The sequence below is a fragment of the Amborella trichopoda genome, chromosome 12, assembly GCF_054954075.1.
Source record: "Amborella trichopoda isolate Santa Cruz 75 chromosome 12, AtrichopodaSantaCruz75HAP2 v2.0, whole genome shotgun sequence".
Classification (NCBI taxonomy): domain Eukaryota; kingdom Viridiplantae; phylum Streptophyta; class Magnoliopsida; order Amborellales; family Amborellaceae; genus Amborella; species Amborella trichopoda.
Window position 1 is genome coordinate 32,279,093 of NC_142347.1, and position 72,089 is coordinate 32,351,181.

The 72,089-nt window shown below is 36.4% G+C and overlaps 2 protein-coding genes across 7 annotated transcripts; both read right to left on the minus strand.

The window, feature by feature from the left end:
* Positions 1-4,799: 4,799 nt before the first annotated feature.
* Positions 4,800-23,940, minus strand: NKS1 (ubiquitin-associated protein (DUF1068)). Of its 6 annotated transcripts, none has more exons than XM_011623846.3 (5): positions 23,552-23,940; positions 20,891-20,914; positions 12,677-12,970; positions 11,692-11,827; positions 4,800-5,141 (listed from the first exon to the last, which is right to left on the minus strand). In XM_011623846.3, the coding sequence occupies exons 1-5, from the start codon at positions 23,748-23,750 to the stop codon at positions 5,066-5,068; spliced, it is 729 nt and encodes a 242-aa protein (XP_011622148.1). In that variant the 5' UTR covers positions 23,751-23,940; the 3' UTR covers positions 4,800-5,065. The 6 variants fall into 6 exon arrangements, with proteins under 6 accessions (XP_011622148.1, XP_020520899.1, XP_020520900.1 ...); XM_020665240.2 differs by lacking the exon at positions 4,800-5,141 and adding an exon at positions 11,129-11,297; XM_020665241.2 differs by lacking the exon at positions 4,800-5,141 and adding an exon at positions 11,129-11,308.
* Positions 23,941-31,195: 7,255 nt separating this feature from the next.
* LOC148779529 (uncharacterized) lies at positions 31,196-32,263 on the minus strand. The gene has a single exon (XM_088852684.1). The coding sequence runs from the start codon at positions 32,038-32,040 to the stop codon at positions 31,258-31,260; it is 783 nt and encodes a 260-aa protein (XP_088708810.1). The 5' UTR covers positions 32,041-32,263; the 3' UTR covers positions 31,196-31,257.
* Between the last annotated feature and the right edge of the window lie 39,826 nt (positions 32,264-72,089).

The window sequence follows — 72,089 nt, forward strand, 5'->3', positions numbered from 1 at the left end:
TGCAATCCAGAGAGCAGGGCCCGGGGTAAAACCCTCGACGGCATATGAGCTCAGTGAGCCAATATTAGATGAAGAGGTGTAGGAAGTTATTAAGTGGATTGAAGAATATAAATAGAGTTGGCCAAAGACAGGCATTACTCTCATGAGTGATGGTTGGTTGAATAAAGTTAGCAAAAAGGAGTTTTTAAATTTCTTGGCCTATTCCCCAAAAAGTACAGCTTTTTTGTCTAGCAAAGACGTATCTAGAACGAAGAAGGATGCAAACTTCTACGTACGACTATATGATCAGATAGTGGAGGAGGTAGGACAGAAGCATGTAGTCCAGTTTATTACGGACAATGCGCGTGCAAGTGTTTCTGCGGGCAGCAAGTTGATGGATAAGAGGAAGCATTTAGTATGGACGACGTGTGCTGCACATAACATCGATCTTATGTTAGAGGAGATCGGTGAAATCAAAATTGTGAAGGAGACTCTAGATGAAGCAAGGTTCGTGTCGAGATTTATATATAACCACTCTAAAATATTATTTCTGGTTAGAGAACACTCTAAGAAAAAAGAGATAATCAGCCCTGCCATAACCCGCTTTACGACCGATTACTTAGCTGTGGACTCCATTCGGGAATCTGAAAGTGCATTAAAGAGATTGTTTACCTGTAAAGAGTGGTTAAATGACCGCTTCTCGAAGACCGGTATAAAAGTGGACGACATAATCTCAAATAAGAAGTTCTGGTCTCGATGTTCCAGTGTCGTATAAGCCACTGCCCCTTTGGTCATGTTGTTAAGAATGGTGGATGCTGACAAGAAAGCTACCATGGGCATCCTTTGTGAAGGTATCGAAAGAGCGAAATCAGCTATTGAGGAGAAGTGTAGTTTTGCTAGCAAAGTGATCGAGATTATAGAACAGAGGTGGAACACCAAATTTGGACGTCCAATTCATTATGCAGGTAAATATATATTTATATCATTAGAATGTTTCATTGTAAATTATTTTTTTATGAAATTTTAAATGAAATTTCTCTATCGATATATTTTTCAGGTTACTTCTTCAACCCAAAATTAGACTCCTGAAAATCCCCACAAGGTTATGGAAGGGGTCAGATACATTATTGCCAGGTTGGAGAGAAGCCATCGAAACCAGGTAACAGCAGTACAAGAGCTATTATTTAATGTTTGGGTAAGAACTTTATTGAGTTGTTATATTTGTGAGGAATAACGCACTAAAACAAAATATATTTGTTTTAGCTTGCTATGTATAGGGATGCTATAGAATCCTTCGAAACTAGACTTGTCAGGAATTCTCGAGCTAAGATGGATCCAGGTTATGCCCTAGCTAATATTTTGTTCATTCATATATTTAATCTTTTGAATTGTTTTTGCCCTTACAATGCTTTTTGCATTTTAATACAGCTGAATGGTGGGAGATATATGGTACTGATGCACCTCACCTAAAGAGGATAGCAATCAAGGTGCTCTCCCAGACATGTTCTGCTACTGGCTGTGAGCGCAACTAGAGTACATTCCAATGGTTGCACACTACTAGGAGAAATTGAATCGCTTCAGAGAAGCTTCATAAATTAGTCTACGTTCATTACAACTTAAACCCCCTAGAACGACAAATAAGAAGGAAGCTTGAAGACTATGGGCCGATAGACTTAGACACAATATTTGTCACATACATAGCAGACCAATGGGTAGTAGAAGAGGAGGAGCCAATGTTGCACAAGAGAGCATTCCTTGAGGCTATCGGTGAGGAAGATCTTGAAGAAGGTGATGAGCAGCATGAAAGAGGAAGCAGTCAGCCAACGTATTCACAATTCGTCGGAGATGTCGGTGATATTGCACCTAATGAGGGAGAGTGGGAAGGGGGTCTAAGGGAAAATGAGAGAGATGATGATTCCGAGGCCACCCTATCCCAGCTATATTATTCACATATCGAGTCCCAACAGCAACAGGATAGGAATGAGCACGACAGTGTAGGTGAGCATGGAAGATGAACAAGCTTCAGAGATTTTGGATTGGGAACACAACAGAACACTCAGGGATTTGGATATAGTCAGACGCCTGCTAATATCGATGATTCGTTTTTAGATCAAATGAATGAATTGTCAAACGAATTCAATCAATGGCACCAGTGTGACCAAGAAGAAGAACGACGTCGTCTGGCATTTTATTTTTAGATCGTATGTTACTAATTATATGTTTTATTGTAGTCCATGTATGTTGATATACTTATTCCATGATAATTCTATGTTTATCCTTTTGTGTGACGTAAATTAAATGGTGAATAGTAGTTCATACAGGGAAAGAACATATCAATATTCGCATATTCATGCAAAGAAATGAAAATTCTTAATGGAGTACCCTCATTTTTTATTGAATTCCTAAAAAACAATATTTGTAATGAATTTTAAGAATTTTTCGGATTTTTTTGAAGCTTTAATCTGACAGATTCACCCGATTCCCAATCCGAATCGCCGATTCGTCGATCCAGATCGGTTTTTTAGGTGCCCGATCGGGGTCACAGATCCGCTTTTTAAACCATTGGGGTACATCAAATGTGGACCTGGCGTTTGAGAGAAGCAACAAGTTTGGTGACAAGTTTAGTAAGTATGTTGATTCTGACTTTGCATTTGGATTGTAGAATATATACTAGAGGTTATATGTTTACACTTGCAGAAACTCCAATCAGTTAGAGGTCAATGCTACAAATTGTAGTTGCATTGCCTATGACTAAAGCAGCATACATGCTTATTCGCGAGGCCGTGAAAGAAGCTATATGGCTTAAAGGGCTTGTGAGTGGTTTGGACTTACAACAAGATAAGACTATTGGTTATTGTTATAGTTAGAGCACGATACATCTGGCGACGAATTAGGTATATCTTGTAAGGATAAAACATCTTGATGTTACGTACCATTTTATCCGTGAGATAATAGTTGAAGGTGATATCTTGTTACAGAAAATTAACACAAATTTTGTTGTCAATATATTGACAAAGCTGGTTCCATTATAGAAGTTCAAGTTACTTGGACTGGACTAGTGTATTACCAAGGTGAGCACTGGTGGGGTGCATGTGGAGAGCACAATCGAAATGAATCTCTTTTGAAATTCAAGCCAAGGTGGAGATTTGTAATTTGTTTTAATCCATATTATTAAGGGATTGTTTTCCTTTTATTATTGGGTCTCTTATTTTTTTGGGTGCTTCTTATTACTTAAGGATTACCATTAACTAACTTCTTATTATGTAGGAGTTAATGGGAGGATAGGATCCTAGTGGATTAGAATAGTGGGGCAAGTCCATATTTGATGAGATAATGTTAAGTATTCAAAAACAAAAGTGAGGAGGCCATAATGTGGGTGTCTTATGGGTTACTTTTCTCCATATTATATTATAGAGAAAATATCTTCATACCCCCTATTTTTAGGTTTTATTTCACAATAGAACCAATATTTTAAAAGATATCTTGGGGCATAAAAATTGTAGATTTTATTTTTTCTAACCCCTTGAGCTAATTTAAATTTGTTTTTTTAGGCCAAACAAATCTAAAAAGACATGAGCCATCCTCCCTTTCTAAACCTCTCGCCCTTCATGTTTTCTCTCTCCCCATCTGTCAAACCCATGTTTTCTCTCCCTATCAGCCAAATCCCTCTCCATATTTCCCCCATTTCTCTCCCCGTGTCTCTCACTCTCCCTCTTCTCGTGCTCCCCCAACACTTTCTCTCTCCCCGTGAGAGACAAATTGTAGAACCCAACAAATGATCAATTTGATAGAAAAATTGCATAACCCAATTTGATTGGGAACCCATCTGAAAGCTCCAATTTGACTGTGAACCCATCTTCCCCCAACTATTCCTCTCTCCCCATGATAGACAAATTGCAGAACCCAACCAATGATCAATTTGATAGACAAATTGCACAACACAATTTCACTGTTAACCCATCGAAAAGCTCTGATTTGACTGCCAACCTATCAGAAAACACTGAGGATGTATTTTGGGAACCTTTGAAAGCTTAAAGAATGGTTTTTGATAACCATATCTATAGTGGTTTCCGAAAATATTCACTGACGTCCATTGAAGCTTTGTGCTCCATCTTTGTTCTCCAAATAATTTTAAATGTTTATGTTGTAGAGAAAGAGTTGGGTGTGAAGAGAGAGTAGGAGATAGGGGGAGAGAAAAAGAATAGAAAATACGGAAAGAGAGAGGACAGTAAGAGAAAAAATAAGGGAAAATATAAGAGGAGAGAAAGAGAGAGTGGGGGGTTTGGGAGATTAGGAGAGAGATCGAGAAGATGGCACAGGAAGAGAGAGAGAGACATGGGGAGAGAAAAAGAATGGGGAATAGGGAGAGAGAGAGGACTAGGAGAGAAAAATACTTAAATATGGAAAGAGGGGGGTTTGAGAGATGGGGAGAGAGAACAGGAAGAGAGAAGGGTTTAGAAAAAAAAAGGCTTTTTTTAAGTTTGACGGGAGGAGAGAGAGTGAGAGACGTAGGAAGAGAGAGAAAGAGAGAAGCTTGAGGTATATAAGTGATGAGACAGAAAGGATTGGGTTTGGAAAGAGTATATCTTTCTCACATTTGTTTAAGTTAAAAAATAGGTTTAAAATGGCCTGAGGATTAGAATATATCTTTTCAAACTTTGGATTTATCAAGAAATGAAACCTAAAAATAAGGGATATGAAGATATTTTCTCTATATTAGAAAAAAGGATGGAAAATAGGAAGGGAACTTGGTTGTCAAGAGAGCGTTGTTAAGACGGAATGGCTTTGTGAGAGATGTTGCAGTACTAGAGATTCCACACTTGTACAAAATAAAAAATTTCAATTTACTTCCCAAATACTTACAAAAACCTTGGGGAAATCCCACAACTACAAAATAAAAAGATTACAAAGTACACTTATCTTCCAATAAACAACTTCCAATAATAACTTTACAATGAAGAGCTTTGCTCTATTATAACACTTCCAGTTCACAATATATTGAGAAGAACAAAAGGGAAAGGAAAATCAAATAGAACCAAATGTGCATGAGTTTGACACAGCCTTGGGAAGCCGATTTATTTCTTAATTACCGCATAATTAGCACAACGGTTTTGGTAATTATTATCACTCCCAAATGATAGCGCAAGGGTGATGACGCAGATCTAATCACAAGAATCAGAAATAAGATGCCACACTAACAAACATGGGCCAAATGAACCTCACGTGGGATATATGACAATGAGAGGAACAAGTGAGAGAAAACTGGTTAAAACCAGACACAAAAGGTATTAGTCTTAATACATGGGTCATCTATTATGGCCTTCTACTAACGATGGGGCATAGGAAAGTCCAACATAAGGCCCTAAATAATATTTATAACTTATAATTATGGCTTACGGAAATCAGATTTACAACAAAGGATAGGCTCTTAATAAATCTAAAAAACATGTTCCTAAACTATGCCAAAATACATACCATTGCATTGAACAACCAACACAATTGCATTGGACATCACAACACAAGATGGGATCAAGATGCCCCCATTTAAACTTCAAAAACACACCTAGAGCTCATTGTTATAGATGAAGAGGCTCAGAATTTCAGCAACATAAGTCCATAACAGTTTTAGAAAATATGCCTGAAACTACACCTCAAGATATATATCATAAAAACCTTTTAAACGAAACAAGTAATGAGCTTGAAAGGAAATCAAATGAGGCAAGTGAGCTTACTATTATGACTAAATTACAGCAGCAAAACTTTCTTAAAAACAGTAGGTAGGATGCTTGGAGAAGTTCGTGATGGGGCTCAACGGCCATGCTTTCAAGATGGGATCAATAGTATACCTTATCTCACATTAAGGGGAGGCTCAAGATACAACTTCAAGAGGAAATGAGAAAGATAGATGAGACTGCGGTGTGGCCCTCTTGAAGAAAATTGCAATTGATCAACATGAGAGAAAATAATAAAGAAGCAAGTGTGAAATGCGTTGGGATAGGTCCTATTTATAGAGGTTTCATGTGTGGAGTTTAACCTAGATTAAAAATTGGCCATCCAATGAGTGATCAAAGGGATAAGAGAGGCTAATGACCTAGCCTTATCGATCATCATTAGTAGCTATCATATGACTGATGATAATCATACACTCCCTTTTCACCATGCCCATAAGACACCTCCATATTTCCCACAATTATAAAAGTTTCATCAAATCCCTAATTTTGTTTTAAGTAATTCATAACCATCCATTTTGAAAAAATTTAATCACCACCATCAAAATCAAAGTTCAAAAAGCATATTCCTATAAGGGGGCATGCCACCCTCTCACTCCATCCTTTTTGCGAGATCTTGTACTCCACATCATCTTTTATGAAGTGTCACTTTCATGGGGAACATTACATCATCGTCATGATGTGTCCCCTTATCTTCTCACAACCAATCAAATGCTCTCATTTATAAACATCAATTCACCACCAATCACATAATTTCAAATAAATAAGTTTTGGAAATTTAAAATCCTATACTCATGCACGAATATGAATACATGCCACCACACATGTGCCCTAGACATTTGACACAAAATGGCATATATCAACTATATGCTCACTATCCAAACAAAGGCATCACATTAAAGACCTAGGGCCATCCACGTCATGCCCATAGGGAAATGACATGGCAGTCCAATAGTTGCACGTGTGGTACAAATTGGTCATTTGTGTGATACACATCGCAAATGCGAACAATCCTTATTTTGGTATTACCATATAACAAATTTAATAAATCACTTTTCCTTGAAATAAAATTTTCATAAATGCTCTAAAAATATGAACACAATTTTAATAATTTTCCATCAAAATGACACATTTTGACACATCAGATAAATCCAATTAGAAATATAAGATCTTACAAGAGGTGAGACTACATGGTACTCCATTGGGCCATACCTGGAAACCTGGACTACTTTCTCATATCATCTCAACAAGGCTCCATGAGTTATAAACTTAAGTCAGGACATGAGTGGACTTATCAATGTTAATCGATAGGTGGTCAGACTCTTGAGTGTACAGTGGATTACAGGTGCTCCCCCGAGGACATGCACTCTTACAGATGTGGAGGTCCACTCTCAGCACGTGTGTACAATTCTAATAGGTGGATCTTACCTTATCACAATGGCTTTTTAAATTATGACTATCCCATACACACATGCAAGGGATTTGGGCTTACATCCTCTCAAAGCCCATCTTTGCTCACACAAGGCTTCATATACATAGAAAACATCTCAAACATACCGGGATCCACTAATCCCCAAGCCCTAGCTCAACTCATATAAGGCACTCATATACCGACCTTGATTAACAAGAACCCTCAAACCTCTCGGTTCAAAACACGGCCCAAGAACCTCGCCTCATGTAATCAAGGTTATTCAGACCTATTCGGTTCCCAGTTTGCAAAAAGTTTGGAAGCCTCAGTGTTCCTGGTCGCTCCCACTGTATCCCAGAACCATGCTGGCAAAAACATAAGGCCTTAAAAGGCCATAATTCCAACATTCTCCTACTTGCCCTTTTGAGGCCTTGGAATAAGTAAATACAAGCAACACTTTGCTCTTCATATACATACACTAGAAACACTAAGATCCAAAAGCCAGCAATATTATGCTCTCACTATTCACATATAAGCAACACCATGCTCTCGAGCAATACTATGCTCCCGGGCAACACTATGCCCTTTATACTCATGGATGTCCACATAAATAAAGCAGATGTTAATACCACATTAACTCTCCCAATTATCATATACTCTCAATGTCATGTCAAGTACATGCCCATTAAAAAACATCAGGTCCCAATCCTTTCTCATGGGGTCTGTATGCATAGCCTCCGTGGGTATATAAGCCAAATCAACCTCACTATCTTCTATATGCCCTTGGATATGATAGAATTTATCTCTCACGTGTTTTGACTTCTTGTGAAACCTGGCATCTTTGGCTACTGCAATTGCTACCTAATTAGCATACACAATTTTAACGGTTTCACATGCTAATGGCCCCATATTTGATATGGTTGAGAAATTTATTATCTCCTTTAATAGCCAGAGCGGCTGCCACATATTATGAATCCATTAACTATATTTTGTTTCGTACACGATACTGCTCCTCCTCCACACATTAAAAAATATTCAGAGGCATATTTTTATTCATCCAAATCACCCTAGTAATCAGTATATCAAAGTGCAAGCAGATCTATGGCATCTCCATACATGACAATTATCCAATATTCTATCTTTGGGTTACCCTGAAATCTATCAATCATACTTTGGGTAAATGCCAAATCTAGCATGTTTCTTTAGGTAAGTTATATACCACAACACGTATGTTGCGCACTCTTTTCCATATATGCTCTTTCCTCATCATCTTTGGGACACGTTCTAGTTTGACTCTCCTATCTACTGTTACTATTTAATCATCTAAATTTTTTTTAATACTTTCGTGCAATATAACATATGAAGCAATCTAGCTGATCTATTTATGATAATATTGGTTCCTAGTAAGTTACTGGCAATATTGACCCCATATAGTTTTAAGAATACTATATCACTCCCACTGACTTTAATATATATATACAACAATCATCCTCATAGGGCTTAAAATTGTGTTTGGTCAGTACATCATGGAATTTCATAGACCACCCTCTCAAAGGTAGTTTTGAAACAGAGAGGGACTTAAAGAGTCTAAATATCTATCAGGTTGTCACAAATTAATTTCCTCCTCTAATTCTTCATCAAGGTTGTCTTGATATCCATCTAATGGAGCTTAAAATATAAATGGGTGATGATAGAGAGCATTATCCTAATGGATAGAAGTTTTGCAATAGGTAATGATGTGTCTAAGTAGTTTATGTCTTCCTTCTGAGTTAACCCTCTGGTTATTAGGCTAGCCTTATGTTTTTCAAGTTGTTACTGAAAATTTCATTTAAACAGGTAAATGACTTAGGTGGTCAAGTACTTTGCCTGAGCTGGGCTACAAGCAAGGCCGGAGGTTTAGAAATCAGCTTTCCCATGGATCACTCTACCTTTGAGGAACTCTACCTCAAGAAAATGTGCATATGAAATCTCAACGATCATCCCACTAGACAAGTCATAAATACATTATAAAATGTGCATATAGAATGTTGTTTTAACGTTAAATAAGCCCTCTAATCAATCATCTCGACATCGAGATCTATGAATATGAAAAAAAAAAAGTTTATAAATATCGAAAATAGTGCATCTTGAAGCACATTATCCTCTATTTTCAAGATTTTCATATATTTATAGATCTACTTGATTTTAACCATTTTTGGAATTTAAAATTTTCTAATTATGAATGAAAATAGATTTTAAGATAATACTAAGAATTTTTTACAACAAAATTACATGTTATGATAAAATTTTAAGGTGCGCCTTAATTGGATTGTTTAAGGTTATATATATATATACATATATATATATATATATGAAGATACTACAAAATGCCTATAGGTGAAAATGAACAGTAATTTCTCCTACTCTCATCATCGTTCAAAGTTCATCACACAGTCACGATTGTCTGATAGTATTTCATTTTTCATTTTTTATCTACAAATCGGAATGACCTGAAATTTGCACGTGTATTCATAAAAAATAGCCAAATCTACGAAAAATATCAAAAAAAATATTTTACATAAAAAATTGACCAAAATACCCCTAAAAAGTTTCGGGGGTATTTTGGTCAATTAATTATTATTATTTTTTTCCAATTTTATTAGGTACGCATCACTAAGATGTATACGTGCTTCAAATTTCAGGTGATTCCAATTAGTAGAAAAAAAATGAAAAATGAAAGACTACCAGACAATCGTGATCGTACGATGAATTTTGGATGGTGATGAGAGTAGACGAAATCACTTTTTATTTTCGCCTAAAAGCATTGGGAATAATTTTTCAAATATATATATATATATATATATATATATATATATATATATATATATATATATATATATATATATATATATATATATATATATATATATTTATATATATATATAATTAAATATTTACCTTAAAGTGAGGTCGTAATCGTCAGATCGGTCCAAACTCAATCTGGACCGTTGGGCTCATATGTTCATATGAGTTAGTGGTCTAATCCCAACTTTTTTCATATATATTATTTATATTATTAATATATATTATATTATGTATAATATATATTCATTCAATATATATTAATAATATAAATATATAATATTTATAGGGAAAGTATAGAATGGCATAACTTACCTTTGATGCAAGCTTGTGACATTAATCTTGGCCATTGAATATGAAATTGGGTAGCTGTAATTATTCCATTGACCTAGCTCAGACTTAGAAATTTTTTCGAACTTTGTGACATATCCAAGCTATCAAACTTCACATCAAATGGCTGTAAAAAATTGTGACCACCTTGTATCAAAGGAAAATGGTCTTAATGTAAACCAATCTCATACTTATAAATATATTATAATATAATATATTTATGTAATGTAATTTATTTATATAATATATATATAAACATATTTATTATATGGAGAACTAGTATTCATATAGCCAGCTTCAATTAATTGGAAAAAGACTAAAATGATGATGATATATTGTATTATATAATATATAATATATTTTATTTATGTAAATATTTACAACACAATGTTATATAATATTTTATATTTAATACAAAAATAATATTTAAATAGTTTTAAAATAAATATAACTATATATTTTAGTTATAATATTATATTTAAATATCGTATATATAGATTTAATATATTTACAAAATATATTTAAATACCAAACAGGTTCCCAAACATATATAATTCATTACGAAATACTTTTTAAACATGTTAACATGCTCGGTGAAAAGAAAGTTTCCAAAAGTTTTTCTTACAAAGTGTTTATACGAGTAATGATCCTATGAGACCCTCACACACTTATGTATAGGACCTCAAAGAATCATCATTAAATTTGAATGGGACTTGACTTTTCTAGAGATCTGTGTCAAATTTAATAATGATTCTTTGAGATCCTACACACATGGATATGGGAGGGTCTCATAGAATCATTACTCGTGTTTATATATGTAAATATTTTTCTTAAAAAACTATTTACGCACCAACCAAACATACCCTTAAATACCCATCATGCCCTTAAGTAGACACAATTAACCATCTATGTGGCTCATTGAAGATGACTCATCTCTAGAATCCACAGCTAAGGACGGGCAGCGAATCTTGTACCCAATAATGGTGCCAAGCAATGATATGAAGATTGTACTGCCAAGGAACTAATGAGCAAATTAGTCGAAGCAAAAATCAACCAAACCACCAGTTGAATTGTTTAGACTAAATTTTAAAAACATAAAAAATATTACTAATAGTTTAAAATATAAATTATATTTCCTAAAAAAAAATTCAACTTCATTTGATTTGTTTAGCTCAAAAAAAACAAATCAATCAGACCAATCAAAATTAATCCAATATTGACCTATTTTCAACAAAAAATCTATTTTCCCTTGAAAACAAGCTAGCTACAACACCAGTGGTCTATATGGTCGGACTGGGCCAATTTGGAAACTATATCACAAAACACGATGTCCGTGCCCTAATTTTTAGGGTCATTTAACAAGTTTCTAAGTTACTCAAATAGATGTTTCACACAAAACATTACCCGATGAATGCCCTCCACTGTAAAAAGAGGACTGCCCTTCTTAGATAAAGCCGGACGTGCATTTCGTATGATAAGTCGCCGTATAGGCTTAGTTTGCTTTGCATTCGCCCCTCCCCCAGCCCCATCCATGATAAGGCTGTTCATAGACCATACCCAATGAGGGGCCGTAGAAATTAACAAACCTAAATAAATATTGATCATCTAAAAAAATAAGAATAAATTATCAAATAAAGGACCACATCCCATTGAACTACCCAATAAAAAATAAAAAATAAAACTAACGAATGGCCAGTACTTCCTAGGGTGGACCTATTGTGTATGCCTGACCTGGTGAGAATGGAACCCGACGTCTCATGTGGCACAGGTGCCCTGACAAGAACCTGTTCTCATTAAGTAACTAACTTCCTTTTAAATGCATTGGATCAATTTTATGCATTATGGTTCAGTAACAACATGATTCGTGATAAAATATACTGCAAAGTCTGAAATACTTTTTGGTAAATAATTTCTATGAATATTTCAGGGTGAAAATATAAGATCCAATAAATCCATGACAAATATATTACGGTTAGGAGCAAACTGCTCATTTAATATAAAAAAAAAAAATCATTCTCATAACCATTGCACCTTATAGCAAATCATATTATCAACTATGACACATATGAATCCTACATTTCCTTCTCATTTCTTTTTTATTCGATGACATGCAATTTTGCATCTCGAGAATTTCTCTCATTTCAATACAGCGTCCAAGGGTGGTAGTAAAACTTAGTTATCCAGAAAAGGAGAAACAAGATAAGAAAAAGAACAAAACTTTTTATAAAATTACATATGTTTCCCTATATACTCATTACCAGAAATTACAAGTATATACCATATATTTAACACGCAACCTACCCAAGTGAAACAAAATTATAGAACCCGAAAATCTCGAAGAACGAAAAATTTCTAACCCACTAAAACAACTCATTGTTTCACTACTCACCATGGTAACCCATCTGGCGAGCTCTTTTCTCCCATAGAGAGGTGAGCTTCCTCTCCTTTATCAAGGCTGCCTCTGATCTTTCTCTTGCTTCTTCGCACGTTTCAGTTGCAGAAATGCACTTTTGAGCTTCTTTCTGATACTGAGATGCTATTCTTTTGGCTTCTAACAATGTGGAGTTCATATGATGACTATTCTCTTCGGCCACGGTCTCTTGAAGCTTCAATTCCTCTGTCAATAGATCAACAAATTGCTTCCCCATTTCGCTGTTGAGGTCCGGATCATGTTTCCCACAATCTGCATTTAAACTTGAGTTAGAGATCTGGGTACCGATGAAACAAGGATCATAGAGTGGTCACTTGTCTTGTTGCAAATTATCGAACTTACCACCTTTTTTTCTTTTCTTTTCTTTTTTTTTGGCTGTTTAGAAGGATCTTTCTCTCTCTCTCTCTCTCTCTCTCTCTCTCATCTTATCTTTGCAAAGCTTTGTTTGGAGGTTGGTTTATAGAATGCTACGGTTTCCTTGTTTAAGCATGGTATTTCCAAGGCAGTGGGAAAGTTCACACAGTTTAGCCACAATCATATAGAAATTTCCATTTCATAAGAAATATTATTGAATAGGAGCAGAATGAAGCTCCCAAACCAAGAAAGGGTACAACTGAGAGCAAGAAATCTTGCCCCATCAACATGTCAAAACTTCAAAGCCCACCTATGATCTTTGTGAGAAATCCCATGAACCTCCTCTTGATCTTTTTAAGATATCCAATAAACCTCCTCTTGGGTTGAGAGTCGCTACACCTGTTGGGATGGGGGTTCCAAAACTCCTAATGACTAATATCTCTATTTTTTATTGAAAACAAAGCATTAACACAAGATTTAAAAAAACAAAAATTGTACTCCTAAATAATTTTTGCCATCCATTTTTTGATAGATACATTTATGCTTAATGAAGATATTGTGGTACTATAAACTAAGACTTTACTAAAAATAAAAATATATAAAAGAAAGTGTATCCATGCTGAATTTAAAATGCGTATAGGGAAACAGATTTTCTCATTTTTCACAATTTTATTTATTTTTATCTTTTTCCATTAATCTCTTTTTTTTAATTAATTTTCCACAAGATTTCCCACCATTTTCCAATACAATAAGAACTTCGGAAACCCCTCAGAGAATTACCGCTCAAGAGAGTTTTCTAAGGAAGAAATTTCTCACTATAACATCCTATATATGGCATTGCCTTCCTCATCACCACCAAACTCCAAATTTCTTGTTTAAACTAATAGAAAAGAAAACGCTAACCACCAATTCAACAAAATCCATTTTTTCCTCATTTAGAACGAAATAGGAAAAGCAATCCCACCAATTTAACAAATTACCCCTTTTTGTTCAAATCTGGTTTTAAACAAAAACCACCTTATCACCACCCATTTAACCTCAAACATGGACATTGAGGCTTCATGAGACCAAGGGCAAGAAATTATCAACCAATGAGATCCGCCCTCTTGCATCATGAACTTCGAGGGTTCAGGAAGCTTACTTTGCCAGCAGTTTGATCTCATGTTGTTAGATGTCAATCATTTCATATAGTCTAACTGCATCTTGAGCTTCAAGCTCGATTACCACGAGTTGTGTTCTTTCCTACTTCGAAAAGAAAGATTCTTCACATCACATTCACTTTGTCCCTGCAACCCATGATTTATTTTACTCCATTCCATTTTCATTTCTGCTTCTTAGAATCTTAGTCCTTTTTCTTGCTTTTGAAAACTTAGTTCACTCAGATTAGACCCCTAAACATGTCATTTTTCTTACTTCCCCCTTTCTGGACTCCCAAGTTTTTTCCATCTCTCCGTTTTCACCCACTAGAAAATTCAAAATTTCGGACTACATGAGTGAGAAAAGAATAAAACATTGTTCAGATGGTCTTCATCAGCTCGTCACATTCTTGCAGTTCCTTTCCCTCCTAAGATCATGGATTTCAACATTTCTGCTTGAGGGAACAAGTTCTTAAACTGTTTTGATACGACTGAGGCTATTTATTGTCCTTTTGATAAATAGACATGTTAATTATTCTGGAGTGCAAAATCCAGTTTGTCACCCAATCCTCACATGTTTTATCTGTAATCACAATGAAGATAGGTTATAGGAAAGACGAATGAAACTTAAGGTGCCGTAGACTTCCGGTTGCCAACTTTTCCATTTGCAACCACAATGGCCAAGTTATCATGCAACAGATTTTTCCAACTAGGAACATAAGTGGTACCTAACAATAGTTCTCAGAAAAAAAAAAAATGTGGTACCTAACAATCAAAATCTCCCCTATATTCCAGTTTCCACAAAAATGAGGAGTCCCTTGAGCCACCAACAAAATTAAGGAGTCCCTATGAACCACATACAAAATTGAGAAGTCTCTTCCAACCATTGACAACATTCAATAATATGTGGTCCCTTAAAAAGTACCCTAAGCCTGTTACACCTATAGATACCACCATCCTTTGGCACAACCATTAAATTAACATTTAAAAATTGGAGTTGAAGTATTGCACATGCTATAGGCATGGTACATTATTTGTATAAGTGAACCTCATCTTGGTTCCTGAAGATCCATTGTTTTAACTATACCACACATCCTAGAGCATATACAAGACATAAAACAAAAGTTACAAAACAACTTTCTAAATGACCTAGCTCTAATACCAGACTCGTATGACAGGATTCCTCCTCCCTCCAAATAAATCTTTGCAAGTGAGGAATGAATTCACAAATCTGCTTGCAATTCTATGCTTTTCCTCGGTATGTTTCTTTGTAATTCTCAATTTGAGAGAACCGAATCCATCCCCAGAATTATTGGTACTAGAACCATAAAGAGATAAACCTATTGGATCAGAACACAAATCAGAATTCAAATGGATGTCCTGTTCGAAAAAGCAGCGTTCCATTGTTATGTTGTAAGAAAAAATGGGGAAAGAAAGACTTCTTCTTTCTTTATTGATATTGAAACGTATTAGTTCATTCCTACTAACTACTACCTCAGCCTTAGCTGAGATAGGCAGCGGTCCCGACTCCCCCTTTTCTCTGTCTCTCATGTTCTTCCTTGTCCTCTCTCCAGGACCTTCCATGAGTAAAAGACACAATTTGTGCACGTCTTAATGTCACCAAACCTGCCAATGCTTCTAGCAAGTATCAGCAAGCATACCTTGAACCTTTATGTGTCTAACACGACCATGATGTGTTAGATATCAACATGTTTTCCAAATTATAGACACATCCATTTCGACAATCACATCTAAACTTAGATACTCCAAAATTTTAGTCACATATTGCTAGACATCCGCATGCTTTTCTAGATTTTGGAGTTGCCTGTCTAATTTTAATCAAATTTTATTGCATTTACATGAAAATCTACAGGCATCCCATGAGCAGACACATCAACATGTCCATGTTGTACAGATTAAAGACATGCCATGTCTGATGCATCATTGTCAAAAGAGCTCTACTTGGTCGGGGCTGGGTTTTCGCGGGATGGGGAAAACCCTCTCTCGAACAACCGCAAGGGCCTACGAGCTTCTCTAGCATGCGCATGCGCTCTTTTGCGTGGATAGGAACCAACAATGAGAAAGATTTTAATAGACAAGGATGCGTTCAAACGCCTACCTCGCTGTTTGGGGTTTGGGGATACGCCCGGGCAGTTGCCCTCTTAGAACAATTACGAAGCCCTCCAGCTGTTTGGCAGCACAGTTTGGATGCGAACCCTTCTCGAACTCAACACTTCATCTCGGTTCTTTATCTCAAAATTGCTATAGGCATTCGAATGAAAACACTCCTATTTAATGGTGTAATTGAGTGGGTGACTGGCAAAGAGATGATGAAGAAAGGAGAGTGATGGAAGCTTCTTACAACTTTGGCGTCATTAAGCCCGTGATTAGAGCAGTCAAAGAGTCAGAACTCTATGAAATGCTAACTCAAGGTGACCCCACCCGAGTGAGCGCGGGCAAGAGCATCAATATCTCTTGCAACTCAACTCGATTGTACGGAATGGAAGTTAGAGCAGCGGTCCGAGAGATAAAACTCTTAAAACAACTCTAAATGGCACCAAGTCAAATGCTCAAGTGATGGAAGAAGCTACCAATACAAGGGGATGGAATTAGGCGAGGGGTTGTAAAGATCAAGGTTGCTAGAATGTGTGGAAAGAAATAGGTTCAATGAGGTAAAAAGATGGGGCCCACTTAGATTAGGAATGGGTTTGGAGGGTTGGGGGGATAAGACAAGAGGCAAGTAGGAGAAGGAGTCGTGTTCACAGGGCAAGTAGGAGAAGGAGTCGCGTTCACACTATGGTGCGAGCCCGGGTTCAAACACAAATGAGAGAAGAAGGACAAGAGGGTAACAAAAAGGGGGAAATGACCGAGCCTGCCTCTAGGTGCAGGCTCAAGATTGACAAGGGGTTTGAAGGGGATCGAGGCAATAAGGGGGACGCAATTTTCGCCCTTAGGTGCGGCTTCGTGCCTGGGATGAGTGAGAGGGTGAGCTGGGTGAGCTGGGCTCGCACGCAGGTGTGGCCCGGGCTCAGAAACGAGAGAGGGGAACGTAGAGAAGAGAAATGTCGAGTTAAAGAGCCGAGGCTGCTGTTAGGTACGGCCCTGAGCATATGTGTGAAACAAGGGGAAAGAGAGGAAAGCAAAAAGAGAAGAGAGGGTGAGCAGAGCTGGGGCCGCTGTCAAGTGCGACCCTGAGCTTCTGCGTGCAACAAGGGGGAAAGAGAGGGGAGCAAAGAGATAGGGGAGAGTGGGTAGATCTGGGGCCACTGGTAGGTGTGGCCCTGGGCGTCTGTGTGCAACAAGGGGAAAGAGAGAGAAAGAAGTCTAAACAAAATTGGGGCCACAGCTAGGTGCGACCCTAGGCTTGGATGCAGGAAAGGGAAGTGTAGAGAGCGACAGAAAGAAGAAAGAGCAATTGTGGAAAATTACATATTAAATGAATTAAAATAAAATTTCATTTTTGGACCAAAATACCCCTTAATTCTTTTGAGCAAATGACAAAACCATCACTCTATGAAGGGCCTCTTGCCATTGCTAAACTTCGGGAGCTTTCCGGACGTTTGTTGCGGTAATTCGAGCGATCAACAGTCGTAGAGTCAATGCTTTATTTATCACGAACATTTTGAAGCCCTTTGATCGTCTTGAAACGAATTTTTCATGAAGAACCAAAAATCTGGCCATGTCCATAAGCTTCGACCACCAATCTGGTACGATTTATAACATTCTAAGTCCTCATTTCGATCACAAATTGAAGAGGACATTGTCACAATCATTTTGCACTCAATTTCGTCCGATGTGGTTTGTGTTTAAGCATATTCCAAATTTGGGAAGTCGTCGAAAAATGGGATTCCAACGACCAAAAAATCTTGCATTTTCAACCATGAAATTCACACTATCCGGCTTCCAATTGTGCACAAAAACTATACCAAATTGTAGCCCTTCACAATACAGACGCAACGGACCCTTTTTTGTGACGATCCGACACCGGGATCTCTAGTTATGCCTTCACGAAGTATGGGATGTCTTCTTGCGTAAAATCTGATTTTTAAGCTTTCGAGCTCATTTTTTCTCTAGAAATTCTCTTGTTTCGGGCCACGTCATGACACGTGCCATATGTTAAAAACGATCGGGTCATGGAGACCTAGCTTGTGTCCAAATTTGAGCATGTTATGACTCAAAACAAGCAAGTTATGAGCATTCGAAAATCATCCTGAACTGGGAAAACATAGTTACCATAAATGGAAATCAGTTCACCGAGGCTGCACCGCAATAGTGTAAAACCCACCATTTTATGGTAAGTTGGGCCCATAATGGTCCTAGAAGGTCTGATTGAGCCCAAATTTGGTCCCTGGGGGTTCTTCAACGTTCCGGATCTAATGGCAGTGGTCTGGTAATGTTTTGAGGCCCAGAAAATAGGGTTGTAGTTATAAGGTCCTTTTTCAGCATGATAGGAACTGAATTTGAGAATCGAGTTTCGTCGTGATCATATCAAAACTTATCAGAACGTAACGAAACTTTGTGAGCGTCCTTCGGGCATCCCAAACTACCATTTTCATGCCTTTTGAAGCCGTTTCAGTACTCTTTCAAAGGTTGCCCAGTTTTAGGCTTATTTTGTAGTATTCCAACGGTCTGGCGGTGTCTTGGGTAACGACAGGACCAGGTTATTACTTGTTATCTCCTTATGCGTCTCGGGGATGCAAGTACGTCAAAAGCGATGTATAACACTCTACTGACAACGATGTGTCCTGTCAAACACAGTGAGACACACGTCTGTGTGCTTGTAACATAGGTTGTGTCAGAGCTTGTAACAAGCAACACCTACAAAGATTATTATTCCCTCCCAAGCTCCTTCTATTCCTTACTTCTACCACCAATATCCCCGTGAGTATCCAAGATTCTCATTAGTTTATAGTAAGAATACACTGAAAGTTGTGTGCCTCCATAAAGTGTAGTTAGAAGCTTCTCTCATTAACTAACTACTTCATTGTAAATAGAAGAGTTTTGTTAGCCTACTCCCTTGATGGTGAATTCTCTGAGCCTACTCAACATTTTGGACATCCGATACCCTACTCCCCAATATAAGTAACTTTTTGTCTATTGGTATTTTGGAAAATTAATCAAGGCTAAAGTAGAAATTTTTGGTAGAGACAAAAATATTTATTAACTATCATAGGGGAATAACATCACCCACATTGGTTGTCACATTACCTACATGGAGAGTTAATTGCCTTTCCACAACCAAAAAATATCATTATCATATTCCAAAATTATATATTCTACGCTCACTAATGACAAAAAGTGCTCTTACTTGAAAAGCTTTTGTATTAAAAGGGAATGCTCCATAAGGGGAGTAACAACACCCTAAATTTAAATCTACAAGCACAATAGGTCTTCATTGTAGAAAGTTTCATCTCAAGACATTCCCAAAGGACAAAAGTTCAAGATTATCCAGCAGCCAAATTAGAAGTCAATAAAATCTGCAGTAGCAGACATCAAAACAATATCAAAAGGCTTCTAAGACTGATCAATCCAATGATCTGATTAGATTACATAGGTTCAGTTCAATCAAATCTGATTTTCGTCATCACAAGCTGGAATGCAGAATGAATGAGGAAAAACTCATTGTACTAGCTATCCATCACCTCAAGATTTCAAACGAAAAGAATAAATATGAGAATTATATCTTATCATTATAAGTGAACTTCATTATGTTAATATTCCAAGTAACTCTCAAAGAAAGGACTTCTTGATTCACCTAAAGACCATAGAAATCATAATATGGTATCTTTTTCATATTCCAATGAAAATCTTGCCATATTTCTACAGTGGAAGGCAACTGCTTAAGTTTGACATAAAATTTGGGAACTAAATAATTACAAAAAGATCCACAATGCAAAACTAGAAAGCACACCATAATGCCAAAATAATCAAAGGAATTTGGTATGTTTGGTTTGCATGAAGATATTTCCCATGAAGTATTTTCATGTGAAAAAATTCCCTTATGCTGTTAGGTGTCGGAATATTTTCACACCAATTAGCTGTCAATTGGTGTGAAAAGATGTACTGGGACCAATTGGTGCGAAAATATTCCCACACCTAACTACATGAGGGAATTCTTTCACATGAAAATATTTCCAGGGAAATATTTTCACATAGGAAATATTTTCACATGAAACAACGTGCCTTTAAAGAAACCAACAAAGTGAAAAGAAAAGTATGATACTCTTAGAGAAATAAAAGGAAATGGGGAGAGAGAGAGAGAGAGAGAGAGATGTAAATGAGACTCGTTATTCATTTCATTCTAGTACCTCCAGATGGAAAGAACATACATAAACACCTCATATGCACGAGAGATAATCGTCAAGTCTACTGGAGTGCTATTGAAATCTCTATTCCAAGTGATGCAAATATCATGTGTTCAGGCAAGCCTATCAATTTATTGCGCCTACAAAAGGTTTACAATTGAGTGTCCCAAAATATGTGTGTCGTCAACGTAAAACTACTATGCATTGATAGCCTCAAAAAGAGAAAAAAATGAAGAAAGTATAGAAATAAGTAATACTAGACTGACTCTTGCAAATATAGTACATCAGCACAAGTCAAATTGAACAACTTGATGATCTAGTGTCATATCTATACGGTTGTCCAAAAGCTAAAGAATAAGGCTGTGACGAGAACAAACCTGTGAATGAAAGGTTGATCAGCCCTGCAACATGATAAGAGAAATGAAGAGTTAAAACATGAGAGAAAAGGTACATCTCAATACCCATAAATGAAAACAATGGAAGAAATACTAGGAAGGGAGCAGATCAATTATGCAAAGCTTTCTGGTCATAAATGAATGATGAAATTCACTGGGGTACCATATTATAATGCAAAATAAAAGACAATGCAAATTGGTGGGCAAATAATACCACAAAAAAACAGGTAAAGGAACAATAAAGATATATATAAAAAAAAAAAATCATCAATGTCACTCATTCAGCTTACATAACACATCATTATTATGATAAGAAAGTTCATATACGAAAATACTAGATAAATTCATCTCAACAGGGCCAGCTCCTAAGGGAATCAAACCATTCATAGAGAACTGAAAAGAGGGATTTTGGAACACATGAAGTAAACAGAAAGGCATATGTTTCTCGTGAATCTAGTGATTATGGCTTTGTGAATCAGTTCATGGTGATGAGTTTTTTAGAGAGTGAATTTCCTCGGAGAAAATTTTGCCACCAAACAAGCCAAATCATACAAACATAAAAGGACATTTTACTTTACCAAAGTGGTTCCCAGGAGTTTATACGAGGGACTTTTGCATCATGTTTGGCCTCAAGGTCATTCATGAGAAATCCCACTGTTTCTCTAAGATGAATTAATCTTCTTTTCTAAATACAACTATAAAAAAATAAGTCAATTTTCATCAGTAAAGAGTTTTAAGGAGAAACATAAAGAACCCCAGGCGTATTTCTTCCATATTAGGAACATGGACTAACTTAATATCAGTGGTCGCTCATCAACGTTGAAGGCTCACCTTGTGCAATTGAGGAATAAATTCTTAATGGGCATCCAAAAACTGTGTGTTCATACAGATTTTAAAAGGACATCAGTCACAAAGATAGTCACTTATCGAGTGCTCCCAAGCCTGCAAACATCATAAGTTGAAGAGCATATAGGATTCAATCTTTGATGCCCACTTCTCTGCAAACCACACTATATATGTGGTGCAGGCTTCATGAGAAATGAGGTTCAAATAGATCTTAAATGTCAAAATTTCAATTTCCATTTTCTTAATATGCATCAATCCTAAATCAAAGGATTTCATCATGCACAGAGAATCTCCTATTTAATTGATGAGTGAATTGGGGATTCCCGCTGTGACTAAAGTCCATATGAATTAGTGAATAGACTCTAACAAGATGATGCATATAAGCTTCTGCAGCCAATTCTCCCTTAGTTTTGATCAGTGGTGGAAAACTTGGGTGAGTCCAATCACTGCGCCTGGAACCAAACATATAGGAATCGGCCAAAATTTGGCTGGATCCCTATACTGTAGGTCTGTAATATTTCTTTTGTTTGGAATCACCGAGTATGTGACAAACTCAGGTGAATTATTCAGATCTGACAGGCTCTGGACCCTAGTGAGTTCCAACATGAGTCCTTGTTATCCAATACAGGTTTTGAAATGTGAAAAGGTTCCAATCAGAACTAAGAGGAAGCCCACTCTTCCTTTTATGTAAACCAGCATCTACCAAAGTAATCAGTAAAATAGAAATAGCAAAGAAAAAATAGTCAAGTACCAAAGAGATGGACTTGTACAGATACGATGGGGATTTCTAATCTGTAGTATTGCTCGTTCCATACAGAATTATAGTATCCTTAATGAAATTGTCACAATGTGCAAAACCGGAGTCACTACAAAATTAGTTACAAAAATGTATTGCAATAACTAATCTATAAAATATAAAGGCCAATCAATCAATTCATAGCCTAATAACAACTTTATCACAGAGAACCAAACAGTGCACATCTTGTATAAGATCTCGAACAAAAAGAAAAATTTTCAATTATTTCTCTGCCAGATCAATACGTAACCAAAATTCACTTCTTCGAAAGAAGCTAAAAAAATACCAATGATTGCCAAAAACAAAAAAAATACCAATGGTTAGCAATTCATCTTCAACTTTAACGATAATTCACTTCTTCGAAAGAAACTAAAAAAATACCAATTACTGCCAAAAACAAAAAAATACCAATTGATTGCCAAAACCAATGAGCTCTAGTTGAAATACAAACTAAAAGTCCACTAACCGAAACTCCTGCCATCCTGGATGGCCAGATCATAGCATAACCACCAGAACCACAAAATTGGGAGAAGGAAAAAACCACTGAATTAAAAGTTCACAATTACAAACAGACAGTTCTACTCTAATCTGAACTCAAAAGAATCTTCATTAATAGGTACTACCTCCAAACTAAATCCACTATACATAATTACGAAGATCTGAACTTGGACACCAAAGCACAATAACATAAGACATAAAAATCACCTAAGAAATCAGTAAATACTACCTGAATTCACCACCAAGGCAAGCTATGACCCACTCCAAATACATACCAAAAACTCAAATAAAGAAACCCAAATACTATTGCCTACAAAGAAATTACAAACTCCTAATACTCGAAAAAAATTGAAACAAAAGCGCAGAAACAGCAAAACAATCACAGTAAATGAAAAGCAACAATAACAAAGAAATCGGAAGCAACAATAACAAAGAGAGGGGAAGCAACAATAACAATGAAATGGGAAAATAGAATAGAAGAAAAAGAGAAAGAAGATGGTTACCAGGTGCAATCTTGAGTAGAGATTGAGGGGCTGGGCAATCACAATTACAGGAGTCGCAAGAGCGAGAATTAGATGAAATATTGAGGGAGTTTTGAATCAAAGAGATGAGAGGAGGGGCACAAAAATAGATAGCAGATGACGCAGCAAACAGAAGCAAGCAGATCCTGAGGCAAGCCCCTGACCCGCTACTCCTCGTCATCGCATCCACCGAAAAAAACACAGAGAAAACCCTAATTTTCTCCCCGGAGCATTTGATGCATGGATGGGGTTCTAGTTCTAGAGGATATGGTCAATATTTTGGAAAGAAACACGGAGATTTCAGAAAGCATTTTTACTGTACATGCTTATAGAGCGATTGCAGTGCAGTATTTAAGACGCAAATTTACTCCAGTTTTCGGCGGATATACGCGGAGATAGATGTAGAGGGAGAGGGGAGATGTCTGTTCGCGTTTCAGAATGGAGTTTCTGTAAGGCCTAGGCTATACGAAAACAAAATAAAGTCCCACTTCAAAGGCAAATTAGGGCCCACATCAAAAAATTTAACTAAAAGAGGTTGTTTTTAAGTTCAACTATCTTTAAATTGATCATCTACGCATTAAGATGCATGTACATGAGAAAAACATAGATTTCAAATTTTGAGAACAATTTATAACACATTTCAAAACCGTCAATTTTCAATATTTTCAAGTTTTAATAGATTTGTTCAATCTACACTATTTTTTAAGCTTTAAATTTTATAATTAAATATAAAAATACATTTTAAGGTTATCACAAAGATTTTAAGTATTGAAACTACATTTTTTGATACTATTTGAAGGTAGGCTTTACTTTGATTCAATGGTTTAAAAAACGGATCGGTGATCCGGATCGGGCTTCCAAAAAACCGATCCGGATAGGTGAATCGGCTATCCGGATCGGGAATCGGGTGAATCGGTCAGAATAAAGCTTAAAAAAAATTTGAAAAATTATTAAAATTCATTATAAATATTGTTTTTTAGGAATTCAATAAAAAATGAGGGTACTCCATTAAGAATTTTCATGTTTTTGAATGAGTATGCGAATATTGATATGTTCTTTCCCTGCATGAACCGTCATTCAGCATTTAATTTACAGTATTTCGTGCTCATCCCTACACTGTTGCTGTTGGGACTCGATATGTGAATAATATGGCTGGGATAGGGTGGCCTCAGAATCATCATCTCTCTCATTTTCTTTTTGAATAATATGGATTAAAAAAAAAAATAACAAATTTTCAAAAAAATCGATCATGGATTAAAAAAAAAATCACAAATTTTCAAAAAATTCTATCATGGATTACAAAAAAAAATTCAATCATGGATTAAAAAAAAAAAATCACAAATTTTCAAAAAATTCAATCATGGATTACATAAAATTCGATCATGGATTACATAAAATTCGATCATGGATTACAAAAAAAAACAAACAAAAAAAAACAAAAAATTCAATCATGGATTACAAAAAAAGAAAAAAACAGTTCGATCATGGATTACAAAAAACTCTATCATGGGTTACAAAAAAAGCAAAAAACAAAAAGTTCAATCATGGATTACAAAAAAAAAAACAAACATTTCGATCATGGATTACAAAAAAAAAACAAACATTTCGATCATGGATTACAAAAAATTCTATCATGGGTTACAAAAAAAAAAAAAAAACAAAAAAAGCGATCATGGATTACAAGAAAAGAAAACAAACATTTCGATCATGGATTACAAAAAATTCTATTATGGGTTACAAAAAACCAAAAAATTCGATCATGGATTACAAAAAAACAAATACAATTCGATCATGGATTACAAAAAAATTGATCAAGTATTACAAAAAAATCTATCATGGATTACAAAAAAAAAAAAAAAAAAAAAAAAATCCGTACGGACTCGCCGATTCACTGTTCGGACTCCCCGATTCCGTACAGTGAATCGGCGAGTCACCGTACGGAATCGTCCGGTTCTCTCTAGAACCGGACGATTTTCGATTTTTCAACCGATCCAGTCCCTTTTCGCGAATTCCGAGTCGAACCGGGAGAGTCCGGTTCGACCCGACGTTTTTTAAAACGCTGCTTTGATTGTATAGAGCCTCAACTTTAAACAAACTAGAACTCACCTCATATCGTAGTCCAAAAAAATTCCTCAACCGAAATCTCCATCATCGCTCAAAAATCAATTTTCAACACTAACATTAAAAGTTGAAAGTCAAAAAATGTGCGAATCTTACTGATCTATTAATATTTATTTTTTATGTTAAATGAATGATTTAAATAATTTGTTATTTTATACATTATTTTTAAAGCTTAATTTTTTTATTTTTTTTTTTTTACGATCATAATATTCAAGCAGCGACGATCAATGTAAAGATTTTCTAGTGTTTCAATTACAATTTTCAAGAGTTAGAGCTGAGGATTTACTTACTCTGATAGGGTCGCAGCCCTATCAAACCATTTTCCTTTTAATGATAGAGAGTGATGGAGATGTGTTGGCATTTAATTGGGATGGTGCACCGTCTTCGTGCACGCGCAAAGGCACGTGTACCTTTCAACGTTTTGGAGGCAGAGATTGAACCCGAGGGGCATTTGCTTCGTGTTTTTTTATTGGTTTTTTTTTAAGGGTGAGGTATGCACAAGACGCCCTTTTTGTAATGTAAGAACAAGGTGCCCCCCTAATTTTAGAGGTGGAAATTTTATGATTATGCCAAAATTTAATTTTATCTCTAGTTATAATTTTTTTAAAAAAGAATGGTTGTGTAATTTAAAACACTAAATTTTTCAAAAAATAGATGGTCGAAATAATTTGTTACAAGTTGTATAATTTAGAGGGGCCGTCAGGTGGTGTGATGGTAAAAAGCTCAGGCAGCCAAAGCAACAGCGCGGGTTTGAGTCCTGAGAACGGCCACTTTGTGTATGAGCCAAAGGTTAGGACCGTTTCCAGCTCACCCCTCCCTAGACCTTGTGTAGGCGGGATTAGCACCGGATTATAATTTTTTTTTATGTATAATGTTTAGGACTTGAAACTTATTTTTCCTTTATTTCCATGCATATTGAGGTTGAAATAATAAAATTACAGGATTTTCCAAACATCGGAATACTTTCTTCTAGATGATTTTTTAGGTGCATCGTAGTTCAATACTTGACAGTTATTACAAACTTTTTTCTTTTCTTTTGTTTTAATTTACTTTTGTATTGGGGCTTCTGTACCAAATATGAATAAAAATATTTCAAATAAAAAAATAAAACATTCAAAATGTTTGAAGGTATTGGGCCATTTTTTTTTTTTGAAATAGTTTGTCATCCGGCGCACCCATAAAGTTACAATCAATACCCCAAATTATTTTATGTGAATTGAATTTATAAATAAAAAATAAAAAATAAATCAATTTGCACGCCTCTAATAAAGAGGCATTCAATATGAGCAGTTAAAATGGTGCAGTGCATCTGTAGCCTTTAAAAGTTTTCCTAAGATGAGTTCTGGCATATGTATTTGACTGTTAAAAAATAAAAAATAAACAAATAAACAAATAAACAAATAAACAAATAAAAAATAAAAAAAAGAAAGAAAGAAAAGAATAAGAAGAAAGTGCAATTGTGAGGAACTTGTATGCTCCTAAAATGGATTAAACCAATGTGTTGGGCTTGAAAATTATTATTTTGTATCCACAATCATCAGGGTAAATATTTGGTTTTTTTTAGTGCCAAAACAACCATTTTACCTAAATTTGAGCTTTGGATATGAAAAGCTACCCCCTAACCTACTCTTTTCCTCCTTTTTTTTCTCCCTTTTTGGGCATATTTGTTTGTGGAGCCCCTCTTCCACAAAATATAGAAACCACGGGTTCCGAGGTAGCTTCCTAAAAATTACGTAAGAAACATTGTTTTTAGGAGCTATGGAAGCTATATATTCCATCTTGCAACAATTGGGGGACTCATTTTAATGGAACTTGGGTCTCCCACTACCCAAAAGTTCCACCAAAACATGTCTTTAATGTTTTATGAGATAAATCTAAGAGTGGGTACATAGTTTTGGTAACAAGAGAAATTTCATAACATAAGAGGGGTGTGTATGTTTTCTCCTTCGGGGAGGGGGATTGGTGTTGGTGAAACTCATTTTTTATATGCTATGTGCTCACCTTACCTTTTTAAGGGAAGCTCTTACAGTTGGCACTACCTACACATAAAAGAGAGAGAGAGAGAGATCAAATGGTGAGGAAAAGGCCAACCAAACTTGGCAGCCTACTCTGCAAAACTGGGGAGCAATTCAGTGCCAAAGCACTGGAATTGGAGAGAGAAGAGCGAGCAAGTTTAGATATAGAAGGCCATTTCTAAAGGGAAACAGGTTGGAGGGAGATAGAGAGAGAGAGGAGTTTAACAATATCCGACAACAAGTAAGTGGGGTCTTATAAAGCCATTGCTGTGTGAGGGATGCACAGGGTCATTTCCATTAAAAAATAAATAAAAAAATAAAAAAGAGAAAAAAGAAGAAGGAAGTATTGATACCCTACCACATACAGCATAGGACCCCTATAGATTTAAATCCCGATCTTAAAATTGAGATGAAAGTTGACAAATCAAATGTATTGAAAAACGTTTAATGCCCTCTCTCTCTCTAGTATTGCCCCCTCTCTCTCTCTTGTCCCCATTCTCCTCTCTCTCCCATTCTTTTTCTCTCTCGTCGAAAATTCACTGGTTTTGATCAACCTTTACATGAACAAAAAAAAATCTTTTACCTAAGAAATTGAAAAACCGCTATACAATAACAAAACAGGTTGGTCTGTTTCTATTTCACATAACGACGATTATTAATGATAAAAGTGTTTACCCAAGGACTCACAATTTGATCAAGTTCTCTGAACTACCTCGAAATTTATGGGAATAAGTTCTCTGGCCAACTTCCGGCCAATCTTGGCTGGAATTCTGACCTGGTAATCGTTGATGCTCTTGGAAACTTACTTGAAGGGAAACTCCCTCTTTATCTTTTTCGCTGGAATAAGCTTGAAACCCTAATAATCATAGGCAACAAATCTACAGAGGCTGAATCTCACTGGAAATCAGTTCTCAGGCAAGATCCCTGCCGGCATGCGATCTTGGGTGTCAATTGTGATGCTCGAATATCCAATAACAGTTTTAGTGGTTCGATTCTTCTAAACTTGGGTTATCTTCCATTGCTGAACTATCTTGTCCTCTCGCTTAATTCATTTACTGATTCTATACCATGGAAACTGGGTCTTCTTCCATTGAGGTTCATCAACTTTTTTGGGAGCGTTTCTAAATCCTATGATGACATTGGTTTTCTCCGTAGCTATATGGGTACTCCCATCTATGCAGCTCTGGTCTAAAGCCATTACCCACCTGTAAAAGAACATGAAAGACAGACTGTGGGTTTCTCTAGTTTGGATGAGAGATAGAGATAGAGATAGAGAGAGAGAGATGGTTGTGGTTGCCCCTGAGGTGGGTTTGTAAATACAACCCATTGGATCAGAGAGGAGAGAGAAGAAATGGGGAGTAAGAGAGGGGAATAGGGGATGAGAGAGAAGAGAAAAGAAATGGGGAGCAAGAGAGGGGAATAGGGGATGAGAGAGGAGAGAGAAGAAATGGGAGGCAAGAGAGGGGAGAACACATGGGGGTGCTAGACGTAACTATTTGGCCATATAGGTTGACAGTCAAATTATTATCCTAATTTTGGGATTGGAAATTAGATCTAACAGTAATCCATAGGGGTCCTATGCCATTGGGACGTGGCAGGGTCCTAAAGGATCGTTACTCTTTTTTAAAATGTTTTTTTTTTTTAAAAAAAATGTATTGGGCCTCTCTCTCTCTCTCATATTGTAAAAGTATTTTCTAAAACCCATGTTTTCTCTGTAAAATTCTTTTGAACCAGTTATTTTGGTATCTCTCTCTCTCATATCTGTTGTAAAGTATTTTCCAAAACCTGGTATTTTTTCTGTAAAATTTGTTTGAACCAGTTATTTTGGTAGTTTTCTCTTTGTGACTTGCTTGTCATATAAGTAGGCACGATGGTATATTACAGACGATCCTCGAGGTTCTGATCTCATGTTAGAGGCAATAATCGAAGCAGAGGTCACGTAATGCCAAGCAGCTCTTTGGGGAGCAAAAACTCCAACTTCAAGGACACAATGAAGGAAACCCTGGATCTTCTTAATTTGGTAATTCTTGTAAATGTTAAACTGCGATTTTGTCTATTTTGTTCCCTTTCCTGTTATTTATTATTTCTGCTCTAACATTCTCATTACTTCCCGTAACATGATTACTTCCATGTTATTTGATTGTGGGAAGCTGATATCCATGTAAATAGTTCCCCCCTATATGAGTATCTGTATATTTAAAACAGAAATTGTTTATGGGATTTGTGGAAAATTTTACCACTTTCCAACTTCATGACCATCCCGTGGGTTAAAGTTTCTTGTTCTCTCGAACATTTTTTAGTTCCATGTATTGTTGTTGGCTGTTTGGAGATAGCTTCCAGATTCTTTTTATGACCTTTGACTCTGTGATAGAATTCTTTCTGATACCATGTTTATTAGGAACTTTGGCCTTAAAGTTTTTGATTTCTTCATAAATGGCTGCTGCATTTGGTCTAGGAAAATGTTAGGGGAAAGTCTAGGCTTTGCTGTTAAAATAAAAGCAAAGCTGAACATTTCAATTCTCATCGGAGATTCCAATATTTGCATTTGATAATCCTCAAATTGATGATCTTGAAGTCTACAGTTATAGATCTGAAAAATAAAATGATTTTGGACTGTCCATTTTAAATTTTCACAAATGTACCATTTTTGGGTCTTTACATTTCATAATCAGTCGCCGCCATGAATTTTCAAGCCATTGTGAGGGTTTTCTTGTGCTGGAACTGCATTATTCAATGGGATTTTGAGGTGCGGGTCTACCTTTTCTAGTAAAGACTAGGCCTTAGGAATTGCTTCAAAGGGCTTAAATGCACCCTTTAGTTTATCTCTTTTAGAAAGTTTAAGCAATTTATAATGGCAAAAATTTTAGGAACAAAAGTCTTTTCCTCCATTTGGTTTATAAAATTTCATTTGCTCTTCCTTTTCATGATCGGAATGGGAGTAACAAAACAATTGCGCTATCCTTTTTTTAAATAATAAAAAGGAGTTTTTGTATACTAGCATCATAGCCTGTTTATTTAGTTTTTGTATACTAGCATCATATGAGAAGATTAAACACCTCAGAAACAAACTCTCCAATATTAATTAAGATTGTTTGACGTCTTTATATGGTTTTGTAGAAGATTTTGACCTATTAAATGACATTTTCCCAAAAGAAAAATCGGAGAAAAAACAACCCCTCAGTTCTCTTTGAGCTTCCATACCTTCAATTAAGTTGTTTGGTAGGTCCAGTTATGATAGAAATAGATTAAAACAAGAATATGGTCGAAATAGATTAAAACAAGAATATGGAAAATAACAATGACCACATATGGAAGAGATTAACGTGAGAAAAATGATCGTACATTGAAGAGAAGAAAGGCTGATACCAGCAAGTATTTGTATTACATCCATGACAAAGAATACATTGAAGAGAAGAAAGGCTGATTCCAGCAAGTATTTCTAGTACATCTATGACAACGAATATGAGATAAAAACACTTCTAAGGTCATGCACATTTTTTTACACCAACACACCCAAAAAAAGAAAAAAGAAAAGCGAAGAGGATAAATTATTCAGTTCGCAGTGGGCAATCGGTAACGGCACATTGGACAACTACTTCTATTCGCTAGCCAAGTAGCAATGCACTCTCCATGATATCTGTGCGAACATGGCATCACCCTCACATCAACCGTTCCAAAATCCATCTCACACATGCAAATAGTGCAGATAATTTCTTCGTCCTCTTTCATATCTACCCTCTCTAAGGACTCCACTGCATGCCCAGCAGCAGGCCTAGAAACAAAGTCTTCGCCAAGAGATGATGATTCAACTTGAACTGCATCATCTACCTCCCTCACAATCTCCATCGACAACTTTACCAAAAGTGCTTCTTGGGGTGCCATGCCCTCTCTGTTAATGACCTCTAATTTCTCCCAAAATTTATCAGTAATGTGGTTGATTACGTGGTTGATGACTTGGTAGGGCACATCCATACGAAGCAACTCATCCTTCAAGAAATGATAAGTGATTGATCTGGTGTTTAGGCGTTGGGTAAAGGTTATGATGGTGATGCGCTTCTTATGTTGCTGAGGAGCGAGTAAACTAGTGAACGATACGTGCTCAGACAGGTCAATTTGGATGATTATGTTTCCTTGTATCGGGGCTTGAGGGTCAACAATCGGAGAACGCAACCTCACTCTGCTGCTTTCCAGTTCAACCGTGCAGAAGCCACTCAAGAAGCTGTCGGCACGGAAAGAGTCCATAGTAACAAGAAGTTGGTGGACCTGCAAGTGAACCTGAACAATGGAGATGGAAAAAGGGTTATTCATTTCTGCAGATTTACCATATCTTGCCATGTGATGATTTGAGGGTTAAAAAATGTTTGAGTAAATTGTTAAAGAAAAATTTGAGAATCTTTGGGTGATTAACAAGGTATTTAATTGTGTTTAGTCACTAGTTAATCTTTTGAAAAAGCTCATGTACAAAAACAATACATAAATCAGAGCCTACCTTTGGAAATGGTTCTCCTTTCGGTTTTCTCTCTGATGTTGCAAGAACCAAATATCTTTGTTTGAGAGGAAGAAGAAGATGCGAGGCCTTGTAATTTCTTTTGGGGAGGACGTGGCGTGCCCTCTCTAAATTATTCCTCCAATTTATATTAAAGATTTCTGATTCCGATTTGTTCTTTATTTTCGGGTAATTAATTTAGATTAGTACAAACCTTCGGAAATGGTTCACCTCTCTATTTTTCGTTCTTATCTGGCTACAAGAACAAAGTAATGATCAGTGGCACAAACAAGAAATGGAGTTTCTTGGTTTACTTAAGTAGAGAGAAAATGATGGTTGTGTTTCGAGGATATTTAACAGAGAGAGAGGACGAGCCTTTATTTCTTTATTTAAAGAAAATCTGATTTTGATTTGTTTTTGTATGCATTAAATAGGCTTCAAACAAACTTGACTAAAAATAGCAGTTATCATGCCACTAGTGTCGCCAGAGAAAATCTCAGCCCTTCAATATTTATTTCAAATAAGAAAATAATATTTGGTTTACAAGAAAAAGGGAACCACAAATAGATATCTTAAAAAAGTGTATGACGTGATAAGGATATGCGATTGGTTTAGTAGGAGCCAAAATATATTGAAAACATTACACATATATCCGTCATTTAAGAGTTATCACAATTTTACTTAAAAGTTTCACTTATTATATTTAAAATTTTGGATATTACATGTATATTCGTTGTTAGGAGCTCCGAAGTTTTTGTATCATAATGATCCCAAATAAAAATAGAATTCGGAACTTTAAGATCCGAAATTTACCAAGTTTCGAATTTTAAGGATCCCAAAAAAAATAAAAATAAAAAAATAAATAAAAAAATCAAGACAATCAATGCCCAAAATTTCCCTACTTTCAGTTCTGTAGTATCCGAAATAAAAAAACATTTCAGACACCCAAATTGTAAATTTTTTATTTTATAATTGTCGAATTTTTAAAATTTGATAACTATAAAATTTCTAATTTTGAAAATTCCAAAAATTCAATAATACTTAGTTCACGCAAAAATAAATTTTGGATTTTGAAAATAAAAAAAGGGCAAATTGGTCATTCTTTAAATTTTTGTCAAAATGTTTTAATAATAGATATAAAATTGGTAGAGCAGTAATAAATTACAATTTTACCTAAAATTTTAATTTATTACATTCAAAATTTTGGATATTACATGTGCACCTGTTCTTAGGAGCTCCATATTTTTTTTTCCAATATTGCCTTATTTTTGGATAATGAGGATCAGAAATAAAAAAAAAAGAATTCAGAAGTTAAAGGTCCAAAATTTTCCTATTTTAAGATCTTTAGGATTAAAAAAAAAATAAAAAATTCAAGAATACCAAAGTTCGAAATTTTCCTATTTTAAGTTTTTTTGTAAAATAATTATCACCCCTAATAATTTTTGCCACAAGATCACTCATAGGTGGTCTAATTACAAACAATAGAAATTCCAAAAATAAATAACACATCAATAAAATAAATCTCAACTACTTGATGACATTCATACAATGTAATACTGTGCTTGAGAATATAAAATTAGAGAACAAACAATTAACAGAAAAGATGTCGGAGATTACCTCAAATGGGTTTTTTACACCCCACACCGAGTCACCACATTCAATGGCGTGGGATCAGCAGTCTAGCTTCAATCTGGAACCGAAAAAGCTAATTTCGGCCAAACTAGGTAACCTCCCATAAATTCTACAAAACTCTAACTCCAAAATAATTAGGCTCAAACCTTAATTTTTCCAACCCTTAGATTAGATGATGAGATAGAGAGAGTCTCTATGTTGGGACGTGCCCCTAGGGTCTTTTTAAGAGAGAGAGTAGAGAGAGAAAATCAATGAGTAGAGAGAGGGGCGTATCCCCTAGGGAAGAGAGAGAATGAGTTTATGGGAGAGAGAGAGGTTTGTAGAGATGAGGGGAGAGCACCCCTATTTATAGTGAAATTTAGGTCTAGGGTTTCTTTTGGGTTTCCCATAATTTGCTTCTTTTTTGATATTGAATATGGACCGTTGATCAAGGTGACTTGTGGGGTGAGAGATCTGAGTCATCCATTCCCTAGACGGGCCATCAACATTATGGAAGGTGCATCAACCATTATCCCCCTTTCCTTAAACCATTTTCCCATCAATATATTTAAATAAATTAAATCCATTAAAGATATAGTGCATACCATAAATTGCATATTCCATTTCATATTTTCCATATGAATATTTTAATAATATCAAGTCAAGATATTCCTTCATTAATCAAGATAAGATATGGTCAATATTTCCGAATCAATATTTGACCATATGCTATAAGATATAGTTACCATATTTAACAAACTTGAAGATAAAGCAATAAGAGAAGGTATCCAAGGGTGGGCGTGCCACCCATGTATGGTACGTGGGGCTCCACCTAATACCCACATGGTGGGCCGATATGCACTATGGGCCCCCATGTAATTTTTAATAAATATTTTAAAATTAAACAAAATAAAAGTTAAAATATTATAACAATCTAAATTAATAACTTCATTTTTATAAGTCCATAAATAAGAAATAAAATATCAAATGACATATAAAAATTTAATAATAAAATAAACACAACTAAATTAATATGATGGGAAGTAGATCCATATGGTTAAGGAATTCAATCAACGATCACTAGATACTCCTCCTTCAACTGTGGACTACTGACCACACTTGCTTTATCGAATCGACCGAATGTTTTTCATGACCCACAGTCCAAGCAGGGGCTCATTAATGGGTCACCAATGTTTGATTGATGAGCCAAGCAGTCGCAATCCCAATCTGTGGATTATAGATCCTCCCCTAGAGACAAGTCAAGGTCACCACGACCTAATGCGCCACAGCTCTATAGCGCATAGAGGTATCTCTCACACAGGCATATGCTTCACCCAAAGGTGTGTATTTAGCTTTCCCGAACGATCTAACTATATGAATGCCCTATGATGGAACAAGGATGAGGTTTTGGCCCTCGTCTCTGTAGGCCTACCATCACATACAAGGGTCACACCGTCCCTCGGCTTACTCATCTAGGCCTAAGCTCTGACCTCATTAAGGGTTAACTTAAAAACCCTTCTCGTTTTATTTTTCATACCCAGGTACCTTGGGTTTTCCAACCGATTGGCCCAGATTGTCAAGCACAGTCCGGTATCTGCAAATATCATTTTCTTAGTATGGTCTTCGAGGGACCACAATCCCACTGAGTTTATGTTCCACTATAATAAATGTATTTCATTACAAACTCATAAGGCCTTTAAAGGCCACATAAACCCAACATCTCCGAGTTGGTCTTTGAAGGCCTTACAGTCTCTCTTCCTCACTTTCTCTCATCCTCATCTCTTTGACATGTCATACAAAAATATTAGGGACAACTCTCTTAGTCAGAGGGTCTACAATCATCAAATCTGTAGATATGTAGCTCATCTCGATCTCTTTCAATCTCACCTCATTTTTCAGGTGATAGAAGTATGGCTTCATATGCTTGGAATTCTTATGAAACTGAGGCTCCTTAGAGACACAAATAACCGCCGTGTTGTTGCAGAAAATATGTACCGCCTCACAATGTACAGGAAATAAATTAAGTTTATTAAGAAACTTCTTAATCTACACATCCTCCTTGGCTGCTAGACAACATGCCACATACTCGGATCCCGTGGTGGAATAAACCATAATATCTTGATTCTTTGAGTTCCAAGAAACCGCACCGCCTCCAAGCATAAACATGTACCCAGATGTAGACTTCGCATCATCTGAATCCACGAGATAGCTTGCATCTGAATATCCCGCTATTGCTATTTCAGTTCGTCCCTTATATTTGAGCGCATAGTTCATGGTCCCCTTTGGAAACGGCTCACCAATCTCATGACGAAGGACAAGCCAGGCCTTGTTGCCGTCATGACGTACATAAGGGACCTAACTGCCCACCTGTATGGTTCTCTCTCTATGGCTCTTATATCCATGTCTTCGGTAGGATATATTTTATTACTAAGCTTCGTCATTTTATCAATTGGGGTTGTCATGGGCTTACATATACTCATATTAAACTTTTCTAGTATTCTCTTACATTAGGTTGCTTGGGAAAGTTGGATAGTCTTCTCTCTCTTGTTTCTTATTATCTTGATGGCCAACACATATGAAGCTTCTTCAAAATCCTTCATATCGAAGTGTTGCGCAAAGAAATTTTCGTCTCTACTACTAGGGCAGTTGAGCTACTAACAATTAGCATATCATCCACATATAACGATATAAAGACCACATCACTCCCACTGACCTTTTGATATATGCAATCATCCTCATTATTTGTAGAGAATCCTGCAAGAGCAAGGGTCACTTGGAATTTTATGTACCACTGTCACGATGCTTGTTTCAGGTTATAAAGAGATTTATTAAGTTTGCATACAAGGCTCTCTTTCCCTTTCTCTTCAAATCCCTCGAGTTGGGTCATGTAAGTTTTTTCTTTTAAATCTCCATTTAGGAAGGCAGTTTTGACATCCATTTGATGAACCTCAAAGTCAAAATGGACTGCGATAGTTATAAGGATTCAGATGGATAGAAATTTTGCAATAGGGGAAAAAGTTCCCTTATAATCTATCCCTTTTTTCTGAGTGAAACCCCTTGCAACCAAGCTAGCTTTGTATTTTTCTATTTTTCTTTCAGAGTTCAACTTTTTCTTGAAAATTCACTGACAACTAATGGCCTTATGTTTTTCAGGTAGGGGTACTAATTCCCATACATGGTTTTGGTTAATGGAAGCATACTCATCTTTCATGGCTTCTACCTAGTGTTGCCTTTCACTGCAAGTCAAGGCTTCACGGTGCGTTCTAGGTTCTGAATCTGGATCTTCCCCAACCTTATCAAAATATTCTCCAAGGTAGTCAAAATGATCTAGGTAAAGAGGTGTCTACTAACTCGATTAATTCGTCTTGGTTCAGGTAAAGGTTCATTTTCTTTAGGGAGGTCACAAACAGGTCGGGTTGGTTTAGAAGTTTCAGGTTCAGGGTCTCGAGCTACATCCTTATTTTTGGCCTCCTCATAAAAGTTGGCTTGTTTTCTACTCACCCTTGCTTCAAGGAAATCTTCCTCAAAGAAGTTAGCATTGCGGCATTCAATAACAGTACTAAATTCAATGTTGCAGAATCGTTAACCCATACCATGTTCTGGTTAACCAATAAAAATGGATTTGAAAGTTTTGGGTGGCAATTTGGTTCTATTTTGATGTGGGATAAGGACATGGGCTGTACAACCCCAAACTTTCAAGTGTTCAAAGCAGGGAGTACGACCTGTGAAAATTTCGTGAGGAGTAAGTGGGGCAACTTTTGTGAGAGTCTGTTTAAGGATGGAACATGCCGTTAATACGGATTCTCCCCAAAGGTCCAATGAGAGATTTGCATGCCCCATCGTACCACTTACCATTTCCACTAAGGTCTTGTTCCTTCTCTCAGCTACACTATTTTGTTCAAGAGTATAGGGCATGATGTACTGATGGATGATCTCGTTTTCAATGCACAATTCTTTGAAAAGGTCAGATGAATATTCCCCCCCTCTATTGGTTCTAAGGACTTTAATTTTCAGGTTGGTTCGATTATGTACTTGGGCCTTATATTCTTTGAATTATTTTGGAGCTTCTGATTTTGTATGAATAAGGTACACATGGTCATATCACGAGTGATCATCGCTAAAAGAGATAAAAATATCTTTTTCCACTTTTGGTAGTCACATTCATAGGTCAACATATGTCACTATGAATGATTTCAATTATGCTAGCAGCTCTTTTTGCCCTGATGGTATTTTTACTTATTAGCTTTCCTTTCACATAAGACTCGCACGCTTTCGATAAATCTCCCTTATAATTATGAAGAATCCCGTCCTTTTTTAATCTTTCCATTTGTTTGATATTAATGTATACTAACATCATATGCCATAGGGTAGCATCTAATTCATTAGGGGATGAGACATAAGCAACGTTCTCTTTTATTTCAATAGTAAATAACCCGTCTACAAGTCGCCCAATCATGATCACATCTTCTCATTCTTAACCACAACTTTCTCCTCAATGAAAGTGATTATGAATCCAGCTATAGACATCTTAGGAACCGAAACCAAGCACTTCTTCATATTAGGAGCATAAAGTGCATGTTTGAGGATTAAGGTGCTCCCAGTGTTTTGTTTCTGCTCAAAATCTCCAACTCTAAGTACATCAGTTTTCAAATTCCCTCCCATATAAATATCCCGCTATCCTGGCCCCATGGGAGTGAAAGAATGGTAACCTTCCTTGGTGTTTGTGACATGAGCCGTAGCCCCCGAGTCAAGACACCAAGAAGCTTCATTGGGGTCAGTTAGCATGGACTCAAAAAACACCCATGCCAATTCCTTATTAGTTTCATCAGATTTGTTGAACCGACAACTAATGGTTATGTGGCCCACCTTCTTAAACAAGTTCGAGTCTCTCTCTTTGCTTCCTTGTTTCCAAAATCTCTTCTTTAGAAATATCTTTTTTTCTTAAAAGCATTTCTTCCCTTTCATTTCTTAAATTTAAAAGATGGTTGAGATTTTACTATATGCACAGTATCCCTTGGGGTTTGCCTTGAACTCCTTCTTTCGTTTTTAAATTTGATGGCCATGATAAGTTCCTCCAATTTTGGTGCCTTTCTTCTAGCAGAGATGGAAGATATTAAAGTCCCCCATGAATTTGGAAGAGAATTCATTAAATAAATCACTTGCACAGAGTCATTGGGCTTCATGCCTAAATCTTCCAAATCTCTAACTAGTGCACGAAACACATGCACATGATCTGCAAACTTGGTACCTTCTACTATTTTTAAATCATTGTACCTTCTCATAGCCATAGTTTACTTCATGAGAGAGGGTTCAACATACTCTCTTTCAAGTTTATCAAAAATCTCACTTGTAGTATAGATTGACTTGTATTCAGAAGCATACGAGTCAATCATGGCACATAAAAGAATGTGCTTGTATCTCAAGTTCCTCCTCTTCCTGTTGGCGCACTCATCATTGATTATTTGAGATGAGTTGTCAGTTGGACGATGAGGCCGGTCCTCAAAGAGTACCTCGTGCAAGTTTTTTTTGTAGAGCACAAATTTGATTTTTCTTTTCCATGAAGCAAAGTTGGTCCCATCAAGCCTTTCAATTTTCATGATCTCAGAGATGAAGGCACGAGTAGCCATTATATTTCTATTATCAAGCAAAAAAATAAAAAGAATCCTAATGGCAATCAAGTAAAACTAGCACTGATACCAATGAAAGATAGACCAATGTAATCTTTTGACAAGGAAATAAATTTTTTTTTTTTATTAATAATCACCCCTTATAATTTCGGAAACAATATCACTCACAGGTGGTCTTATTACAAACAATAGAATTTCCAAAAATAAATAACACATTAATAAAATAAATCTCAACTACTTGATGCCATTCATACAACCAAATATTGTGCTTGGGAATATAAAATAAATGAATAAACAATTATAAGAAAAGTTGCTGGAGATTCCCTCAACCGGGCTTTTTACACCCCACAGTGAGTCACCACATCCAATGGCACGGGATCAGCAGTCTAGCTTCAATCTCTAACCGAAAAAGCTAATTTTGGCCAAACTAGGTAACCACCCTTAAATCTCAACAAAACCCTAATTCCAAAATAGTTAGGCTCAAACCTTAATTCGAAAATAATTGGATCATGAGAGAGAGGGAGTCTCTATGTTGAGGCGTGCCCTTAGGGTCTTTTAAGAGAGAGAGAAAATCCGAGAGTAGAGAGAGGGGCGTGGTCCTTAGGGAAGAGATATAGAGTTTATGAGAGAGAGAGAGAGGTGTGTAGAGATGGGGGGAGAGCACCTCTATTTACAGTGAAATTTAAGTCTAGGATTTCTTTAGGGTTTCCCATAGTTTGCTTTTTTCATGAAATTGAATATGGACCGTTGATCAAGGTGAATTGTGGGGTGAGAGATATGAGTCATCCATTATATAGATGGGCCATCAATATCATGAAAGGTGCATGAACCATTATCCCCCTTTTGTTAAACCATATTCCATTAAAGATATAGTGCATACCATAAATTGCATATTTCATCTCATATTTTCCAATAAGAATATATCATTAATATCAAGTCAAAGTATTCCTTCAATAATCACGATAAGATATGGTCATTATTTCATAATCAATATTTGACCATATGCTACAAGATATAGTTACCATATTTAACACACTTGAAGACAAAGCGACAAGAGAAGGTATCCAAGGGTGGGGCATGCCTCCCATGTAAGGTATGTGGGGTCCCACCTAATACCCACATGGTGGGCCTATTTGTACTGTGGGACCCCATGTATTTTTTATTAAATCTTTTAAAATTAAACAAAATGAATTTTAAAAAAATATAACTTTGTAAATTAATAATTTTATTTTTATAAGTCAAAAAATAAGAAATAAAATATCAAATGACTTATAAAAATGCAAATAATAAATCTAAAATAATTTAGTAATAAAATGAACACATGATGGGAAGTGGATCCATATGGTTCAAGAATTAAATCAACGATCACGGGATACTCCACTTTCAACTGTGGACTACTGACCACACTTGCTTTATCGAACCGACCTAGTGTTTCTCATGACCCATAGTCCAAACAGGGACTCATTAGCGTGTCACCAAAGTCTGGTCGATGAGCCAAGGCGTCACAATCCTAGTTTGTCGATTACAGGTCCTTCCCTAGAGACAAGTCAAGATCACCATGACCTGATGCGACCACATCTCTATAGCGCATAAGGGTATCTCTCGCACATGCATATGCTTCGCTCAAAGGTGAATATCTAGCTTTCCCGAATGCTCTATCTATATGCATGCCGTGTGATGGAACAAGGATGAGGTTTTGACCCTTGTCTCTGTAGGTCTACGATCAATCACAAGGATCACACAGTCCCTCGGCTCACTTATCTAGGCATAAGCTCCGACCTCATCAAGGGCTAACCCCAAAACCTTTCTCTGTTTATTTTTTATGCCGAGGTACTCTGGGTTTTCCATCCGACTGGCCCAGATCGTCAAGCACAGTTCGGTATCCATAAATACCCTTTGCTTAGTATGGTCTTCGAGGGACCACACTCCTACTGAGTATTGTTCTACTATAATAAATGTTTTTCATTACGCACTCATAAGGCCTTTAAAGGCCATATAAACCCAACATGTCCCACTTGACCTTTGAAGGCCTTACATTTTTTTTCCTGGCTTTCTCTCATCCCCTTCTCTCTCACATGTCTTACAAAAACATTAGGAACAACTCACTTAGTCAGAGGGTCTGCAATCATCAAATCTGTAGATATGTAGTTGATCTCGATCTCTTTCAATCTCACCTCGTTTTTCAGGTGATAGAAGTGTGGCTTGATATACTTGGAATTTTTGTAAACTCGAGGTCCTTAGAGATACAAATTGCCGCCGTGTTGTCGTAGAAAATTCGCACCGCCTCACAATGTACAGGATGAAAATTAAGTTGATTAAGAAACTTCTTAATCCAGACAGCCTCCTTGGCTGCTAGATAGTGTGCCACATACTCGGATTCTATGGCAGACAAAACTACAATATCTTGTTTCTTTGACTTCCAAGAAATCGCACATCCTCCAAGCATAAACACATACCTAGATGTACACTTCGCATCATCTGGATTGGCGAGATAGCTTGTATCTGAATATCCCTATATTGTTATTTTAGCTCTCCCATTATATGTGAGCGCATAGTTCATGGTCCCCTTTAAATATATGAGAATTGCTTTTACTGCTTTTCAATGCTCCTCTCCAGGATTGCTTTAGAAACGGCTCACCAGACTCTTGACGAAGGATAAGTCAGGCCTTGTTCCCGTCATGACGTACGTAAGGGACCCAACTCTGCTCCAATAGAGCACTCTCTCCATGGCTCTTATATCCATGTCTTCAGTAGGACACATTTTATTACTAAGCTTCATCTTTTTTTCAATTGGGGTTGACATGGGCTTACACATACTCATATCAAAATTTTCCAGTATACTCTTACAGTAGGTTGCCTAGAAAAGTTGGATAGTCTTCTCTCTCTTTTTTCTTATTATCTTGATGCCCAACTCATGAAACTTCTCTAAGATCCTTCATATCAAAAAGTTGTGCAAGGAAATTGTTCGACTCTACTACTAGGGTAATTGAGCTACTAACAATTAGCATATCATCCACATTTAACGATATAAAGACCACATCACTCCCACTAATCTTTTGATATATACAATAATCCTCATTATTTGTAGAGAATCTTGCAAGAGCAAGGGTCTCTTGGAATTTTATGTACCACTGTCGCGATGTTTGTTTCAGGCTATAAAGGGATTATTAAGTTTTCATACAAGGTTCTCTTTCCCTTTCTCTTCAAATCCCTCAGGTTGGGTGATGTAAATTTCTTTTTCTAAATTCCCATTTAGGAAAGCAGTTTTAATATCCATTTGATGAACCTCAAAGTCAAAATAGGCTGTTATAGCTATAAGGATTCAGATAGATGGAAATTTGGCAGCAGGGGAAAACATTTCCTCATAATCTATCCCTTCTTTCGAGCTGAAACCCTTTACAACCAACCTAGCTTTGTATTTTTCTATTTTCGCCTTCAGAGTTCAACTTTTTCTTGAAAATTCACTTACAGCCAAAGGCCTTATGTTTTTGAGGTAGGGGTACTAATTCTTATACATAGTTTTGGTTACTAGAAGCATATTCATCTTTCATGGCTTCTACCCAGTATTCTCTTTCAGAACAGGTCAAGGCTTCACGATGAGTTTTAGGTTTTGGATCTGGATCTTCTCTAACCTTATCAAAATGTTCTCCATGGTAGACAAAATGTTCTTGGTAATGAGGTGGTTTACTGACTCGGTTACTTCATCTTAGTTCAGGTAAAGGTTCACTTTCTTTAGTGAGGTTACAAATAGGTTGGGTTGGTTTAGAAGTTTCAGGTTTAGCGTCTCCAACTACATCCTTGTTTTTGACCTCCTAATGAAAGTTGGCTTGTTTTCTACTCACCGTTGCTTCAAGGAACTCTTCCTCAAAGTAGTGAGCATCGCAGCTTTCAATAACCGTACCGATTTCAAGGTTGTAGAATTGATACCCTTTACCGTGATCTGGGTAACCAATGAAATGGATTTGACAGTTTAGGGTTTCAATTTGGTTCTATTTTGATGGGGGATAAGGATATGGGTTGAGCAACCCCAAACTTTCAGCTGTTCAAGGGAGGGAGTACGACCTGTGAAAATTTCGTGAGGAGTAAATGGGGTAGCTTTTGTGGGAATCCGGTTAAGGATGTAACATGCTGTTAATACGGCTTCTCCCCAAAACTGCAATGAGAGATTTGCATGCCCCATCATACTCCTTACAATTTCCACTAAGGTCTTATTCCTTCTCTCAGCTACACCATTTTGTTCAGGACTATAAGGTGTGATGTACTAATGGATGATCCTATTTTCAATGCACAATTCTTTGAAAAGGTCAGATGAATATTCCCCCACTGTATCGGTTCTAAGGACTTTAATTTTCAGGTTGGTTTGATTATCTACTTGGGCCTTATATTCGTTGAATTTTTCTAGGGCTTCTGATTTTGCGTGAATAAGGTACACATGGCCATATCGCGAGTAGTCATCTATAAAAGAGATAAATATCTTTTTTCACTTTTGGTGGTCACATTCATAGGTCCACATATGTCACTATAAATGATTTCAAATATGCTAATTGCTCTGTTTGCCCTGATGGTATTTTTCCTTGCACACAAGACTCTCACACTTTCGATATATCTCCTTTATAATTATTAAGAATCCCGTTCCTTTTTAATCTTTCCATTCGTTTGATATTAATGTTTCGTAACCTCATATGGCATAGGGTAGCATCAAATTTAGTATTGGACGAGACAAGAGCAACGTTCTCTTTTACTTCAATAGTAAATAGCCCTTCTACAAGTCGTCATGTCATGATCACATCATTTCCCTTCTTGACCACCACTTTCTCCCCAGTGAAAGTGGTTATGAATCCAGCCATAGATATCTTAAGAACTGAAACCAAGCACTTCCTCATATTAAAAGCGTAAAATGTTTTTTTTAAGATCAAGGTGCTCCCACTCTTTAGTTTGAACTCAAAATCTCCAACTCCAAGTACATCAGTCTTCTGATTCCCTCCCATATAAATATGCTGCTATCCTGGCCCCATGGGAGTGAAAGAACGGAAACCTTTCTTAGTGATTTTGACATGGGCCGTAGACCCTGAGTCCAGACACCAAGAAGCGTCCATGAGGTCAGCTAGCATGGACTCGAAAACCACACATGCCAATTCCTTGTTAGTTCCATTAGATTTGTGTAACAGACAACTATTGGCTATGTGGCCCACCTTCTTGCAAATATAAAATTTCGAGTCTTTCTCTGTGCTCCCTTAGTTCCAAAATCTCTTCTTTTGAAATATCTTTTCTTCTCAAAAGTATTTCTTCCTTTTCCTTTCTTAAATTTAAAAGATGGTTGAGATTTTACTATATGCACAACATCCCTTGGGGTTTGCTTTGAACTCCTCCTTTCTTCTGCATATTTGATGGTCGGGATGAGTTCCTCCAATTTTGGTGCCTTTCTTCTAGCAGAGGTGGAAGATATGAAAGTCTCCCATGAAATAGGAAGATAATTCATTAAATAAATCACTTGCATAGATTCATTGGACTACATGCCTATATCTTCCAAATCTCTGACTAGTGCACAAAACAAGTGCACATGATTTGCAAACTTGGTACCTTCAACCTTTTTTAAATCATTGTACCTTCTCATAGCCATAGTTTGCTTCATGAGAGAGGGTTCAACATACTCCCGTTTGAGTTAATAAAAAAATCTCACTTGCAGTATAGATTGACTCGTACTCAGAAGCATACGAGTCAGTCATGGCACATAAAAGAATGTGCTTGCATATCAAGTTCCTTCTCTTCCAGTTGGCATACTCATATTTAATTATTTGAGATGGGTCGTCAGTTGAACGATGAGGTTGGTCCTCAAAGAGTACCTCATGCAAGTTTTCTTCATAGAGCGTAAATTTGATTTTTCTTTGCAATGAAGCAAAGTTGGTCCCATCAAACCTCTCGACTTTCAGAATCTCAGAGATGAAGGTACGAGCATCCATTAAATTTCTATTCTAAAGAAAAAATAAGAAAAGAATCCTAATGGAAATCAAGTAAAACTAACTCTGATATCAATGAAATAAAGACTTTTGTAATCTTTTGCCGGGGAAATACAACTTTTTTTTTTAAAAAATAATAATCACCCCTCATAATTTTTGCAACAAGATCACTCACAGGTGGTCATATTACAAACTATAGAAATTTCAAAAATAAATAACACATCAATAAAATAAATCTCAACTTGTTGATGCCAGTCATACAACCTAATAATGTGCTTGGGAATATAAAATAAAAGAACAAAATATTTAAAGAAAAGAAGCCAGAGAGTACCTTGACCGGTCTTTTTACACCCCACACCGAGTCACCACATCCAACGGTGCGAGATCAGTAGTTTAGCTTCAATCTCGAACAAGGAAAGCTAATTTCGGCCAAACTAGGAAACCACTTATAAATCTCTACAAAACTCTAACTCCAAAATAATTAGGCTCAAACCCTAATTTTTCCAACCCTTAGATTAGATCATGAGAGAGAGAGAATCTCTATGTTGGTGCGTGCCCCCTAGGGTCTTTTTAGGTGAGAGAGTAGAGAGAGAAAATCAAAGAGTAGAGAGAAGGGTGTGGCCCCTAGGGAAGAGAGAGAGATAGTGTATGGGAGAGAGAGAGGTGTGTAGGGATGGGGGGAGAGCACCACTATTTATACTGAAATTTAAGTTTAGGGTTTATTTAAGGTTTCCCATAGTTTGCCTATTTCTCGAGATTGAATATGGACCGTTTCTATTATGGATGGTGCATGAAGCATTATCCCCTTTCCTTAAACCATTTTCCCATCAATATATTTAAATATATTAAATCGATTAAAGATATAATGCATACCATAAATTGCATATTCCATCTCATATTTTCCATAAGAATATATCAATAATATCAAGTCAAGATATTGCTTCGATAATCAAGATAATATATGGTCAATACTTCCTAATCAATATTTGACCATATGCTACATGGTATAGTTACCATATTTAACAAACTTGAAGACAAAGCAACAAGAAAAGGTATCCAAGGGTGGGGCGTGCCACCCATGTATGGTACGTGGGGCCCCACCTAATACCCACATGGTGGGCCAATGTGCACTATGGACCCCCATGTATTTTCTAATAAATATTTTAAAATTAAACGAAATGAATTTTAAAACATTATAACTTTTAAATTTATAATTTCATTTTTATAAGAGCAAAAATAAGAAATAAAATATCAAATGACTTATAAAAATTCAAATAATAAATCTAAAATATTTTAATAATAAAATGAATAAAAAAAAATTCATATGATGGGAAGTGGATCCATATGGTTAAGGAATTCAATCAACGATCACGGGATACTCCACCTTCAACTGTGGACTACAGACCACACTTGCTTTATCGAACCGATCAAATGTTTCTCATGACCTACAGTCCAAGCAGGGGCTCATTAATGGGTCACCAATGTCTGGTTGATGAGCCAAGGAGTCGCAATCCTAGTCTGTGGATTATAGGTCCTCTCTTTGCGACAAGTCAAGGTCACCACGACTTGATGCGACCACAGCTCTATGGCGCATAGGGGTATCTCTCGCACATGCATATGCTTCACCCAAAGGTGGGTATCTAGTTTTTCCGAACGATCTAACTATATGCATGCCGTGTGATGGAACAAGGATGAGGTTTTGGCCCCCGTCTCTGTAGGCCTACCATCACACACAAGGGTCACACAGTCCCTCAGCTTACTCATCTTAGCCTAAGCTCTGACCTCATCATGGGCTAATCCAAACACCCTTCTCGATTTGTTTTTCATGCCCAGATATCTTGGGTTTTCCAACCGACTGGCCCAAATCGTCAAGCACAGTCCGGTATCCGCAAATATCATTTGTTTAGTATGGTCTTCGAGGGACCACAAACCCACTGAGTTTATGTTCCACTATAATAAATGTTTTTCATTACACACTCATAAGGCCTTTAAAGGCCACATAAACCCAACATCTTTGAGTTGGCTTTTGAAGGCCTTACAGTCTCTCTTCCTCACTTTCTCTCATCGTCATCTCTCTAACATGTCATACAAAAACATTAGGGACAACTCTCTTGGTCAGAGGGTCTGCAATCATCAAATCTGTAGATATGTAGCTCATCTCGATCTCTTTCAATCTCACCTCATTTCTCGAGTGATAGATTTATGGCTTGATATGCTTGGGATTCTTGTGAAACCGAAGCTCCTTAGACACACTAATAGCCGCCGTGTTGTCGCAAAAAATTCGCATCGCCTCACAATGTACAGGATGGAAATTAAGTTGATTAAGAAACTTCTTAATCCACATAGCGTCTTTGGCTGCTAGACAGCATGCCACATACTCGGAATCCATGGTCGACAAAACCATAATATCTTGTTTCTTTGAGTTCCAAGAAACCTCACCCCCTCCAAGCATAAACCTATACCCAGATGTAGACTTCGCATCATCTGAATCTACAAGATAGCTTGCATCTGAATATCCCTCTATAGCTATTTCAGTTCCTCCCTTATATGTGAGGGCATAGTTCATAGTCCTCTTTGAAAACGGCTCACCAGACTCATGACGAAGGACAAGTCAGGCCTTGTTCCTGCCATGACGTACATAAGGGACCCAACTGCGCTCCTGTATGGCACTCTCTCCATGGCTCTTATATCCAGGTCTTCGGTAGGACACATTTTATTACTAAGCTTCGTCTTTTTATCAATTGGGGTTGTCATGGGCTTACACATACTCATATTAAACTTTTTCAGTATCCTCTTACAGTAGGTTGCTTGGGAAAGTAGGATAGTATTCTCTCTCTTGTTTCTTATTATCTTGATGCCCAACACATATGAAGCTTCTCCAAAATCCTTCATATCGAAGTGTTGTGTAAAGAAATTTTTTGTCTCTACTACTAGGGTAATTGAGCTTATAACAATTAGCATATCATCCACATATAACGATATAAAGACCACATCACTCCCACTGACCTTTTGATATAAGCAATAATCCTCATCATTTGTAGAGAATCCTGCAAGAGCAAGGGTCTCTTGGAATTTCTTGTACTACTGTTACGATTCTTGTTTCAGGTCATAAAGGGATTTATTAAGTTTGCATATAAAACTCTGTTTCCCTTTCTCTTCGAATCCCTCAAGTTGGGTCATGTAAGTTTTTTCTTCTAAATCCCCATTTAGGAAGGCAGTTTTGACATCCATTTGATGAACCTCAAAGTCAAAATGGGCTGCGATAGTTATAACGATTCGGATGACTTGAATTTTGGCATTAGGGGAAAAAGTTTCCTTATAATCCATCCCTTTTTTCTGGGTGAAACCCTTTGCAACCAAGCTTGCTTTGTATTTTTCTATTTTTCCTTTAGAGTTCAACTTTTTCTTGAAAATTCATTGACAACTAATGGCCTTATGTCTTTTGGGTCGGGGTACTAATTCTCATACATGGTTTTGGCTATTAGATGCATACTCATCTTTCATGGCTTCTATCTAGTATTGTGTTTCACTACAGGTCAAGGCTTCACGGTGAGTTCTAGATTCTGAATCTAGATCTTCCCCAACCTTATCAAAATGTTCTCCAAGGTAGTCAAATCGATCTAGGTAAAGTGGTGTCTACTGACTCGGTTAATTCGTCTTGGTTCAGGTAAAGGTTCACTTTCATTAGAGAGGTCAGAAAAAGGTTGGGTTGATTTAGAAGTTTCAGGTTCAGGGTCTCGAGCTACATCCTTATTTTGGCCTCCACATGAAAGTTGGCTTGTTTTCTACTCACCCTTGCTTCAAGGAAATCTTCCTCAAAGAAGTGAGCATCGCGACATTCAATAACAGTACCAAATTCAACGTTGTACAATCGTTACCCCATACCATGTTCTGGGTAACCAATGAAAATGGTTTTGACAATTTTGGGTGGCAATTTGGTTGTATTTTGATGTGGGATAAGGACATGGGCTGTGTCACCCCAAACTTTAAAAAATTCAAGGGAGGGAGTACGACCTGTGAAAATTTCGTGAGGAGTAAGTGGGGCAGCTTTTGTGGGAGTCTGGTTAAGGATGTAACATGCCGTTAATACGGATTCTCCGCAAAGGTCCAATGAGAGATTTGCATGCCCCATCGTACCCCTTACCATTTCTACTAAGGTCTTATTCCTTCTCTCAGCTACACTATTTTGTTAAGGAGTACAAGGCATGATGTACTGATGGATGATCCCGTTTTCAATGCACAATTCTTTGAAAAGGTTTAGATGAATATTTCTCCCCTCTATTGGTTCTAAGGACTTTAATTTTCAAATTGGTTTAATTCTCTACTTGGGCCTTATATTCTTTGAATTTTTTTAGAGCTTCTGAGTTTGCATGAATTAAGTACACATGATCATATCGCGAGTGATCATCTATAAAAGAGATAAAATATCTTATTCCACTTTTGGTGGTCACATTCATAAATCCACATATGTCACTATGAATGATTTTCAATATATGCTAGTAGCTCTTTTTGCCCTGATGGTATTTTTACTTATTACCTTTCCTTGCACATAAGACTCGCACGCTTTCGATAAATCTCCCTTGTAATTATGAAGAATCCCGTCCCTTTTTAATCTTTCCATTTGTTTGATACTAATGTTTTCTAACCTCATATGTCATAGGGTAGCATCTTATTCATTAAGGGACGAGATATAAGCAACGTTCTCTTCTATTTCAATAGTAAATAACCCGTCTACAAGTCGTCCAATCATGATCACATCTTCTCCTTGACCACCACTTTCTCCCTAATGAAAGTGGTTATGAATCCAGCTATAGACATCTTAGAAACCGAAACCAAGAAGTTCCTCATATTAGGAGCATAAAGTGCATGTTTGAGGATCAAGGTGTTCGTACTCTTTTGTTTCAGCTTAAAATCTTCAACTCCAAGTACATCTGTTTTCTGATTCCTTCCTATATAAATATGCTGCTGTCTTAGCGCCATGGGAGTGAAATAATAGTAACCTTCCATGGGGTTTGTGACATGGGCCGTAGCCCCCGAGTCCAAACACCAAGAAACTTCCTTGGGGTCAGTTAGCATGGACTCAAAAAACACCCATGCCAATTCCTTATTAGTTCCACCAAATTTGTTGAACCGACAACTTTTGGCTATGTGGCCCACCTTCTTGCAAAAAAAACAAGTTTGAATCTCTCTCTTTGCTCCCTTATTTCCAAAATATCTTCTTTTGAAATATCTTTTCTTCTCAAAAGTATTTCTTCTCTTTCCTTTCTTAAATTTAAAAGATGGTTGAGATTTTACCATATGCAAAGCATCCCTTGGGGTTTGCCTTAGACTCCTTCTTTCTTCTTTAGATTAGATGGTCATGATGAGTTCCTCCAATTTTGGTGCCTTTCTTCTAGCAGAGATGGAAGATATTAAAGTTCTCCATGAATTTGGAAGAGAATTCATTAAATGAATCACTTGCATAGAGTCATTGAGCTTCATGCCTGAATCTTTCAAATCTCTGACTAGTGCACGAAACACATGCACATGATTTGCAAACGGGGTACCTTCTACCATTTTTAAATCACTGTACCTTCTCATAACCATAGTTTGCTTCATGAGAGAGGGTTTAGCATACTCTCTTTCAAGTTTATCAAAAATCTCACTTACAGTATAGATCGACTCGCACTCAGAAGCATACGAGTCAATCATGGTACATAAAAGAATGTGCTTGCATCTCAAGTTCCTCCTCTTCCAGTTGGCGCACTCATCATTGATTATTTGAGATGAGTTGTCAGTTGGACGATGAGGCCGGTCCTCAAAGAGTACCTCATGTAAGTTTTTTTCGTAGAGCACAAATTTGATTTTCCTTTTCCATGAAGCAAAGTTGGTCCCATCAAGCCTTTCGGTTTTCAGCATCTAAGAGATGAACGTATGAGTAGCCGTTATATTTCTATTCTGAAGCATAACTAAGAAAAGAATCCTAATGGCAATCAAGTAAAACTAGCACTGATACCAATGATTGAAAGACCAATGTAATCTTTTGACAAGGAAATACATTTTTTTTTTCTTCTTAATAATCACCCCTTATAATTTTCCCAACAAGATCACTTATAGGTGGTCTTATTACAAACAATAGAATTTGTAAAAATAAATAACACGTCAATAAAATAAATCTCAACTACTTGAAGCCATTCATACAACCTAATATATTTCTTGAAAATATAAAATAAAAGAACAAACAATTAGAAGAAAAGATCCCGGAGATTAACACAACCAGGCTCCTTACACCCCACACCGAGTAACCACATCCAATGGCGCTGGATCAGCAGTCTAGCTTTAATCTCAAACCGAGAAAGCTAATTTCGGCTAAACTGGGTAACCACCCTTAAATCTCAACAAAACCCTAATTCTAAAATAATTAGGCTCAATTCCTAATTTTTCCAACCCTTAGATTTGATCATGAGTGAGAGAGAGAGAGTCTCTATGTTGAGGCATGCGCCTTATAGTCTTTTTTAGAGAGAGAGTAGAGAGAGAAAATTCGAGAGTAGAGAGAGGGGCATGGTCCTCAGGGAAGAGATAGAGAGTTGATGGGAGAGAGAGAGGTGTGTAGAGATGGGGGGAGAGCACCCCTCTTTATAGTGAAATTTAGGTCTAGGGTTTCTTTAGGGTTTCCAATAGTTTGCCACTTTTTTGAGATTGAATGTGAACAGTTGATTAAGGTGACTTGTGGGGTGAGAGATCTGAGTCATCCATTATATAGATGGGCCATCAACATCATGGATGGTGCATGAACCATTATCTCCCTTTCCTTAAACCATATTCCCATCAATATGTTTTAATAAATTAAATCCATTAAAGATATAGTGCATACCATAAAGTGCATAATCCATCTCATATTTTCCATAAGAATATTTCAATAATATCAAGTCAAGATATTCCTTCAATAATCAAGATAAGATATGGTCAATATTTCCTAATCAATATTTGACCATATGCTATAAGATATAATTACCATATTTAACAAACTTGAAGAAAAAGCGACAAGGGTGGGGCGTGCCACCGATGTATGGTATGTGGGGCCCCACCTAATACCCACATGGTGGGCCCATGTGTACTGTAGGCCCCATAATTTTTTTATTAAATATTTTAAAATTAAACAAAATGAATTTTAAAACATTATAACTCCGTTAATTAATAACATTATTTTTATAAGTCAAAAAATAAGAAATAAACTATCGAATGACATATAAAAATTCAAATAATAAATCTAAAATAATTTAATACTAAAATTAACACATGATGCAAAGTAGATCCATATGGTTCAGGAATTAAATCAACGATCACAAGATACTCCACCTTCAATTGTGGACTACTAACCACACTTGCTTAATTGAACCGACCTTGTGTTTCTCATGACCCACAGTTCAAACAGGGACTCATTAGCTTGTCACCAAAGTCTGGTCGATGAGCCAAGGAGTCGCAATCCCAGTCTGTGGATTATAGGTCCTCCCCTGGAGATAAGTCAAGATCACCATGACCTGATGCGCCCATAACTCTATAGCACATAGGGGTATCTCTCGCACGTGCATATGCTTCACCCAAAGGTGGATATCTAGCTTTCCCGAATAGTCTATCTTTAGGTATGCCATGTGATGGAACAATGATGAGGTTTTGGCCCCCATCGCTGTAGGTCTACCATCACACACAATGGTCACACAGTCTCTCGGCTCACTTATCTAAGCATAAACTCCGACCTCATCAAAGGCTAACCCAAAAACCCTTCTCGGTTTATTTTTTATGCCCAGGTACTTTGTATTTTCCGACCGACTGACCCAGATCGTCAAGCACAATCCGGTATCTGCAAATACCATTAGCTTAGTATGGTCTTCGAGGGACTACACTTCCACTGAGTGTTGTTCTACTAAAATAAATATTTTTCATTACACACTCAAATGACAATTAAAGGCCATATAAACCCAACATCTCCCACCTATCCTTTGAAGGCCTCACATTCTCTCTTCCTCGCTTTCTCTAATCCTCATCTCTCTCACATGTCTTACAAAAACATTAGGGACAACTCCCTTAGTCAGAGGGTTTGCAATCATCAAATATGTAGATATGTAGCAGATCTCGATCTCTTTCAATCTCACCTCATTTCTCAGGTGATAGAAGTGTGGCTTGATATGCTTGGAATTCTTGTGAAACCGAGGCTCCTTAGAGACACAAATTGCTATCGTGTGGTGGCAGAAAATGCGCATCACCTCACAATGTACAGGATGGAAATTAAGTTGATTAAGAAACGTCTTAATCCACACAGCCTCCTTGGCTGCTAGACAACATGCCACATACTCGGATTCTTTGGTGGACAAAACCACAATATCTTGTTTCTTTGACTTCCAAGAAATCGCACACCCTCCAATCATAAACACATACCCAGATGTACAGTTCGCATCATCTGTATCGGCGACATAGCTTGCACCTGAATATCCCTCTATTGCTATTTCAGTTGAGCGCATAGTTCATGGTCCCCTTTAAATATCTGAGAATTCTTTTTACTGCTTTCGAATGCTCGTCTCCTGGATTGCTTTGGAAACGACTTACCATACTCATGACGAAGGATAAGTCAGGCCTTGTTCCCGTCATGACGTACATAAGGGACCCAACTGCGCTCCTATCGGGCACTCTCTCCATGACTCTTATATCCATGTCTTCGGTAGGACACATTTTATTACTAAGATTCGTCTTTTTGTCAATTGGGGTTGACATGGGTTTACACATACTCATATCAAACTTTTCCAGTATCCTCTTATAGTAGGTTGCTTGAGAAAGTTGGATAGTATTATCTCTCGTCTCTTATTATCTTGATGCCCAACTCGTATGAAGCTTCTTCAAGATCCTTAATATCGAACTGTTGTGCAAGGAAATTGTTCGTCTTTACTACTAGGGTAATTGAGCTACTAACAACTAGCATATCATCCACATATAACGATATAAAGACCACATCACTCTCACTAAAATTTTGATATATACAATAATCCTCATTATTTGTAGAGAATCCTGGAAGATGAAGGGTCTCTTGGAATTTTATGTGCCACTGTCGCGATGCTTGTTTCAGGCTATAAAGAGATTTGTAAAGTTTGCATACAAGGTTCTCTTTCCCTTTCTAATCAAATCCCTCGGGTTGGGTCATGTAAATTCTTTCTTCTAAATCCCTATTTAGGAAGGAAGTTTTAACATCCATTTGATGAACTTCAAAGTCAAAATAGGCTTTTATAGCTATAAGGATTCAGATGGATAGAAATTTGACAACAGGGGAAAACGTTTTCGCATAATCTATCCCTTCTTTCTGGGTGAAACCCTTTGCAACCAACCTAGCTTTGTATTTTTCTATTTTCCATTCAGAGTTCAACTTTTTCTCTAAAATTCACTTACAACCAATGGCCTTATGTTTTTCAGGTAGGGGTACTAATTCTCATACATGGTTTTGGTTAATGGAAGCATATTCATCTTTCATGGCTTCTACCCAGTATTCCCTTTCAGGACAGGTCAAGGCTTCACGGTGAGTTCTAGGTTTTGAATCTTGATCTTCCCCAACCTTGCTTCAAAGAACTCTTCCTCAAAGAAGTGAGCATCATGGTGTTCAATAACCGTACTAGTTTCAAGGTTGTAGAATCAATACCCCTTACTATGATTTGGGTAACCAATGAAAATGGATTTGACAGATTTGGGTTTCTATTTGGTTATATTTGATGTGGGATAAAGGCATGGGCTGAGCAACCCCAAACTTTCAGGTGCTCAAAGGCGGGAGTACTACTTGTGAAAATTTCGTGATGAGTAAGGGGGGTAGCTTTGTGGAAATTCTGTAAAGGATGTAACATGCTGTTAATACGGCTTCTCCCCAAAACTGCAATGAGATATTTGCATGCCCCATCATTCTTCTTACAATTTCTGCAAAGGTCCTATTCCTTCTGTCACACCACAAGAACTTACAATACTGTTATTCTTGAGATGTGACAGACAAAACATATATACATCTATTGATAGGACAAATTTACATTGGAGAGGTCTTACAAAGTAAATAAAGAAAACTAGCACAACAACAGTATCTTCCAAGGTTGATCTTGACTAGCACTCAAAATGAATCCGCGGTTATCCTGAAAAAAATGTTTACCATAGTTTGATGAGTTTGGCTACTCAGTAAGTGATCATCATAATCCTAAAAATAATCATGATTGAAAGATATCAATATTTTCCAAAATGAGATCTATTAACAGAAATGCATCAACAGCTTCACTTTCAATAAATGCATAATTAAGTATAATCCGAGTAATTGAAATGCTTATAACACTTTTAACGGCAGTGCATAATTCAAAGGATTTCACAAAATACCCTACTGGCGTCCCAAGTAGGTCACCTATATACCCCATCAGCGTCCTGATGGGTCCACTTAATCCCTATCGGCGTCCCAGATAGGCCCACTTAATCCCAGCAGGTCCACTTATACCTCACCGGCGTACCGGATGAGTCCACTTAATCCCTAACGGCGTCCCAAATAGGTCCACTTATACCTCATCGGCGAACCGGATGAGTCCACCTGCATACTTAAATTATTTCTAAATCTCTTTAAACATTCGAAAGCAGCAATATCGTACTCAACATATCACTGAAATCATTAATATGAATTTCACTTAAACCATTAATAACAGTCACTCTCTATAACATTTCAAAAATAACCAATCAAATATTTTGGGCTCAAATTTAGAAAGGTAGCAGTTCGTAAAGGCATTCTAGCATAATTGCCAATTTAATATGTATAGAAAAACTCTTATAGAAATTCAAGAATACAGAATTATCACAATTTATGGGATATCAATCCACAAATAAACATTTCACAACAATACTATAATCAATTGCAAAAATGTCAATTTTTAAATAATAAGGCAGTCATTTGCACATGAATTTTACAATGTCTAAATATTCAAAACAGTAGAAAGAAATATCAAAATTTTACTAAAAGTAGAAATATCACATTTATTTCTAACAATAGACAAGAAAAATAAATCAATTTATTTTTCTAATTTACAGCATTCAAAATTTCTAATATAGATAAAATGTCACAATTTTTATTAAAAAGATTATTTTTCAAGATAATGAGGTCACGTGCGCATAAAATTTATCGCGCCTAAAATTCATGATAATAAGCAGAAATAACTATTTCATTTTATTTTTAAAAAGAATGGATCATTTTTCGAGACAATGAGGTCACTTACACACAAAACTTATAAAATAAAGATCCTAGACGGAAATATCACTATTTATTAAAAACAGACTATTTTTCAGGAAGACGATGTCACTTACTTTAACTTCGAAACTGGGAAAGCAGATAGAATTAAGCAAACCAGTCTTCAAATAATTCCACCTTCGCCGAAAGCTCAAAACTACTGGTCTATATTACCAAATGCAAACGGCCTTAAAACCCATGATATCCCCTCTCCATCTACCCTGAAAACCCACTTTAGTAACCCAATAAAATCCTATAAAACATGGATTAATTGCCTCTCTAATTGTCTTGAACTCCCTTCAGCTTGCCTATTTAGGTGTAACTTTTCCTCCTTCCATGCAGATATTTTGTGTGTTTCAAGTTGTTCCTCGGTCAAACTCGAACCATGATTTCCAAGCTCTCTCAAGATTAATATGAAATCCAAAGCGCTAATTATGCCCACGAGTTGTCCCCTGTAAGAGTCCCAAAGAGGGGCAACAGAAATTCCCTGCTCAAGCCACTTTTGTATTTAGAGAGAGGGTGGGAACAAATTTGTTAAAAGAGATGTGCATAGGAGAGAGAGAGAAAAAGACGTATAAAAAAAGGAACACCTCAACGCAAGGTGTCGTTTAAATGAGTGTTCTTATAAACCTTTAAGGTGGTGGACCTAAGGTCCACCCAAGTAAAATTGGACCTTCAAATATATTAACAATAATATCTTTTATTTATTGTTAATATAAAAGCAACAATATCCTAACGGTATATTAGTATTATTATTATTATCATCATTACTGATATATACTTATAATTTTATTTATTTATTTATTTAGTTATTTATTTTTTGTATTTATTTCTGTTAACAACATTAATATTATTATTATTATTATATATATATATATTTTTGAAAGTTTAGGATTGTTACATTCTTCCCCCCTTAAAGAAATTTAGTCCTCTAAATTTGTGTACCTGATTACTGAAAACGATAGGGGTATTCTTCTCTGATTTCGTCTTCTCGTTCCCAAGTCGACTCTTCTCTTGAATGGTACTGCCGTAATACACGGACCAAAGGAATCTCCTTGTTACACAACACTTGCACCCTTCTATCCAGTATCAAAATTGGCTGCTCAATGAAGGATAGGTCCTTCCTGATCGGTAAAGGTTCATATTTTAAGATATGGGATGGGTCGGGCTGATATTTTCGTAGTGAAGATGCATGAAAGACATTATGGACGTTTGCCAATTCGGGTGGTAAGGCAAGTCTATAAGTGACACCTCCGATTCTTTCCAGGATTTCAAATGGTTCGATGTAACGTGGGCTCAACTTTCCTTTTTTGCCGAATCTCATAATGCCCTTTATTGGAGAGATTTTTAGGAAAACTCGATCACCTTCCTCAAATTCAAGATCTCTCCTTCGGTTATCGGCATAACTCTTTTGCCGATACTGAGCTGTCCTGAGCCTTTCACGAATTAATGCTATTTTATCTGTAGTTATCTGGACAATTTCTGGCCCCAAAAGCTTTCTTTCACCAACCTCCTCCCAACATATGGGTGACCTGCATTTCTTTCCATACAGGGCTTCATATGGTGCCATCCTAATACTGGCTTGGAAGCTATTATTATAAGCAAACTCAATCAGGGGTAAATGGTCATCCCAGCTTCCTGTAAGGTCAATAACACGGGCCCTCAGCATATCTTCCAAGGTTTGGATGGTCCTCTCTGATTGTCCATCAGTTTGGGGGTGAAAGGCAGTACTAAAGGTGAGTCTCCTCCCCATGGCTGACTGTAGTCTAGCCCAAAATTTAGAAGTAAACCGAGAATCCCTGTCCGATACAATACTAACAGGAACTCCATGCAATCGCACTATTTCCTTAATGTACAGCTGAGCCAGTCGATCCAAAGTGTACGTCGTGCGAATCGGTAGAAAGTGGGCAGCTTTGGTCAACCGGTCCACAATGACCCAAATGCTATCATGTCCTGAATTTGTTCTAGGCAAGCCAGAGACAAAATCCATAGAGATGTGCTCCCACTTCCATTCTGGCACGGATAAAGGCTGCAACAACCCAGCGGGCCTTTGATGTTCAGCTTTTACTTGCTGGCATGTTAGGCATTTAGACACAAATAGTGCTATCTCTTTTTTCATATTATTCTACCAAAAGGTTTTCTTCAAGTCTTGATACATTTTAATACTTCCGGGACGTATCGTATAACGAGAATGATGTGCTTCTTCTAAGATAGTTTTCTTTACACTCTTATCATTCGGGACACAAACCCGACCTTTGAATCTTAGCAAATCCTCACTACATATAGAGAATTCATCTCTCTTTCCTTGCTTCACCTCTTCTATAATTGTTATAAGCTGAGGGTCTTTCTTTTGTGCCAATCGAATCTGTTGGATTAATTGAGGTTCCGCCTTAACGTTGGCAATCATACTTACCACACCATTAATGGACGGAGTTGGATGCCAATCCACTATTTCCTCTAACAATCGCATTTCTTGGATCATTAGATGAGCTACGACTCTCGTAGATTTTCTACTTAGAGCGTCGGCTACAACGTTAGCTTTTCCTGAATGATAATGGATTGTTCAACCATAATCTTTTAAGAAATCCATCCATCTTATCTGCCGCATATTTAAATTCTTTTGAGAGAAAAGGTATTTCAAACTCTTATGATCCATGTATATTACGAATTGCTCACCATATAGATAATGCCTCCATATTTTCAAAGCGAATACTATTGCAGCTAGCTCCAAATCATGAATTGGATATTTTTTCTCATATTCTTTCAACTGTCTGGATGCATATGCCACTACTTTCCTATATTGCATTAATACACAGCCCAAACCTTTATGTGAAGCATCACTATAAATCACAAATCCTCCACTCCCCTCAGGAATAGTTAAAATAGGTGCTGAAGTTAATCGAACTTTTAGTTCTTGAAAACTCTCCTCACATTCACTTGTCCACTCAAATTTGACATTTTTCTGTGTCAATCGAGTCAATAGAGTTGCGATTCGAGAAAATCCTTCTACAAATTTTCTGTAATATCCTGCCAATCCCAAAAAGCTTCGAACTTCAGTCACATTACTTGGTTGTTTCCAATTAACAACGGCTTCAACCTTTGAAGGATCAATTGATAGACCTTCCTTTGATATGACATGTCCTAAAAATGTCACTTGTTCAAGCCAAAATTCACATTTACTAAGTTTGGCATACAATTTCTTTTCTCTTAATATCTGCAACACCATTCTTACATGCTGCTCATGTTCCTTCTGATTCTTGGAATAAATTAAAATATCATCGATGAATACCACAATAAATTTATCCAAAAAGGGCCTAAAGATTTGATTCATCATATCCATAAATGCAGCCGGTGCATTGGTTAATCCAAAAGACATGACTAAAAATTCATAATGGCCATACCTTGTTCTGAAAGCTGTCTTGGGAACATCTTTACTTTTAATCTTAAGCTGATGGTATCAAGATCTAAGATCAATTTTTGAAAGCACTTGTGATCCTTGTAATTGATCGAATAAATCATCAATTCTAGGTAATGGATACTTATTTTTTCCCTGTCACTTGGTTCAACTGTCTATAATCAATACACAATCTCATAGTCCCATATTTCTTTTTGACAAACAGTACTGGAGCACCCCAAGGTGACACACTGGGCCTGATAAAACCTTTATCTAATAATTCTTCCAATTGTTGTTTCAGTTCTTTAAGTTCTGCAGGAGCCATTCTGTAAGGTGCCTTAAAAATTGGTGCTACCCCTGGCAATAATTCAATGGAGAATCCATTTACCCTGTCAAGCGGTAATCCTGGCAATTCTTCTGGAAAAACGTTGGGAAATTCTTTAATAACCGGAGTGGTATCCAAATTTATTTCTTCCTTCATATCTTCTTTGATATAGGTAAGAAAGCCATGACACACTTTTCGAAGGAGGCGATTAGCTCGAATCCAAGAGATTAAATATGATGGGGAATCTTCTTTGACACCATTGAAGTAAAATACTGGTTGATTCGAAATACTAAAGGTAACAATTTTCTTATAACAATCAATACTTGCATGGTATGCAGAAAGCCAATCCATGCCTAAGATTACATCAAAATCTTGAATTTCCAAGAGTATTAAATCAACCAACAGTTTATTTTCTTCTATCTTTATTATACATGATTTGTACACTATATTGGTGTTAATTGAATCTCCCATCGGTGTGGCTACCTCTAGAATGTATTCTAATTGTTCTGGTTCTACCTTTAAGTGGCATGCAAAGTGTTGTGACACAAATGAATGCGTAGATCCAGGATCAATCAAAACATGAGCTACTTTTTGGAAGATAGTAAGAGTACCTTGGATCACTGATTTTGAGGCCTGAGCGTCTTGCTCGGTAATCGCAAATACTCTTCCCTTCATCCGAGGCTTTGGAGCTATCTCTCCCTGCTTTGGCAGCTGTTGTGTCTGTAAGCTAGGACATTGTCTAATCTGGTGTCCCAATTTTCCACACTTAAAACAGGCTCCGGTATTCCAATAACAAGGGCTTGATCCATGATTTTTCCCACATTTTCTACATGGTTCTATTGGGTTTTGAAATGGCGAGGGCCTTGGCTTCTTGTTTGGCCTTTCAAACTGTTATTGATTAGATGATGTCGGTCTAACATGACTGTTCTGATTTTTCGTCTTTTGGTAATCTTCAAAATCTTTTTCGACAATTTGGGCACGATCCACTATTTCAGCATAAGTTCTTAATTTCAAGACTGATATTCCGTTTCTAATAGCTGGCCTGAGACCCCTTTCAAATTTCTTCACCTTTCTTGCCTCGTTGTTAATCATATGTGGTGCAAACCTGGCCAATTCAGTAAACTTGGCCTCGTACTGTGCTACTGTCCTATTTCCTTGGATTAATTCTAGAAATTCCATTTCTTTTTGGTCTCGAATAAAATCTGGGAAATACTTTTCATTAAATGCCTCTAGAAATACTTCCCAAGTCAAGTTTTTATTTTCTTTGACCAATACTCCTTTTGCCATTCGCCACCAGTGTTGTGCCTCACCTTCTAACATAAAAACTGCCAAGGCCACCTTCCTATCACCAGGACATTCCATAACCTCGAATATTTTTCCAATTGCATAATCCATCCCTCGGCTTCCAGTGGGTTTACAGCAGCCTTAAAAGAAGGTGGGTTTAATTTCTTAAATTGTTCGATATTACTCCCACCATTTCCTGTAACTGACTGCCTGGGTGGATTGTTGTTTTCCATCTGATGTTGCATTAGAGCAACCATATTTTCCAAGGCTTTGTGAATTCCTTCCATATTGGCTTCAGCTATTCTGGATCTTGACTTTATCCCGGTCTGTAGACACAATAAATGTGATTTTAAGTACATTCTTTTTAAATTTCCTAAGAATCTTAAACCTATTGCTTTGATACCATAATTGTCACACCCCAAGAACATACAATACTGTTATTCCTGAGATGTGACAGACAAAACATATATACATCTATTGATAGGACAAATTTACAGTGGAGAGGTCTTACAAAGTAAATAAAGAAAACTAGCACAACAACAGTATCTTCCAAGGTTGATTTTGACTAGCACTCAAAATGAATCCGCAGTTATCTTGAAAAAAATGTTTACCATAATTTGATGACTTTGGCTACTCAGTAAGTGATCATCATAATCCTAAAAATAATCATAATTGAAAGATATCAATATTTTCCAAAATGAGATCTATTAACAGAAATGCATCAACAGCTTCACTTTCAATAAATGCATAATTAAGTATAATCCGAGTAATTGAAATGCTTATAACACTTTTAACGGCAGTGCATAATTCAAAGGATTTCACAAAATACCCTACTGGCATCCCAAGTAGGTCACCTATATACCCCATCAGCGTCCTGATGGGTCCACTTAATCCCTATCGGCGCCCAGATAGGTCCACTTAATCCCTGCAGGTCCACTTATACCTCACCGGCGTACCAGATGAGTCCACTTAATCCCTACCGGCGTCCTAGATAGGTCCACTTATACCTCACCGGCGAACCGGATGAGTCCACTTGCACACTTAAATTATTTCTAAATCTCTTTAAACATTCGAAAGCAGCAATATCATGTACTCAACATATCACTGAAATCATTAATATGAATTTCACTTAAATCATTAATAACAGTCACTCTCTATAACATTTCAAAAATAACCAATCAAATATTTTGGGCTCAAATTTGAAAAGGTAGCAGTTTGTAAAGGCATTCTACCATAATTGCCAATTTAATATGTATAGAAAAACTCTTATAGAAATTCAAGAATACGGAATTATCACAATTTATGGGATATCAATCAACAAATAAACATTTCACAACAATACTATAATCAATTGCAAAAATGTCAATTTTTAAATAATAAGGCAGTCATTTGCACATGAATTTTACAATGTCTAAATATTCAAAACAGTAAAAAGAAATATCACAATTTTACTAAAAGTAGAAATATCACATTTATTTCTAACAATAGACAAGAAAAATAAATAAATTTATTTTTCTAATTTACAACATTCAAAATTTCTAACATAGATAAAATATCACAATTTTTATTAAAAAGATTATTTTTCAAGATAATGAGGTTACGTGCGCATAAAATTTATCGCGCCTAAAATTCATGATAATAAGCAGAAATAATTATTTCATTTTATTTTTAAAAAGAATGGATCATTTTTCGAGACAATGAGGTCACTTACACACAAAACTTATAAAATAAAGATCCTAGACGGAAATATCACTATTTATTAAAAACAAACTATTTCACTTACTTTAACTTCGAAACTGGGAAAGCAGATAGAACTAAGAAAACCAGTCTTCAAATAATTCCACCTTCTCCGAAAGCTTAAAACTACTGGTCTATATTACCAAATGCAAACGGCCTTAAAACCCATGATATCCCCTCTCCATCTACCCTGAAAACCCACTTTAGTAACCCAATAAAATCCGATAAAACATGGATTAATTGCCTCTCTAATTGTCTTGAACTCCCTTCAGCTTGCCTGTTTAGGTGTAACTTTTCCTCCTTCCATGCAGATATTTTGTGTGTTACAAGTTGTTCCTCGGTCAAACTCGAACCATGATTTCCAAGCTCTCTCAAGATTAATATGAAATCCAAAGCGCTAAGAATGCCCACAAGTTGTCCCCTGTAAGAGTCCCAAAGAGGGGCAACAAAAATTCCCTGCTCAAGCCACTTTTGTATTTAGAGAGAGGGTGGGAACAAATTTGTTAAAAGAGATGTGCATAGGAGAGAGAGAGAAAAAGACATAAAAAAAGGAACACCTCAACGCAAGGTGTCGTTTAAATGAGTGTTCTTATAAACCTTTAAGGTAGTGGACCTAAGGTCCACCCAAGTAAAATTGGACCTTCAAATATATTAACAATAATATCTTTTATTTATTGTTAATATAAAAGCAACAATATCCTAACGGTATATTAGTATTATTATTATTATTATCATTACTAATATATACTTATTATTTTATTTATTTATTTATTTATTTTTTGTATTTATTTATGTTAACAACATTAATATTATTATTATTATTATATATATATATATATTTTTGAAAGTTTAGGATTGTTACACCTTCTCTCAGCTACACCATTTTTTTATGGAGTATAAGGCATGATGTACTGATGGATGATCCCATTTTCAATACACAATTCTTTGAAAAGGTCAGATGAATATTCCCCCACTCTGTCGGTTCTAAAGATTTTAATTTTTAAGTTGGTTTGATTCTCTACTTGGGCCTTATATTCTTTTAATTTTCTTGGGCTTCTGATTTTGCACGAATAAGGTGCACATAGCCATATCGCGAGTAGTCATCTATAAAAGAGTTAAAATATCTTTTTCCACTTTTGGTGGTTACATTCATAAGTCCACATATGTCACTATGAATGATTTCCAATACGTTAGTAGATCTTTTTGCCCTTGTGGTATTTTCCTTTATTTGTTCTCCTTGCTCACAAGTCTCGCACACTTTCGATAAATCTCCCTTATAATTATGACGAATCACGTTCCTTTTTAGTCTTTCCAATAGTTTGATATTAATATTTCTTAACCTCATATGCCATAGGGTAGCATCTAATTCAATAGGGGACCAGACATGAGCAACGTTCTCTTTTATTTCAATAGTAAATAGCCCTTTTACAAGTCGTCAAGTCATGATGAAATCTTTCCCCTTCTTGACCACTACTTTTTCCCCAGTGAAAGTAGTTATGAATCCAGTTATAGATATCTTAGGAATCGAAACCAAGCACTTTATCATATCAGGAGCATAAAGAGCTTGTTTTAGGATCAAGGTGCTCCCACTCTTTAGTTTCAACTCAAAATCTCCAACTCCAAGTAAATCAGTCTTTTGATTCCCTCCCTTATAAATATGCTGCTGTCTTGGCCCCATGGGAGTGAAAGAATGGTAACCTTTCTTGGTGTGTTTGACATGGGCCGTAGCCCCCGAGTCATAACACCAAGAAGCTTCCTTGGGATCTGCTAGCATGGACTTGAAAACCACATATACCAATTCCTTATTAGTTCTACTAGATTTGTTGAACAGACAACTATTGGCTACGTGGCCCACCTTCTTGCAAAGTTAACAAGTTCGAGTCTTTCTCTTTGCTCCCTTAGTTTCAAAATCTCTTGAAATATCTTTCTTCTCAAAAGTATTTCTTCCCTTTCCTTTTTTAAATTTAAAAGATGGTTGAGATTTTACCATATGCACAACATCCCTTGGGGTTTGCCTTGAACTCCTCCTTTCTTCTTTAGATTTGATGGTCGTGATGAGTTCCTCCACTTTTGGGGCCTTTCTTCTAGCAGAGATGGAAGATATGAAAGTCCCACGTGAAATAGGAAGAGAATTCCTTAAATAAATTACTTGCATAGATTCCTTGGGCTACATGCATATATCTTCCAAATCTTTGACTAGTGCAAGAAACAGGTGCACAAGATCTGCAAACTTGGTACCTTTTACCATTTTTAAATCATTGTACCTTCTCATAGCAATAGTTTGCTTCATGAGAGAGGGTTCAGTATACTCACTTTTGAGTTAATAAAAAATCTCACTTGCAGTATAGATTGACTCGTACTCAGAAGCATGTGAGTCAATCATGGCACCTTAAAGAATGTGCTTGCATCTCAAGTTCCTCCTCTTCCAGTTGGCGTACTCATCTTTGATTATTTGAGATGAGTCGTTAGTTGGACGATGAGGTCGGTCCTCAAAGTATATCTCGTGCAAGTTTTCTTCGTAGAGCGCAAATTTGATTTTTGTTTTCCATGAAGTAAAGTTGGTCCTATTAAACCTTTTGACTTTCAGAATCTCAGAGATTAAGGTACAAGCAGCCATTATATTTCTATTCTCAAGCAAAAATAAGAAAAGAATCCTAATGGCAATGAAGTAAAACTACCTCTGATACCACTGACAGAAAGACTTATGTAGTTATTTGCCGTGAAAATAAAGATTTTTTTTTTTAAAATAATAATCACCTTTTATAAATTTGGCAACAAGATCACTCACAGGTGGTCATATTACAAACAATAGAAATTTAAAAAATAAATAACACATCAAAAAAATAAATCTCAACTTCTTGATGTCATTCATTCAACCTAATAATGTGCTTGAGAATATAAAATAAAAGAACTAAATATTTAAAGAAAAGATGCTGGAGATTACCTCAACCGGTCTTTTTACACCCCACACCGAGTCACCACATGCAAGGGCGCAGGATCAGCGGTCTAGCTTTAATCTCAAACCGGGAAAGGCAATTTCGGCCAAACTAGGTAACCACCTATAAATCTCAACAAAACCCTAACTAAAAAATAATTAGGCTCAAGCCCTAATTTTTCCAACCCTTAGATTAGATCATGAGAGAGAGAGTATCTCTATGTTGGTGTGTGCCCCCTAGGATCTTTTTAGGAGAGAGAGTAGAGAGAGAAAATCAGAGAGTAGAGAGAAGGTCGTGGCCCCTAGGGAAGAGAGAGAGAGAGTGTTTATGGGAAAGAGAGGTGCGTAGAGATGGGGGGCCAGCACCCCTATTTATAGTGAAATTTAGGTCTAGAGTTTCCCATAGTTTGCCTCTTTCTTGAGATTGAATATGGACCGTTGATCAAGGTGACTTATGGGGTGCTAGATTTGAGCAATCCATTCCATAGATTGGCCATCAACATTATGGAAGGTACATGAAGCATTATCCCCCTTTCCTTAAACTATTTTCCCATCAATATATTTATATAAATTAAATCCCTTAAAGATATAGTGCATACCATAAATTGCATATTCCATCTCATATTTTGCTTAAGAATATTTCAATAATATCAAATCAAGATATTCCTTCAATAATCAAGATAAGATATGGTCAATATTTCCTAATCTATATTTGACCATATGCTACAAGATATAGTTACCATATTTAACAAACTTGAAGACAAAGCAACAAGACAAGGTATCCAAGGGTGGGGCGTGCCACCCATGTATGGTATGTGGGGCCACACCTAATACCCACAAGGTGGGCCCTTGTACACTATGGGTCCCCATGTATTTTCTAATAAATATTTTTAAATTAAACACAATGAATTTTAAAACATTATAACTTTGTAAATTAATAATTTCATTTTTATAAGTCCAAAAATAAGAAATAAAATACCAAATAATAAATCTAAAATAATTTAATAATAAAATGAACAAAAATAAATAAATATGATGGGAAGTGGATCCATATGGTTAAGGAATTCAATCAACGATCCCAAGACACGCCACCTATAACTGTGGACTACAGGCCACACTTGCTTTATTGAGCCGACCCAGTGTTTCTCATGACCCCCAGTCCAAGCAGGGGCTCATTAGCGGGTCACCAAAGTCTGGCTGATGAGTCAAGGAGTCACAATCCCAATCTGTGGATTACAGGTACTCACCTAGTGACAAGTCAAGTTCACCACGACCTGATACGACCATAGCGCTAATGTGCATAAGGGTATCTCTCGCACATGCATATGCTTCACCCAAAGGTGGATATCTAGCTTCCCCGAAATATCTATCTATGTGCATGCCGTGTGATGGAAGAATGATGAGGTTTTGGCCCCCATCTCTGTAGGCCTACCGTCACACACAAGGGTCACACAGTCCCTCGACTTACTCTTCTAGGCATAAGCTCCAACCTCATAAAGGGCTAACCCAAAATCCTTTCTCGGTTTATTTTTTATGCCTAGGTACCTTGGGTTTCCAACAGAATGGCCTAGATCGTGAAGCACAGTCCGGTATCCGCAAATATTATTTGCTTAGTATGGTCTTCAAGGGATAACACTCCCACTGAGTTTATGTTCCACTCTAATAAATGTTTTTTGTTACACACTCATACGGCCTTTAAAGGCCACATAAACCTAGTAGTATTATTGTTGGCTGTTTGGAGATAGCTTCCAGATTCTTTTTATGACCTTTGACTCTGTGATAGAATTCTTTCTGATACCATGTTTATTAGGAACTTTGGCCATAAAGTTTTTGATTTCTTCGTAAATGGCTGCTGCATTTGGTCTAGGAAATGTTAGGGGAAGGCCTAGGCTTTGCGGTTAAAATAAAAGCAAAGCTGAACATGTCAATGCTCATCGAAGATTCCAATTTTTGCAATTGAAAATCCGCAAATTGATGATCTTGACCTCTACAGTTATAGATCTGAAAAATAAAATGATTTTTGGACTGTCCATTTTAAATTTTCACAAATGTACCATTTTTGGGTCTTTAAATTTCATAATCAGTCGCCGGGTTTTATTGTGCTGGAACTGCATTATTCAATGGGATTTTGAGGTGCAGCTCTACCTTTTCTAGTAATGACTAGGCCTTAGGAATTGCATCAAAAGACTTAAATGCACCCTTTGGTTTATCTCTTTTAGAAAGTTTAAGCAATTTATAATGGCAAAATTTTAGGAACAAAAGTCTTTTCCTCCATTTGGTTTGTAAAATTTCATTTGCTCTTCCTTTTCATGATCGGAATGGGAGTAACAAAACAATTGCCCTATCCTTTTTTTAATTTTAAAAAGGAGTTTTTGTATACTAGCATCATTGCCTGTTTATATAGTTTTTGTATACTAGCATCATATGAGAAGATTTTAAACACCTCAGAAACAAACTCTCCAATATAATTAAGATTGTTTGACGTATTTATATGGTTTTGTAGAAGATTTTGACCTATTAAATGACATTTTCTCAAAAGAAAAATCAGAGAAAAAACAACCCCTCAGTTCTCGTTGAGCTTCCATACCTTCAATTAAGTTGTTTGGTAGGTCCAGTTATGATAGAAATAGATTAAAACAAGAATATGGAAAATAACAATGACCATATATGGAAGAGATTAACGTGTGAAAATGATCGTACATCGAAGAGAAGAAAGGCTGATACCAGCAAGTATTTGTATTACATCCATGACAAAGAACACATTGAAGAGAAGAAAGGCTGATTCCAGGGAAGTATTTCTAGTACATCTATGACAAAGAATATGAGATAACAACACTGCTAAGGTCATGCACATTTTTTTACACCAACACACCCAAAAAGAGAACAAAGAAAAGCAAAAGGAGAAATTATTCAGTTCGCAGTAGGCAATCGGTAACGGCACACTGGACAGCTACTTCTATTCGCTAGCCAAGTAGCAATGCACTCTCCATGATATCTGTGCGAACATGGCATCACCCTCACATCAACCGTTCCAAAACCCATCTCACACATGCAAATAGTGCAGATAATTTCTTCGTCCTCTTTCATATCTACCCTCTTTAAGGACTCCACTGCATGCCCAGCAGCCGGCCTAGAAACAAAGTCTTCGGCAAGAAATGATGCATCAACTTGAACTGCATCATCTACCTCCCTCACAATCTCCATCGACAACTTTACCAAAAGTGTTTCTTGGGGTGCCATGCCCTCTCTGTTAATGACCTCTAATTTCTCCCAAAATTTATCAGTAATGTGGTTGATTACGTGGTCGATGACTTGGTAGGGCACATCCATACGATGCAACTGATCCTTCAAGAAATGATAAGTGATTGATCTGGTGTTTAGGCGTTGGGTAAAGGTTATGATGGTGATACGCTTCTTATGTTGCTGAGGAGCGAGTAAACTAGTGAACGATACGTGCTCAGACAGGTCAATTGGGATGATTATGTTTCCTTGTATCGGGGCTTGAGGGTCAACAATCGGAGAACGCAACCTCACTCTGCTGCTTTCCAGTTCAACCGTGCAGAAGCCACTCAAGAAGCTGTCGGCACGGAAAGAGTCCATAGTAACAAGAAGTTGGTGGACCTGCAAGTGAACCTGAACAATGGAGATGGAAAAAGGGTTATTCATTTCTGCAGATTTACCATATCTTGCCATGTGATGATTTGAGGGTTCAAAAATGTTTGAGCAAATTGTGAAAGCAAATTTGAGAATTATTGGGTGATTAACAAGGTATTTAATTGTGTTTAGTCACTAGTTAATCTTTTGAAAACATGAAACTCATGTACAAAAACAATACATAAATCAGAGCCTACCTTTGGAAATGGTTCGCCTTTCGGTTTTCTCTGTGTTTTTGCAAGAACCAAATATCTTTGTTAGAGAGGAAGAAGAAGAGGCGAGGCCTTGTAATTTCTTTTGGGGAGGAAGTGGCGTGCCCTCTCTAAATTATTCCTCCAATTTATATTAAAGATTTCTGATTCAGATTTGTTCTTTATTTTCGGGTAATAAATTTAGATTTGTTGTAGTGTGCATTAAATAGACTAAAACTAACTCGAGCAAATAAAGGAGTTCTTACAAAATAAGATTATCATGCCACTAAAATCTCAGCCCTTCATTATTCATTTCAGATAAAGCAAATAGATTACAACCACCAATACATATCCTAAAAAGAGTATTACGTAATAGGGATTTGGGATTTGGTCTAAATGGATCCAAAAGTTATTGGAAAAATTACGCACATATCCGTCATTTAAAGAGTTTTTACCATTTTACTTAAATTTTTCACATATTACTTTTAAATTTTTGGACATTACATGCATATCCGTTCGTAGGAGTCCCAATTTTTTTTTTTCCAATATTGCCCTATTTTTTGATCTTCAGGATCCGAAATTAAAAAAAAATTCAGAAATTCAAGGTCCGAAAATTTCAATTATTGCCCTTTTTTTGATCTTCAGATTTTCATATCTTTAAGATCTCCCCAGTGAATCTTTTCAAAAGATGAAAGACATGTCCAAAATAATATAGAAATCAGTACATACCTTCGGAAATGGTTCACCTCTCTATTTTTCGTTCTTATCTGGCTACAAGAAGAAAGTATTGATCAGTGGCACAAACAAGAATTGGAGTTTCTTGGTTTACTTAAGTAGAGAGAAAACGATGGTTGTGTTTCTAGGATATTTAACAGAGAGAGAGGACGAGCCTTTATTTCTTTATTTAAAGAAAATCTGATTTTGATTTTTTTTGTATGCATTAAATAGGCTTCAAACAAACTTGACTAAATATAGGAGTTATCATGCCACTAGTGTCGCCAGAGAAAATCTCAGCCCTTCAATATTTATTTCAAACAAGCAAATAATATTTGGTTTACAAGAAAAAGGGAACCACAAATAGATATCTTAAAAAAGTGTATGACGTGATAAGGATATGCGATTGGTTTAATAGGAGCCAAAATATATTGGAAAAATTATACATATATTCGTCATTTAAGAGTTATCACAATATTATTTAAAAGTTTCACTTATTATATTAAAAATTTTGGATATTACATGTATATCCGTTGTTAGGAGCTTCGAATATTTTGTATCATAATAATCCCAAATAAAAAAAGAATACGGAACTTTAAGATCCGAGATTCACCAAGTTTCGAATCTTAAGGATCCCAAAAAAAAAAAAAAAAAAAAAAACAAAAAAAAAGACTCTGAGTGTCCAAAATTTCCCTACTTTCAGTTCTTTAGTATCCGAAATAAAAAAACATTTTAGACACCCAAATTGTAAATTTTTTATTTTATAATTGTCGAATATTTAGAATTTGACAACTATACAGTTTCTAGTTTTGAAAATTCCAAAACTTCAATCATAGTTCACGCAAAAATGAATATTGGATTTTGAAAATTAAAAGAGGGCAAATCTGTCATTCTTTACATTATTGACAAAATGTTTTAATAATAGATATAAAATTGGTAGAGCACTAATAAATTACAATTTTACCTAAAATTTTAATTTATTACATTCAAAATTTTGGATATTATATGTACACCTGTTCTTAGGAGCCCCATATATTTTTTTTCCAACATTGCCTTATTTTTGCATAATGAGGGTCAGAAATAAAAAAAAAAGAATTCAGAAGTTAAAGGTCCAAAATTTTCCTATTTTAAGATTTTTTTTTTTTTATAATAATCACCCCTAATAATTTTGGCAACAAGATCACTCACAAGTGGTCTTATTACAAA

Coding starts and splice junctions, on each gene's coding strand:
- NKS1 (XM_020665240.2), bottom strand. CDS start 23,750: ATGACGAGGAGTAGCGGGTCAGGGGCTTGCCTCAGGATCTGCTTGCTT. Junction 11,828..12,676: donor TCGCCAGATGGGTTACCATG/GTGAGTAGTGAA, acceptor GTCTATGAACAG/CCTTATCATGGATGGGGCTG. Junction 11,298..11,691: donor CAGTGGAGGGCATTCATCGG/GTAATGTTTTGT, acceptor GTTCCTTGGCAG/TACAATCTTCATATCATTGC.
- LOC148779529 (XM_088852684.1), bottom strand. CDS start 32,040: ATGGCAAGATATGGTAAATCTGCAGAAATGAATAACCCTTTTTCCATC.